Genomic DNA, 72,089 nt, shown 5'->3' with positions numbered 1-72,089 from the left:
CGGGGCGCTGCACAAATACAATGGAAACCGCAAGAATATGGCACCAATGAAATGTCATATGGAGCAGGGAAGTGTTATCGCTGTGGCAGAACAACACACGACCATAAGGATTGTTGGCTCAAGGACCAAGTGTGCAGACAGTGTCTGCAGGTCGGGGAAGAAAACCAGCAGCAAGAAATCTCCACAGGAGAAGTACAAAAAGGTACATAAGGTGATGGGCAGTAGTTCAGATGAACAGAAAAGTGATACAGACTCCGGAAGCAAGGAGCTGGGTTGTCTGAAACTACATAAGGTAATCAAAATGGAGGATCACCAGACTATCTGGGTCACGCTCAAGATAGACGGAGTCCAAGTGAAAATGGAATTGGACACAGGATCAGCCCTAACAGTCATTAACCAAAGGGACTACAAGCGGCTATTTTCACATATACCCTTGAAAGCTACAGAGATTGTCTTGAAGACGTACATGGGGCAAAAAGTCTACCCCAAAGGAAAAATAAGGGTGAACGTGATATACAACGGCAAGGAAACACCAAAAATGGACCTATATGTATTGCCAGATGGAGGACCACCACTACTAGGACGTGAATGGATCCGGAAGATACAGTTAGATTGGCATTCCATACAGGCACTGAAGGTTGAGGCCAAAAAGGATGACGACGTCACACCTGGACGACTGTCAAAAATGCTAACTGACGCACAAGAAGTGTTCCAGGAGGGACTCGGAACACTGAAAGGCATAACAGCGATGATTAAAATAGAGGAAAATGCAAGCCCAAAGTTTTTTAAAGCCAGACCGGTGCCTTATGCGATCCGACCAGCCGTCAAAGCAGAGCTGGAAGGGTTGGAACGTTCAGGAGTACTGTCCAAAATAGACTGGAGCGAGTGGGCTACACCCATCGTTCCTGTAATGAAGAGGTCGTTGAGTAATACGCCTGGGGAACCAAAGAAGGTCCGCATCCGTGGGGATTTTAAGGTGACAGTGAACCCAATCCTTCACACGGTACAATATCCACTTCCACGGATTGAGGATATTTTCGCCTCGCTATCTGGAGGTAAACGCTTCACCAAGATTAATCTGGCCCAGGCGTACCTGCAAATGGAGGTAGAAGAAGTCTCGAAACAATACCTCACGCTCAACATCCTGTATACATCCTGACATCATGCAAACATGGACACACTAACATTGCGTATGCGTGTAAATCCTGACACTGCATGCACGTGCACACCCTGACATTACGTACACGTGTGCATCCTGACACTGCGTACCCGTGTGCATCCTGACATTGTGTACCCGTGTTCATTCTGACACTGCGTACCCATGTACATCCTGACACTGTGTACCCATGTGCATCCTGACACCGCATACCCGTGTGCATACTGACACTGCATACACGTGTACATCCTGACACAGCGTACCCGTGTGCATCCTGACCCTGTGTACCCGTGTGTATACTGACACTGCGTAACCATGTACATCCTGACACTGTGTACATGTGTGCATCCTGATACTGCGTTCCCGTGTATATACTGACACTGCATACCCATGTGCATCCTGACACTGTGTACCCATGTGCATCCTGAAACTGCGTAAGCAATCACATCCTGACACTGCGTATGCATGTACTTCCTGACACTGCATACACGTGTACACCCTGACACTGCGTACACGTGTGCATTCTGTTGCTGCGTACCCATGTACATCCTGACACTGCGTACCCATGTACATCCTGACACTGCGTACCCGTGTGCATCATGACATGGCAAAAGTGTGTGCACCCTGACACTGCGTAACCGTGTGCATTCTGACACTGCGTATCCATCCTGACACTGTGCACACATGTGCATGCTGACACTGAGTACCCGTGTACATCCTGACACTGCGTACGCGTGTGCATCGTGACACTGCGTACCCATGTGCATTCTGACAATGCGTACCCATGAAAACCCTGAAACTGCCTAAGCATGAAAATCCTGACACTGAGTACCAATGTACAGCCTGACACTATGTACCAATGTACACCCTGACACTGTCTATGCGTGTACATCCGGACACTGAGTACGCGTGTGCATCCTGACACTGCGTAACCATGTGCAGCCTGACATTGTGCACCCGTGTGTATCCTGACACTGCATGTTCGTGTGCATCCTGAAACTGCGTAAACGTGTGCATCCTGACACTGAGTACCCGTGTGCTTCCGGACACTGCGCAACCATGTACATCCTGACACAGCATACCCGTGTGCATCCTGACACTGCGTACGCGTGAACATCCTGACACTGTGTACCCCTGTACATCCTGACACTGCGTACCCATGTGCATCCTGACACTGCGTATCCGTGTGCATCCTGACACTGTGTACCCGTGTGCATCCTGACACTGCATACCCGTGTGCATCCTGACAATGCATACCTGTGTACATCCTGTCATTGCATACGCGTGTACATCCTGACACTGCGTACACGTGTACAGCCTGACACGGCGTACGCGTGTGCACCCTGACACTGCGTTCCCGTATGCATTCTGACACTGCATGCCCATGTGCATCCTGACATTGCGTACGCGTGTACATCCTGACACTGTGTACCCATGTACATCCTGACACTGCGTACCCATGTGCATCCTGACACTGCGTTCCCATGTGCATCCTGACACTGCGTACCTGTGTGCATCCTGCCACTGCGTTCCCGTGTGCATCCTGACACTGTGTACCCGTGTACATCCTGACACTGCGTACCCTTGTGCATCCTGACACTGCGTACCCGTGTGCATCCTGACACTGCATACGCGTGTACATCCTGACACTCTGTACACCTGTACATCCTGACACTGTGTACCCATGTGCATCCTGACACTGCGTATCCGTGTGCATCCTGACACAGCATACCCGTGTGCATCCTGACACAGCGTACGCGTGTACATCCTGACACTGTGTACCCCTGTACATCCTGACACTGTGTACCCTTGTGCATCCTGACACTGCGTACCCGTGTGCATCCTGACACTGTGTACGCGTGTACATCCTGACACTCTGTACACCTGTACATCCTGACACTGTGTACCCATGTGCATTCTGACAATGCGTACCCATGAAAACCCTGAAACTGCCTAAGCATGAAAATCCTGACACTGAGTACCAATGTACAGCCTGACACTATGTACCAATGTACACCCTGACACTGTCTATGCATGTACATCTGGACACTGAGTACGCGTGTGCATCCTGACACTGCGTACCCATGTGCAGCCTGACACTGCGCACCCGTGTGTATCCTGACACTTCATGCTCGTGTGCATCCTGAAACTACGTAAATGTGTACATCCTGACACTGAGTACCCGTGTGCTTCCGGACACTGCGCAACCATGTACATCCTGACACAGCATACCCGTGTGCATCCTGACACTGCGTACACGTGAACATCCTGACACTGTGTACCCCTGTACATCCTGACACTGCGTACCCATGTGCATCCTGACACTGCGTATCCGTGTGCATCCTGACATTGCGTACCCGTGTGCATTCTGACACTGCATGCCCGTGTGCATCCTGACAATGCATACCTGTGTACATCCTGTCATTGCATACGCGTGTACATCCTGACACTGCGTACACGTGTACAGCCTGACACGGCGTACGCGTGTGCATCCTGACAATGCGTTCCCGTGTGCATTCTGACACTGCATGCCCATGTGCATCCTGACATTGCGTACGCGTGTACATCCTGACACTGCGTACCCATGTACATCCTGACACTGCGTACCCATGTGCATCCTGACACTGCGTTCCCATGTGCATCCTGACACTGCGTACCCATGTGCATCCTGCCACTGCGTTCCCGTGTGCATCCTGACACTGCGTACCCGTGTACATCCTGACACTGCGTACCCTTGTGCATCCTGACACTGCGTACCCGTGTGCATCCTGACACTGCGTACGCATGTACATCCTGACACTCTGTACACCTGTACATCCTGACACTGTGTACCCATGTGCATCCTGACACTGCGTATCCGTGTGCATCCTGACACAGCATACCCGTGTGCATCCTGACACTGCGTACGCGTGTACATCCTGACACTGTGTACGCCTGCACATCCTGACACTGTGTACCCTTGTGCATCCTGACACTGCGTACCCGTGTGCAACCTGACACTGTGTACGCGTGTGCATCCTGACACTCTGTACACCTGTACATCCTGACACTGTGTACCCATGTGCATCCTGGCACTGTGTATCCATGTGAATCCTGACACAGCATACCCGTGTGCATCCTGACACTGCGTACGCGTGTACATCCTGACACTGCGTACCCATATGCATCCTGACACTGCGTATCCGTGTGCATCCTGACACTGCATACCCGTGTGCATTCTGACACTGCATGCCCATGTGCATTCTGACACTGTGTACCCCTGTACATCCTGATACTGCAGCCCATGTGCATCCTGACACTGCGTACCCATGTGCATTCTGACACTGCATGCCCATGTGCATCCTGACACTGCTTACCCGTGTACATCCTGACACTGCGTACGCGTGTTCATCGTGACACTGCGTACCCATGTACATCCTGACACTGTGTACCTGTGTGCATCCTGTCGCTGCATACCAGTGTACATCCTGACACTGCGTACCCATGTACATCCTGACACTGTGTACCCATGTACATCCTGACACTGCGTACCCATGTGCATTCTGACAATGCGTACCCATGAAAACCCTGAAACTGCCTAAGCATGAAAATCCTGACACTGAGTACCAATGTACAGCCTGACACTATGTACCAATGTACACCCTGACACTGTCTATGCGTGTACATCCGGACACTGAGTACGCGTGTGCATCCTGACACTGCGTAACCATGTGCAGCCTGACATTGCGCACCCGTGTGTATCCTGACACTGCATGTTCGTGTGCATCCTGAAACTGCATAAACGTGTGCATCCTGACACTGAGTACCCGTGTGCTTCCGGACACTGCGCAACCATGTACATCCTGACACAGCATACCCGTGTGCATCCTGACACTGCGTACGCGTGAACATCCTGACACTGTGTACCCCTGTACATCCTGACACTGCGTACCCATGTGCATCCTGACACTGCGTATCCGTGTGCATCCTGACACTGTGTACCCGTGTGCATCCTGACACTGCATACCCGTGTGCATCCTGACAATGCATACCTGTGTACATCCTGTCATTGCATACGCGTGTACATCCTGACACTGCGTACACGTGTACAGCCTGACACGGCGTACGCGTGTGCACCCTGACACTGCGTTCCCGTATGCATTCTGACACTGCATGCCCATGTGCATCCTGACACTGCTTACCCATGTACATCCTGACACTGTGTACCCATGTACATCCTGACACTGCGTACCCATGTGCATCCTGACACTGCGTTCCCATGTGCATCCTGACACTGCGTACCTGTGTGCATCCTGCCACTGCGTTCCCGTGTGCATCCTGACACTGTGTACCCATGTACATCCTGACACTGCGTACCCTTGTGCATCCTGACACTGCGTACCCGTGTGCATCCTGACACTGCATACGCGTGTACATCCTGACACTCTGTACACCTGTACATCCTGACACTGTGTACCCATGTGCATCCTGACACTGCGTATCCGTGTGCATCCTGACACAGCATACCCGTGTGCATCCTGACACAGCGTACGCGTGTACATCCTGACACTGTGTACCCCTGTACATCCTGACACTGTGTACCCTTGTGCATCCTGACACTGCGTACCCGTGTGCATCCTGACACTGTGTACGCGTGTACATCCTGACACTCTGTACACCTGTACATCCTGACACTGTGTACCCATGTGCATTCTGACAATGCGTACCCATGAAAACCCTGAAACTGCCTAAGCATGAAAATCCTGACACTGAGTACCAATGTACAGCCTGACACTATGTACCAATGTACACCCTGACACTGTCTATGCATGTACATCTGGACACTGAGTACGCGTGTGCACCCTGACACTGCGTACCCATGTGCAGCCTGACACTGCGCACCCGTGTGTATCCTGACACTTCATGCTCGTGTGCATCCTGAAACTACGTAAATGTGTACATCCTGACACTGAGTACCCGTGTGCTTCCGGACACTGCGCAACCATGTGCATCCTGACACTGCGTATCCGTGTGCATCCTGACACTGCGTACCCGTGTGCATCCTGACACTGCATACCCGTGTGCATCCTGACAATGCATACCTGTGTACATCCTGTCATTGCATACGCGTGTACATCCTGACACTGCGTACACGTGTACAGCCTGACACGGCGTACGCGTGTGCACCCTGACACTGCGTTCCCGTATGCATTCTGACACTGCATGCCCCTGTGCATCCTGACATTGCGTACGCGTGTACATCCTGACACTGTGTACCCATGTACATCCTGACACTGCGTACCCATGTGCATCCTGACACTGCGTTCCCATGTGCATCCTGACACTGCGTACCTGTGTGCATCCTGCCACTGCGTTCCCGTGTGCATCCTGACACTGTGTACCCGTGTACATCCTGACACTGCGTACCCTTGTGCATCCTGACACTGCGTACCCGTGTGCATCCTGACACTGCATACGCGTGTACATCCTGACACGCTGTACACCTGTACATCCTGACACTGTGTACCCATGTGCATCCTGACACTGCGTATCCGTGTGCATCCTGACACAGCATACCCGTGTGCATCCTGACACTGCGTACGCGTGTACATCCTGACACTGTGTACCCCTGTACATCCTGACACTGTGTACCCTTGTGCATCCTGACACTGCGTACGCGTGTACATCCTGACACTCTGTACACCTGTACATCCTGACACTGTGTACCCATGTGCATTCTGACAATGCGTACCCATGAAAACCCTGAAACTGCCTAAGCATGAAAATCCTGACACTGAGTACCAATGTACAGCCTGACACTATGTACCAATGTACACCCTGACACTGCCTATGCATGTACATCTGGACACTGAGTACGCGTGTGCATCCTGACACTGCGTACCCATGTGCAGCCTGACGCTGCGCACCCGTGTGTATCCTGACACTGCGTATCCGTGTGCATCCTGACACAGCATACCCGTGTGCATCCTGACACAGCGTACGCGTGTACATCCTGACACTGTGTACCCCTGTACATCCTGACACTGTGTACCCTTGTGCATCCTGACACTGCGTACCCGTGTGCATCCTGACACTGCGTACGCGTGTACATCCTGACACTCTGTACACCTGTACATCCTGACACTGCGTACCCGTGTGCATCCTGACACTGCGTAAGCGTGTACATCCTGACACTCTGTACACCTGTACATCCTGACACTGTGTACCCATGTGCATTCTGACAATGCGTACCCATGAAAACCCTGAAACTGCCTAAGCATGAAAATCCTGACACTGAGTACCAATGTACAGCCTGACACTATGTACCAATGTACACCCTGACACTGTCTATGCATGTACATCTGGACACTGAGTACGCGTGTGCATCCTGACACTGCGTACCCATGTGCAGCCTGACACTGCGCACCCGTGTGTATCCTGACACTTCATGCTCGTGTGCATCCTGAAACTACGTAAATGTGTACATCCTGACACTGAGTACCCGTGTGCTTCCGGACACTGCGCAACCATGTGCATCCTGACACTGCGTATCCGTGTGCATCCTGACACTGCGTACCCGTGTGCATCCTGACACTGCATACCCGTGTGCATCCTGACAATGCATACCTGTGTACATCCTGTCATTGCATACGCGTGTACATCCTGACACTGCGTACACGTGTACAGCCTGACACGGCGTACGCGTGTGCACCCTGACACTGCGTTCCCGTATGCATTCTGACACTGCATGCCCCTGTGCATCCTGACATTGCGTACGCGTGTACATCCTGACACTGTGTACCCATGTACATCCTGACACTGCGTACCCATGTGCATCCTGACACTGCGTTCCCATGTGCATCCTGACACTGCGTACCTGTGTGCATCCTGCCACTGCGTTCCCGTGTGCATCCTGACACTGTGTACCCGTGTACATCCTGACACTGCGTACCCTTGTGCATCCTGACACTGCGTACCCGTGTGCATCCTGACACTGCATACGCGTGTACATCCTGACACTCTGTACACCTGTACATCCTGACACTGTGTACCCATGTGCATCCTGACACTGCGTATCCGTGTGCATCCTGACACAGCATACCCGTGTGCATCCTGACACTGCGTACGCGTGTACATCCTGACACTGTGTACCCCTGTACATCCTGACACTGTGTACCCTTGTGCATCCTGACACTGCGTACCCATGTGCATCCTGACACTGCGTACGCGTGTACATCCTGACACTCTGTACACCTGTACATCCTGACACTGTGTACCCATGTGCATTCTGACAATGCGTACCCATGAAAACCCTGAAACTGCCTAAGCATGAAAATCCTGACACTGAGTACCAATGTACAGCCTGACACTATGTACCAATGTACACCCTGACACTGTCTATGCATGTACATCTGGACACTGAGTACGCGTGTGCATCCTGACACTGCGTACCCATGTGCAGCCTGACGCTGCGCACCCGTGTGTATCCTGACACTGCGTATCCGTGTGCATCCTGACACAGCATACCCGTGTGCATCCTGACACAGCGTACGCGTGTACATCCTGACACTGTGTACCCCTGTACATCCTGACACTGTGTACCCTTGTGCATCCTGACACTGCGTACCCGTGTGCATCCTGACACTGCGTACGCGTGTACATCCTGACACTCTGTACACCTGTACATCCTGACACTGCGTACCCGTGTGCATCCTGACACTGCGTACGCGTGTACATCCTGACACTCTGTACACCTGTACATCCTGACACTGTGTACCCATGTGCATTCTGACAATGCGTACCCATGAAAACCCTGAAACTGCCTAAGCATGAAAATCCTGACACTGAGTACCAATGTACAGCCTGACACTATGTACCAATGTACACCCTGACACTGTCTATGCATGTACATCTGGACACTGAGTACGCGTGTGCATCCTGACACTGCGTACCCATGTGCAGCCTGACAATGCGCACCCGTGTGTATCCTGACACTTCATGCTCGTGTGCATCCTGAAACTACGTAAATGTGTACATCCTGACACTGAGTACCCGTGTGCTTCCGGACACTGCGCAACCATGTACATCCTGACACAGCATACCCGTGTGCATCCTGACACTGCGTACACGTGAACATCCTGACACTGTGTACCCCTGTACATCCTGACACTGCGTACCCATGTGCATCCTGACACTGCGTATCCGTGTGCATCCTGACATTGCGTACCCGTGTTCATTCTGACACTGCATGCCCGTGTGCATCCTGACAATGCATACCTGTGTACATCCTGTCATTGCATACGCGTGTACATCCTGACACTGCGTACACGTGTACAGCCTGACACGGCGTACGCGTGTGCATCCTGACAATGCGTTCCCGTGTGCATTCTGACACTGCGTACGCGTGTACATCCTGACACTGCGTACCCATGTACATCCTGACACTGCGTACCCATGTGCATCCTGACACTGCGTTCCCATGTGCATCCTGACACTGCGTACCCATGTGCATCCTGCCACTGCGTTCCCGTGTGCATCCTGACACTGCGTACCCGTGTACATCCTGACACTGCGTACCCTTGTGCATCCTGACACTGCGTACCCGTGTGCATCCTGACACTGCGTACGCATGTACATCCTGACACTCTGTACACCTGTACATCCTGACACTGTGTACCCATGTGCATCCTGACACTGCGTATCCGTGTGCATCCTGACACTGCGTACGCGTGTACATCCTGACACTGTGTACCCCTGTACATCCTGACACTGTGTACCCTTGTGCATCCTGACACTGCGTACCCGTGTGCAACCTGACACTGCGTACGCGTGTGCATCCTGACACTCTGTACACCTGTACATCCTGACACTGTGTACCCATGTGCATCCTGGCACTGTGTATCCGTGTGAACCCTGACACAGCATACCCGTGTGCATCCTGACACTGCGTACGCGTGTACATCCTGACACTGCGTACCCATATGCATCCTGATACTGCGTATCCGTGTGCATCCTGACACTGCATACCCGTGTGCATTCTGACACTGCATGCCCATGTGCATTCTGACACTGTGTACCCCTGTACATCCTGATACTGTGGCCCATGTGCATCCTGACACTGCGTACCCATGTGCATTCTGACACTGCATGCCCGTGTGCATCCTGACACTGCTTACCCGTGTACATCCTGACACTGCGTACGCGTGTTCATCGTGACACTGCGTACCCATGTACATCCTGACACTGTGTACCTGTGTGCATCCTGACACTGCGTACCCATGTGCATTCTGACAATCTATACCCATGAAAACCCTGAAACTGCCTAAGCATGAAAATCCTGACACTGAGTACCAATGTACAGCCTGACACTATGTACCAATGCACACCCTGACACTGTCTATGCGTGTGCATCCTGACACTGCGTACCCATGTGCAGCCTGACACTGCGTACCCGTGTGCATCCTGACACTGCATGCTCGTGTGCATTCTGAAACTGCGTAAACGTGTGCATCCTGACACTGCGTACCCGTGTGCATCCTGACACTGCATGCTCGTGTGCATTCTGAAACTGCGTAAACATGTACATCCTGACACAGCATACCCGTGTGCTTCCTGACACTGCGTACGCGTGAACATCCTGACACTGTGTACCCCTGTACATCCTGACACTGCTTACCCATGTCCATCCTGACACTGCGTATCCGTGTGCATCCTGACACCGCGTACACGTGTGCATTCTGACACTGCATGCCCGTGTACATCCTGACAATGCATACCTGTGTACATCCTGTCACTGCATACGCGTGTACATCCTGACACTGCGTACACGTGTGCATTCTGACACTGCATGCCCATGTGCATCCTGACATTGCTTACGCGTGTACATCCTGACACTGTGTACCCCTGTACATTCTGATACTGCGGCCCATGTGCATCCTGACACTGCGTACCCATGTGCATTCTGACACTGCATGCCCGTGTGCATCCTGACACTGCTTACCCGTGTACATCCTGACACTGCGTACGCGTGTTCATCGTGACACTGTGTACCCATGTACATCCTGACACTGCGTACCCATGTGCATCCTGACACTGCGTTCCCATGTGCATCCTGACACTGCATACCCGTGTGCATCCTGCCACTGCGTTCCCGTGTGCATCCTGACACTGCGTATGCATGTACTTCCTGACACTGCATACACGTGTACATCCTGACACTGCGTACACGTGTGCATTCTGTTGCTGCGTACCCATGTACATCCTGACACTGCGTACCCATGTACATCCTGACAGTGCATACCCGTGTTCATCCTGACACTGTGTACAAGTTTACATCCTGAGACTGCGTACCCGTGTGCATCATGACATGGCATAAGTGTGTGCACCCTAACACTGCTTACCCGTGTACATCCTGACACTGTGTACCTGTGTGCATCCTGTCGCTGCATACCCGTGTACATCCTGACACTGCGTACCCATGTACATCCTGACACTGTGTACCCATGTACATCCTGACACTGCGTACCCATGTGCATTCTGACAATGCGTACCCATGAAAACCCTGAAACTGCCTAAGCATGAAAATCCTGACACTGAGTACCAATGTACAGCCTGACACTATGTACCAATGTACACCCTGACACTGTCTATGCGTGTACATCCGGACACTGAGTACGCGTGTGCATCCTGACACTGCGTACCCATGTGCAGCCTGACACTGCACACCCGTGTGTATCCTGACACTGCATGCTCGTGTGCATCCTGAAACTGCGTAAATGTGTGCATCCTGACACTGAGTACCCGTGTGCTTCCGGACACTGCGCAACCATGTACATCCTGACAAAGCATACCCGTGTGCATCCTGACACTGCGTACGCGTGACCATCCTGACACTGTGTACCCCTGTACATTCTGACACTGCGTACCCATGTGCATCCTGACACTGCGTATACGTGTGCATCCTGACACTGCGTACCCGTGTGCATCCTGACAATGCATACCTGTGTACATCCTGTCATTGCATACGCGTGTACATCCTGACACTGCGTACACGTGTAAAGCCTGACACGGCGTACGCGTGTGCACCCTGTCACTGCGTTCCCGTATGCATTCTGACACTGCATGCCCATGTGCATCCTGACATTGCGTACGCGTGTACATCCTGACACTGTGTACCCATGTACATCCTGACACTGCGTACCCATGTGCATCCTGACACTGCGTTCCCATGTGCATCCTGACACTGCGTACCTGTGTGCATCCTGCCACTGCGTTCCCGTGTGCATCCTGACACTGTGTACCCATGTACATCCTGACACTGCGTACCCTTGTGCATCCTGACACTGCGTACCCGTGTGCATCCTGACACTGCATACGCGTGTACATCCTGACACTCTGTACACCTGTACATCCTGACACTGTGTACCCATGTGCATCCTGACACTGCGTATCTGTGTGCATCCTGTCACAGCATACCCGTGTGCATCCTGACACTGCGTACGCGTGTACATCCTGACACTGTGTACCCCTGTACATCCTGACACTGTGTACCCTTGTGCATCCTGACACTGCGTACCCATGTGCATCCTGACACTGCGTACGCGTGTACATCCTGACACTCTGTACACCTGTACATCCTGACACAGTGTACCCATGTGCATTCTGACAATGCGTACCCATGAAAACCCTGAAACTGCATAAGCATGAAAATCCTGACACTGAGTACCAATGTACAGCCTGACACTATGTACCAATGTACACCCTGACACTGTCTATGCGTGTACATCCGGACACTGAGTACGCGTGTGCATCCTGACACTGCGTACCCATGTGCAGCCTGACACTGCGCACCCGTGTGTATCCTGACACTGCATGCTCGTGTGCATCCTGAAACTGCGTAAATGTGTGCATCCTGACACTGAGTACCCGTGTGCTTCCGGACACTGCGCAACCATGTACATCCTGACAAAGCATACCCGTGTGCATCCTGACACTGCGTACGCGTGACCATCCTGACACTGTGTACCCCTGTACATCCTGACACTGCGTACCCATGTGCATCCTGACACTGCGTATACGTGTGCATCCTGATACTGCGTACCCGTGTGCATTCTGACACTGCATGCCCGTGTGCATCCTGACAATGCATACCTGTGTACATCCTGTCACTGCATACGCGTGTACATCCTGACACTGCGTACACGTGTACAGCCTGACACGGCGTACGCGTGTACATCCTGACACTGCGTTCCCGTGTGCATTCTGACACTGCATGCCCATGTGCATCCTGACATTGCGTACGCGTGTACATCCTGACACTGTGTACCCATGTACATCCTGACACTGCGTACCCATGTGCACCCTGACACTGCGTTCCCATGTGCATCCTGACATTGCGTACCTGTGTGCATCCTGCCACTGCGTTCCCGTGTGCATCCTGACATTGCGTACCCGTGTACATCCTGACATTGCGTACCCTTGTGCATCGTGTCACTGCGTACCCATGTGCATCCTGACACTGCGTAGGCGTGTACATCCTGACACTCTGTACACCTGTACATCCTGACACTGTGTACCCATGTGCATCCTGACACTGCGTATCCGTGTGCATCCTGACACAGCATACCCGTGTGCATCCTGACACTGCGTACGCGTGTACATCCTGACACTGTGTACCCCTGTACATCCTGACACTGTTTACCCTTGTGCATCCTGACACTGCGTACCCGTGTGCATCCTGACACTGCGTACGCGTGTACATCCTGACAATTTGTACACCTGTACATCCTGACACTGTGTACCCATGTGCATCCTGACACTGTGTATCCGTGTGCATCCTGACACAACATACCCGTGTGCATCCTGACACTGCGTACGCGTGTACATCCTGACACTGTGTACCCCTGTACATCCTGACACTGCGTACCCATATGCATCCTGACACTGCATATCCGTGTGCATCCTGACACTGCATACCCTTGTGCATTCTGACACTGCATGCCCATGTGCATTCTGACATTGTGTACCCCTGTACATCCTGATACTGCGGCCCATGTGCATCCTGACACTGCGTACCCATGTGCATTCTGACACTGCATGCCCATGTGCATCCTGACACTGCTTACCCATGTACATCCTGACACTGCGTACGCGTGTTCATCGTGACACTGCGTACCCATGAACATCCTGACACTGTGTACCTGTGTGCATCCTGTCGCTGCATACCAGTGTACATCCTGACACTGCGTACGCGTGTACATCCTGACACTCTGTACACCTGTACATCCTGACACTGTGTACCCATGTGCATCCTGACACTGTGTATCCGTGTGCATCCTGACACAGCATACCCGTGTGCATCCTGACACTGCGTACGCGTGTACATCCTGACACTGTGTACCCCTGTACATCCTGACACTGTGTACCCTTGTGCATCCTGACACTGCGTACCCGTGTGCATCCTGACACTGCATACGGGTGTACATCCTGACACTCTGTACACCTGTACATCCTGACACTGTGTACCCATGTGCATCCTGACACTGTGTATCCGTGTGCATCCTGACACTGCATACCCGTGTGCATCCTGACACTGCATACCCGTGTGCATTCTGACACTTCATGCCCATGTGCATTCTGACACTGTGTACCCCTGTACATCCTGATACTGCGGCCCATGTGCATCCTGACACTGTGTACCCTTGTGCATCCTGACACAGCATACCCGTGTGCATCCTGACACTGCGTACGCGTGTACATCCTGACACTGTGTACCCCTGTACATCCTGACACTGCGTACCCATATGCATCCTGACACTGCGTATCCGTGTGCATCCTGACACTGCATACCCGTGTGCATTCTGACACTGCATGCCCATGTGCATTCTGACACTGTGTACCCCTGTACATCCTGATACTGCGGCCCATGTGCATCCTGACACTGCGTACCCATGTGCATTCTGACACTGCATGCCCGTGTGCATCCTGACACTGCTTACCCGTGTACATCCTGACACTGTGTACGCGTGTTCATCGTGACACAGCGTACCCATGTACATCCTGACACTGTGTACCTGTGTGCATCCTGTCGCTGCATACCAGTGTACATCCTGACACTGCGTACCCATGTACATCCTGACACTGTGTACCCATGTACATCCTGACACTGCGTACCCATGTGCATTCTGACAATGCATACCCATGAAAACCCTGAAATTGCCTAAGCATGAAAATCCTGACACTGAGTACCAATGTACAGCCTGACACTATGTACCAATGCACACCCTGACACTGTCTATGCGTGTACATCTGGACACTGAGTACGCGTGTGCATCCTGACACTGCGTACCCATGTGCAGCCTGACACTGCGTACCCGTGTGCATCCTGACACTGCATGCTCGTGTGCATTCTGACACTGTGCAACCATGTACATCCTGACACAGCATACCCGTGTGCATCCTGACACTGCGTACGCGTGAACATCCTGGCACTGTGTACCCATGTGCATCCTGACACTGCGTACCCATGTGCATCCTGACACTGCGTATCCGTGTGCATCCTGACACCGCGTACCCGTGTGCATTCTGACACTGCATGCCCGTGTGCATCCTGACAATGCATACCTGTGTAAATCCTGTCACTGCATACGCGTGTACATCCTGACACTGCGTACATGTGTACAGCCTGACACGGCGTACACGTGTGCATCCTGACACTGCGTTCCCATATGCATTCTGACACTGCATGCCCATGTGCATCCTGACATTGCGTACGCGTGTACATCCTGACACTGTGTACCCCTGTACATTCTGATACTGCGGCCCATGTGCATCCTGACACTGCGTACCCATGTGCATTCTGACACTGCATGCCCGTGTGCATCCTGACACTGCTTACCCGTGTACATCCTGACACTGCGTACGCGTGTTCATCGTGACACTGTGTACCCATGTACATCCTGATACTGCGTACCCATGTGCATCCTGACACTGCGTTCCCATGTGCATCCTGACACTGCATACCCGTGTGCATCATGCCACTGCGTTCCCGTGTGCATCCTGACACTGCGTATGCATGTACTTCCTGACACTGCATACACGTGTACATCCTGACACTGCGTACACGTGTGCATTCTGTTGCTGCGTACCCATGTACATCCTGACACTGTGTACCCATGTACATCCTGACACTGCATACCCGTGTTCATCCTGACACTGTGTACAAGTTTACATCCTGAGACTGCGTACCCGTGTGCATCATGACATGGCATAAGTGTGTGCACCCTGACACTGTGTAACCGTGTGCATTCTGACACTGCGTATCCATCCTGACACTGTGCACACATGTGCATGCTGACACTGAGTACCCATATATATCCTGACACTGCATACACGTGTTCATCGTGACACTGCGTACGTATGTACATCCTGACACTGTGTACACCTGTACATCCTGATACTGTGGCCCATGTGCATCCTGACACTGCGTACCCATGTGCATCCTGACACTGCGTTCCCATGTGCATCCTGGCACTGCATACCTGTGTGCATCCTGCCACTGCGTTCCCGTGTGCATCCTGACACTGCGTACCCGTGTACATCCTGACACTGCATACCCTTGAGCATCCTGACACTGCGTACCCGTGTGCATCCTGACACTGCGTACGCGTGTACATCCTGACACTCTGTACACCTGTACATCCTGACACTGCGTACCCATGTGCATCCTGACACTGCGTATCCGTGTGCATCCTGACACAGCATACCCGTGTGCATCCTGACACTGCGTACGCGTGTACATCCTGACACTGTGTACCCCTGTACATCCTGACACTGCGTACCCATATGCATCCTGACACTGCGTATCCGTGTGCATCCTGACACTGCATACCCGTGTGCATTCTGACACTGCATGCCCATGTGCATTCTGACACTGTGTACCCCTGTACATCCTGATACTGCGGCCCATGTGCATCCTGACACTGCGTACCCATGTGCATTCTGACACTGCATGCCCGTGTACATCCTGACACTGCGTACGCGTGTTCATCGTGACACTGCGTACCCATGTACATCCTGACACTGTGTACCTGTGTGCATCCTGTCGCTGCATACCAGTGTACATCCTGACACTGCGTACCCATGTACATCCTGACACTGTGTACCTGTGTGCATCCTGTCGCTGCATACCAGTGTACATCCTGACACTGCGTACCCATGTACATCCTGACACTGTGTACCCATGTACATCCTGACACTGCGTACCCATGTGCATTCTGACAATGCATACCCATGAAAACCCTGAAACTGCCTAAGCATGAAAATCCTGACACTGAGTACCAATGTACAGCCTGACACTATGTACCAATGTACACCCTGACACTGTCTATGCGTGTACATCCGGACACTGAGTACGCGTGTGCATCCTGACACTGCGTACCCATGTGCAGCCTGACACTGCGTACCCGTGTGCATCCTGACACTGCATGCTCGTGTGCATCCTGAAACTGCGTAAACGTGTGCATCCTGACACTGAGTACCCGTGTGCTTCCGGACACTGTGCAACCATGTACATCCTGACACAGCATACCCGTGTGCATCCTGACACTGCGTACACGTGAACATCCTGACACTGTGTACCCCTGTACATCCTGACACTGCGTACCCATGTGCATCCTGACACTGCGTATCCGTGTGCATCCTGACACCGCGTACCCGTGTGCATTCTGACACTGCATGCCCGTGTGCATCCTGACAATGCATACCTGTGTACATCCTGTCACTGCATACGCGTGTACATCCTGACACTGCGTACACGTGTACAGCCTGACACGGCGTACGCGTGTGCATCCTGACACTGCGTTCCCGTGTGCATTCTGACACTGCATGCCCGTGTGCATCCTGACACTGCTTACCCATGTACATCCTGACACTGCGTACGCGTGTTCATCGTGACACTGTGTACCCATGTACATCCTGACACTGCGTACCCATGTGCATCCTGACACTGCGTTCCCATGTGCATCCTGGCACTGCATACCCGTGTGCATCCTGCCACTGCGTTTCCGTGTGCATCCTGACACTGCGTACCCGTGTACAGCCTGACACTGCATACCCTTGAGCATCCTGACACTGCGTACCCGTGTGCATCCTGACACTGCGTACAGGTGTACACCCTGACACTCTGTACACCTGTACATCCTGACACTGCGTACCCATGTGCATCCTGACACTGCGTATCCGTGTGCATCCTGACACTGCGTACGCGTGTACATCCTGACACTGCATACCCGTGTGCATTCTGACACTGCATGCCCATGTGCATCCTGACATTGCATACCCGTGTACATCCTGTAACTGCGTACGCATGTACATCCTGACACTGCGTACACGTGTACAGCCTGACATGGCATACGCGTGTGCATGCTGACACTGCGTTCCCATGTGCATTCTGACACTGCATGCCCATTTGCACCTTGATATTGTGTAATAATAATAATAATAATTCAACTTTATTGTCATTGTACAATGCACAAGTACATGAACAACGAAATGTGATCTTGCAAGCTCCCATGAGTCCAGTACAAATAAAATTAACATTAAACGTAAATAGCACCGTCCTGGGAGAAGCAAAGCCGCTGCGTCTGTGCGCGCCGCCATTCCATTTCCACCATTCCTCCTGTCCGACAATCTTCAGCCCAACGCCCGGGCCTGCTCACCAGCCGCCCCTCCTGGGGCTCTTTCCGTGACCTTCTCACCAACCGCCCCTCCTCGGGGCTCCTTCCGTGACCTTCTGCACCTGGTCTTCCCTGATGGTCACCCCTCCAGGTATTAATCAGGCTTGGTTCTGCTTAGCTTCCAAGCCTTGCCAGTGACCCTGTCCCTAGTCCCAGGAACAGGGCTGTACGTGTGTACATCCTGACAATGTGTACCCATGTACATCCTGACACTGTGTACCTATGTGCATCCTGACAATGCGTTCCCGTGTTCATCCTGACACTGTGTACCCGTGTGCATTCTGACACTGCATGCCCTTTTGCATCCTGACAATGCGTACCCGTGTACATCCTGTCACTGCGTATGCGCATACATCCTGACACTGTGTACCCGTGTACATCCTGACACTGCGTATCCATGTACATCCTGACACTGTGTACCCATGTACATTCTGACACTGCGTACCCATGTGCATTCTGACAATGCATACCCATGTACACCCTGAAACTGCCTACGCATGTAAATCCTGACACTGAGTACCCATGTACTGCCTGACACTGCATACCCATGTACACCCTGATAATGTCTACGCATGTACATCCTGACACTGAGTACGCGTGTGCATACTGACACTGCGTACCCGTGTTCATCCTGACACTGCATGCTCATGTGCATCCTGAAACTGCGTAAACGTGTGCATCCTGACACTGAGTACCCGTGTGCATCCGGACACTGTGTACCGTTGTGCATCCTGACACAGTGTACCTGTGTGCATCCTGACACTGCATACATGTGTGCATCCTGACACTGTGTAGCAGTGTGCATCCTGACACTACGTGTGCATCCTGACACTGTGTCCCCATGTGCATCCTGACACTGAGTACCCATGTACATCCTGACACTGCGTACCCATTTGCAGCCTGACACTGAGTACCCGTGTACATCCTGAGGATTGGCAGCTGTTCAGAATTCAACAAAGGAGGACAAAGGGATTAATTAAGAAAGGGAAAATAGTATATGAGAGTAAGCTTTCAGGGAACATAAAAACTGACTGTAAAAGCTTTTATAGATATGTGAAGAGAAAAAGATTGGTGAAGTCAAGCGTAGGTCCCTTGCAGTCAGAATCGGGGGAATTTATAATGGGGAACAAAGAAATGGCGGACCAACTAAATACATTTTTTGGTTCAGTCTTCACAAAGGAGGACACAAATAACCTCCCAGAAATACCGGGGAACATAGGGTCTGATGAAAGGGTGGAACTGAAAGAAATCAGTATTTGTAGGGAAATGGTGTTAGGAAAATTGATGGGACTGAAGGCCGATAAATCCCCAGGGACTGATAATCTACTTCCCAGGGTACTTAAGGAAGTGGCCCTAGAAATAGTACATGCATTGCTGGTCATCTTCCAGAACTCGATAGACTCTGGAACAGTACCCATGGATTGGAGGGTATAGTGTATGTACCTTTAAGACAGAACTACTTTTACAGCTCCTGTATACTGTAGTACCAGCAGTGACCACACCTGTATATAAGCATTGAGCATGCCTCTGTACCCCAGTCTTGAGACTACCCTCCTCCAGTAAACACCTGTTGATTGTTAAGTTACAGCATCCGTGTAGTTATTGAAAAACATCAGACTCTCAGAATCACGGATCTAACAGTGGCGACGAGTGTCGATTCAAACCTACCTGCAACTCTGCATTTCCCTTCGAGGATTCACTCCGGGAGGGCGGTGGAAGAAAGTCGAGGCCAGAAACATGGGCATCGACCACGAGCAACCGCCCAGTCATCCGGCAGAGAGTGAACATTGCAGGGGAGGCTGTGGAGAGCCGAGCTTTGCTCCCCAGCCACGACGATCAGCAATAGACTGATGACAGGTACAGCGTAGTCCCTTCCCGGACAGCGGCGGCAGGAGCTGACCGACGGCGGAGAGAAAACCGAGCAGCGTCGACGGGGTAAGACAGAGGGTGAAGCACACAGGGCGCAGCCGGGGGTTGAAAACCGAGCGGCGTCGAGGAAAAACAAAACGGAGAGAGAGAGGGTAAAGCAACAGCCGGGTTCAGGAACGAGCGGTGGAAACGGGAAAGGCGCACAAAAAAAATAAATAAATAACGCGCAGGGCACAGCCAGTGCTCAAGGGCTGAACAGTGTCCATGGGGAGAAGAAGGGAGAGCGCGGGAGACGCCATTGAGCCGCGGAGAAGAAGGAAGAGCGCGGGAGACGCCATTTTTAGAAGCCGCAGCGGAGAAGAAGGACGAGCGCGGAAAGGAAGGAAAGCGCGGGAGACGCCATTTTGTGCCAGCGGAGAAGAAGGGGAAGCACGGGAGACGCCATTTTTGACAGTTAAATCACACCCAGGGATGCCGAAGAGTGGCAGTATCTCTACGTTCGACAATGAAGTCAAAGATTGGGCGACATATGTGGAATGTATTGAGGTGTACTGCAGGGCGAATGAAGTGCCAGATGCTAGGAAAGCACTGGTTTTGTTAAATTCCATGGGTGCAAAAACTTATGGGTTACTGCGAAACCTAATAACCAAAGAGAAGCCGGTGAACAAGAATTTTGAAAGCATAGTAGAAATCCTACAGGACCACTTAAACCCCACACCACTGCTGATAGCAGAATGATTTAAGTTCCATAAAAGGAACCAACACAAAGATGAAAGCAATGCTGAATAGCTAACGGAACTGCGCAAGCTATCGAAACACTGCCAGTTTGGAGCGGGACTAGCAGATACGTTAAGGGACAAGTTTGTGTGTGGGCTGCAAAGTGAAGGAACCCAGAAACGGCTTCTATCAGAAAAGGATCTTACGCTGGACAAGGCTTTCAGTATGGCAGTATCACACGAAGCAGCCGCATGGGGCGCTGCAGAGATACAATGGAGACCGCAAGAATATGGCACAGATGAAATGTCATATGGAGCAGTGAAGTGTTATCGCTGCAGCAGAACAACACATGACCATAAGGATTGTTGGTTCAAGGACCAAGTGTGCAGACAGTGTGGAAAAGTAGGACACATAGCAAGAGTCTGCAGGTCGGGAAAGAAAACCAGCTGCAAGAAATCTCCACAGGAGAAGTACAAAAAGGTAAATAAGGTGACGGAGAGTAGTTCAGATGAACAGAAAAGTGATACAGACTCCGGAAGCAAGGAGCTGCGTTGTCTGAAACTACATAATGTAATCAAAATGGAGGATCACCAAACTATCTGGGTCACGCTCAAGATAGACGGAGTCCAAGTGAAAATGGAATTGGACACAGGATCAGCCCTAACAGTCATAAACCGAAGGGACAACAAGCGGCTATTCTCACATATACCCTTGAGAGATACAGAGATTGTCTTGAAGACGTACACGGGGCAAAAAGTCTACCCCAAAGGAAAAATAAGGGTGAACGTGATATACAACGGCAAGGAAACACCAAAAATGGACCTATATGTATTGCCAGATGGAGGACCACCACTACTAGGACGTGAATGGATCCGGAAGATACAGTTAGATTGACATGGCATACAAGCACTGACGGTAGATGCCGAAAAGGATGATGATGTCACACCTGGACGACTGTCAAAAATGCTAACTGACGCACAAGAAGTGTTCCAGGAGGGACTTGGAACACTAAAAGGCATAACAGCGATGATCAAAATAGAGGAAAATGCAAGCCCAAAGTTTTTTAAGGCCAGACCAGTGCCTTATGCAATCCGCCCAGCCATCGAAGCAGAGCTGGAAGGTTTGGAACGTTGTGGAGTACTGTCCAAAGTGGACTGGAGCGAGTGGGCTACACCCATCATTCCTGTAATGAAGAGGTCGTTGAGTAATACACCTGGAGAACCAAAGAAGGTTCGCATCTGTGGGGACTTTAAGGTGACAGTGAACCCAGTCCTTCACACGGTACAATATCCGCTTCCGCGGATTGAAGATATATTCGCCTCGCTATCTGGAGGAAAACGTTTCACTAAGATTGATCTGGCCCAGGCGTACCTGCAAATGGAGGTAGAAGAAGGCTCGAAACAGTATCTCACGATCAACACTCACAAAGGTCTCTACCAATACAACCGGCTGGTGTTCGGGCTGGCATCAGCTCCGGCTATTTGGCAAAGGGCAATGGATCAAGTCCTGCAAGGGATTCCAGGGACCCAGTGTTATTTGGACGACATCCTGGTCACGGGCGAAAATGACAGTGATCACCTTGCCAACCTGAAGCAGGTGCTCACTAGATTGAAGGAATATGGGCTCCAAGCTAATCGCCACAAATGCGAGTTTTCCCAGAAGCAGATCTCGTATTGTGGCCACGTTATTGATGAAGAGGGGTTACATAAGTCCCCTGAAAAGATTGAGGCAGTAGTCAAGGCTCCAGCACCGGAAAATGTGTCACAACTGAGGTCGTTCCTCGGGCTGGTGAACTACTACCATAAGTTCTTGCCGAATTTGTCTGCAGTACTACACCCACTGAACACCCTACTGCAAACAGGGGTACCATGGATATGGAATGACGAATGTAAATGAGCTTTCCAGAAGTGCAAAGAATTGATCACATCAAAAGAGGTGTTGGCTCATTTCAACCCAGCACTACCAATTCGGTTGGCGTGTGATGCATCACCCTATAGTATTGGAGCAGTGCTGTCGCATAAATTCCCGGACGGCTCGGAGAGGCCAGTAGCCTTTGCATCTCAGTCACTAACCTCAGCTGAGCGTAACTACGCCCAGATTGACAGGGAGGCCCTCAGCCTAGTGTGGGGAGTGAAAAAGTTCAACCAATATCTGCACGAGCAGAAGTTCACCTTGCTGACTGACCACCAACCACTTGTCTCCATCTTTAATCCACAGAAGGGCATTCCGGTGATGACTGCGCAATGGCTACAAAGATGGTCCCTTTTTCTAGGGGCGAACCAATATGAAATAGAGTATAAGGGCATGAAACAGCATGGAAACGCTGATGGGCTATCACGCCTGCCACTGCCTACTGCGGAGGAAACACCAGCAGTGGACCCTTTCGAAATATTTTATTCGACTATAATTGAACGCTTGCCAGTAACTAACGCATATATAGAGAAGGAGACCCGAAATGACCCGACACTGTCTCGGGTATATGATTTGACGGTAAAGGGATGGCCAACACATAGCGACTCACTGTTGCCAGCATTCTCATCCAGAAGAGAACAGCTGTCAGTATGCCAGGGGACATTGATGTGTGGATCCCGAGTGGTAATTCCACCCAAGTTAAGGGAGAGAGTGCTCAATGTGCTTCATGAAGGCCATATGGGAGGGGTGAAAATGAAAAGCCTTGCTAGGGCTTATGTGTGGTGGCCGGGGATCGATCAGCAAATCGAGGACCTGACAAAGAGCTGCTCAGGATGCCAGAAAGTCCAAAATGCACCACCACATGCCCCTCTACACCCATGGGAGTGGCTCTCCTCTCCATGGCAACGGGTGCATATTGATTTTGCTGGTCCATTCATGGACACAATGTTCTTAAGAGCCATGGATGCGCACTCAAAATGGCCTGAGGTGATCAAAATGTCCTCCACCACCACGGAGAAAACGATTGCAGTCCTACGGACCATATTTGCCAGGAACGGCTTGCCAGAGCAGATTTGCTCTGATAACGGACCACAGTTTGTGTCCGAAGAGTTTCGGAAATTTATGAAAAGGAATGGGGTAAGGCATTACACATCCGCCCCGTATCATCCAGCCACAAATGGATTGGCTGAGAGGTTCGTACAAACCTTTAAAAAGGCAGTAAGGGCCATGTGCGATGACGACATTCTACTGCAGCATAAGGTGGACAATTTCCTGTTAGCCTACAGAAATGCGACACATGCAGTTACCAACCAGACCCCGGCCATGATGTTCTTTAACCGAAGGTTGAGATCTCGTCTGGATTTGCTCAGACCAAATGTACGAAGAAATGTTGAGAATAAGCAATTCCAGCACATCAATGAGAAGCCGACAAGGAGCTTCAATGTAGGGCAACCAGTCTTGGCCCACGACTGCCGAACAGAGAAATGGCAACCAGGAACGTTATGCACACGGCAGGGGCCACTAATGTACACAGTGGATGTTGGGGAGAACATTGTGAGACGCCATGTCGACCAGATCCTAGCGTCACAGGAACGAGTCAACCCCATGTCTCGCGTACCTGCTGATGAACCCGATATACAGGTAGCATCTGCCCCAGAAACAGTAGCATCGGAAGCTGATGAACCAACCGACGACAGGGGGGCAGAATTGCCTCCGCACCAAGAGCAAGACATTCAGGAAAGGCGCTATCCAGAAAGGATCAGGAAGCCGCCCCAAAGACTGAATTTATAAATGAACTATTTTCAGTTAATGTCGCATGTTAAAAGTGTTAATTGTTAAATGAATGTTATGGTACTGTTAATCTAAAAGGGGAGGAATTGTAGTGTATGTACCTTTAAGGGGAGAACTACTTTTTACAGCTCCTGTATACTGTAGTACTGGCAGTGACCACACCTGTATATAAACCCTGAGTAGGGATCTGTACTGATAGTTTTAGAATAACCCTCATCCGGTAAACACCTGTTGATTGTTCCTCTGCATTCTCTGTCGATTTATTGAAGGACACCATACATCAAGATTCACGGATTTAAAACCCGTGAGCATCCTAACACTGCGTACCTGTGTGCATCCTGAAACTGCATACCCATGTACATCCTGACACTGCGTACCCATGTACATCTTGACACTGTGTACCCGTGTACATCCTGACACTGCGTACCCATTTGCATACTGACAATGTGTACCCATGTACAGAATGACACTGCCTACGCATGTAAATCCTGACACTGTGTACCAATGTACAGCCTGACACTACGTATCCATGTATACCCTGACATTGTCTACGAGTGTATATCCTGACACTGAGTAAGCGTGTGCATCCTGTCACTGTGTACAGGTGTGCATCCTGACACTGCATGCTCGTGTGCATCCTGAAACTGCGTAAGCATGTGCATCCTGACACTGCGTACCCGTGTGCATCCGGACACTGCGTACCCATGTACATCCTAACACTGCGTACCCTTGTGCATCCTGACACTGCGTACCCGTGTGCATCCTGACACTGCGTACACATGTGCATCCTGACACTGCGTACACATGTGCATCCTGACACTGCGTGTGCATCCTGACACTGTGTCCCCGTGTGCATCCTGACACTGAGTACCCATGTACATCCTGCCACTGTGTACCCGTGGGCATCCTGACACGGCGTACATGTGTGCTTCCTGACACTGCGCACCCGTGTGCATTCTGAAACTGCGTATGCATCCTGAAACTGTGTACCCATGTGCATGCTGACACTGAGTACTCGTGTATACCCTGACATTACGTACACGTTTACACCCTGGCACTGCGTACCCATGTGCATCCTGACACTGCATGCCCGTGCGCATACTGACACTGCGTACGCATTTACATCCTGACACTGTGTACCCCTGTACATCCTGACATGCGTACCCATGTGCATCCTGACACTGCGTACCCGTGGGCATCCTGACACTGCGTACCCGTGTGCATTCTGACACTGCATGCCCGTGTGCATCCTGACAATGCGTGCCCGTATACATGCTATCAATGCGTACGCGTGTACATCCTGACACTGCGTATACATGTACTGCCTGACACGCCGTACACGTGTACATCCTGACACTGCATACGTGTTTTAATTCCTGAAACTGCGTACCCGTGTACATCCTGACACTGTGTACGCGTGTGCATCCTGACACTGTTTACCCATGTACATCCTGACACTGCGTACCCATGTGCATTCTGACAATGCATATCCATGTACAGACTGACACTGCCTACGCATGTAAATCCTGACACTGTGTACCAATGTACAGCCTGACACTAAGTACGCATGTACACCCTGACACTGTCTACGAGTGTACATCCTGACACTGTGTACCCGTGTGCATCCTGACACTGCATGCTCGTGTGCATCATGAAACTGCGTAAACATGTGCACCCTGACACTGCTTACCCGTGTACATCCGGACACTGTGTACCCATGTACATCCTAACACTGCGTACCCTTGTGCATACTGACATTGCGTACCCATGTGCATCCTGACACTGCGTACACATGTGCATCCTGACACTGCGTCTGCATCCTGACACTGTGTCACCATGTGCATCCTGACACTGAGTACGCGTGTACATCCTGCCACTGCGTACCCATGTGCATCCTGACACGGCGTATGTGTGTGCTTCCTGACACTGCGCACCCGTGTGCATTCTGAAACTACGTATGCATCCTGAAACTGTGTACCTGTGTGCATGTTGACACTGAGTAATCGTGTATATCCTGACATGGCATACACGTATACACCCTGAAACTGCGTACCCGTGTGCATCCTGACACTGCATGCCCATGTGCATCCTGACACTGCGTACCCGTATGCATTCTGACACTGCATGCCCGTGTGCATCCTGACAATGCGTACCCGTGTACATCCTATCAATGCGTACGCGTGTACATCCTGACACTGCATGCCCATGTGCATCCTGACAATGCGTACACGTGTACATCCTGACACTGCCTACACGTGTGCATCCTGACACTGTGTACGCGTGTGCATCCTGACACTGTTTACCCCTGTACATCCTGACACTGCGTACCCGTGTGCATCCTGACACTGATTACCTGTGTGCATCCTGACACTGCGTACCCGTGTGCCTCCTGACACGGCGTACGTGTGTGCATCCTGACACTCCGTACCCGTGTACATCCTGACACTGCGTACCCGTCTGCATCCTGACAATGCGTACCTCTGTGCATCCTGCCACTGCGTACCCGTGTGTATCCTGACATTGCGTACACCTGTGCATCCTGACACTGCGTGCCCGTGTGCATCTTGACACTGCATACCCATGTACATCCTGACACTGCATACCCGTGTACATCCTGACACTGCATACCCGTGTACATCCTGACACTGCATAGCCATGTACATCCTGACAATGCATACCCATGTACTTCCTGACACTGCATACCCATGTACATCTTGACACCGTGTACAAGCGTACATCCTGACACTGAGTACCCGTGTGCATCCTGAAACTGCGTACCCGTGTGCATTCTGACACTGCGTATGCATCCTGACACTGTGTACCCATGTGCATGCTTACACTGCGTACCCGTGTGCATCCTGACACTGCATACCCGTGTGCATCCTCACACGGCGTACGTGTGTGCATCCTGAAACTGCGTACGCGTGTACATCCTGACACTCTGTACCCCTGTACATCCTGACACTGCGTCCCCAAGTGCATCCTGGCACTGCGTACGCGTGTACATCCTGACACTTCGTACCCGTCTGCATCCTGACAATGCGTACCACTGTGCATCCTGACACTGCGTACCCGTGTGTATCCTGGCACTGCGTACACCTGTGCATCCTGACACTGCATGCCCGTGTGCATCCTGACACTGCATACCCATGTACATCCTGACACTGCATTCCCGTGTACATCCTGACACTGCATACCCATGTATATCCTGACACTGCATACCCAAGTACATCCTGACACTGCATACCCATGTACTTCCTGACACTGCATACCCATGTACATCTTGACAAAGTGTACAAGCGTACATCCTGACATTGAGTACCCGTGTGCATCCTGAAACTGCGTACCCGTGTGCATTCTGACACTGCGGATGCATCCTGACACTGTGTACCCATGTGCATGCTTACACTGCGTACCAGTGTGCATCCTGACACGGCGTACGTGTGTTCATCCTGAAACTGTGTACGCGTGTACATCCTGACACTCTGTACCCCTGTACATCCTGACACTGCGTCCCCAAGTGCATCCTGAGACTGCGTACGCGTGTACTTCCTGATACTCTGTACATCCTGATACTCTGTACCCCTGTACTTCCTAACACTGCGTCCCCAAGTGCATCCTGACACTGCGTACCCGTGTGCATCCTGACACTGCGTACCCGTGTGCATCCTGACACTGATTACCTGTGTGCATCCTGAAACTGCGTACCCGTGTGCATCCTGAGACGGCGTACGTGTGGGCATCCTGACACTCCGCACCCGTGTACATCCTGCCACTGCGTACCCGTCTGCATCCTGACAATGCGTACCTCTGTGCATCCTGATACTGCGTACCCGTGTGTATCCTGACACTGCGTACACCTGTGCATCCTGACACTGCGTGCCCGTGTGCATCCTGACACTGCATACCCATGTACATCCTGACACTGCATACCCGTGTACATCCTGACACTGCATACCCATGTACATCCTGACACTGCATACCCATGTACATCCTGACACTGCATACCCATGTACTTCCTGACACTGCATACCCATGTACATCTTGACACCGTGTACAAGCGTACATCCTGACACTGAGTACCCGTGTGCATCCTGAAACTGCCTACCCGTGTGCATTCTGACACTGTGTATGCATCCTGACACTGTGTACCCATGTGCATGCTTACACTGCGTACCCGTGTGCATCCTGACACTGCGTACCCGTGTGCATCCTGACACGGCATACGTGTGTGCATCCTGAAACTGTGTTCGCGTGTACACCCTGACACTCTGTGCCCCTGTACATCCTGACACTGCGTCCCCAAGTGCATCCTGACACTGCGTACCCGTGTGCATCCTGACACTGCGTAGTGTGTGCTTCCTGACACTGAGTACCCATGTACATCCTATCACTGCGTACCCGTGTGCACCCTGACACTGATTACCCGTGTGCATCCTGTCACTGCATACCTGTGTGCATCCTGACACGGCGTCCGTGTGTGCATCCTGACACTGCATACCCGTGTGCATTCTGACACTGCGTATGCATCCTGACAATGCATACCCGTGTGCATTCTGACATTGCATATGCATCCTGACACTGTGTACCCGTGTGCATCCTGACACTGCGTGTGCATCCTGACACTGCATGCCCGTGTGCATCCTCACAATGCGTACCCATGTACATCCTGTCACTGCGTACGCGTGTACATCCTAACACTGCATGCCCGTGTACATCCTGACAATGCGTACCCATGTATATCCTGACACTGTGCACCCGTGTACATCCTGACACTGTGTACCCATGTGCATTCTGACAATGCGTACCCATGTACACCCTGACACTGCCTACGCAGGTAAATCCTGACACTGAGTACGCGTGTGCATCCTGACACTGCGTACCCATGTGCATCCTGACACTGCATGCTCGTGTGCATCCTGAAACAGCGTAAACATGTGCATCCTGACACTGAGTACCGTGTGCATCCAGACACTGCGTACCCTTGTGCATCCTGACACTGCGTAGCTGTGTGCATCCTGACACTGCGTACACGTGTGCATCCTAACACTGCGTAGCCGTGTGCATCCTGACACTGCGTGTGCATCCTGACACTGTGTCCCCATGTGCATCCTGCCACTGCGTACCCGTGTGCATCCTGACATTGAGTACCCGTGTACATCCGGACACTGCGTACCCGTATGCAGCCTGACACTGAGTACCCGTGTATATCCTGACATTATGTACCCATGTACACCCTGACATTACGTACGCGTGTACATCCTGACACTGCATACACGTGTACATCCTGACACTGCATACCCGTCTGCATCCTGACAATGCGTAGCTCTGTGCATCCTGACACTGCGTACCCGTATGCATCCTGACACTGCATATGCACCCTGACAATGCATACCCGTGTACATTCTGACACTGCATATGCATCCTGACACTGTGAACCCGTGTGCATCCTGACTCTGCGTAACCATGTGTTTCCTTACACCTCGTATGCATCCTGACACTGTGTACCCATGTGCATGCTGACAATGCGTACCCGTGTGCATCCTGACGCTGTGTACACATGTGCATCCTGACACGGCGTACGTGTGTGCATCCTGAAACTGTGTGCACGTGTACGTCCTGACATTCTGTACCCCTGTACATCCTGACACTGCGTACCCGTGTGCATCCTGACACTGCGTACGTGTGTGCTTCCTGACACTGAGTACCCGTGTACATCCTGCCACTGCGTACCCGTGTGCATCCTGACACTGATTACCCATGTGCATCCTGATACTGCGCACCTGTGTGCATCCTGACGCGGCGTACGTGTGTGCATCCTGACACTGCATACCCGTGTGCATTCTGACACTGCGTATGCATCCTGACACTGCATACCCGTGTGCATTCTGACACTGCGTATGCATTCTGACACTGCATACCCATGTACATCCTGACACTGCATAACCGTGTACTTCCTGACTCTGCATGCCCGTGTGCATCCTGACACGGCGTAAGTGTGTGCATCCTGACACTGCGTACCCGTGTGCATTCTGAAACTGCGTGCCCGTGTGCATCCTGACACTGCATGCCCATGTACATCCTGACACTGCATACCCGTGTACATCCTGACACTGCATACCCATGTACATCCTGACACTGCATACCCATGTACTTCCTGACACTGCATACCCATGTACATCTTGACACCGTGTACAAGCGTACATCCTGACACTGAGTACCCGTGTGCATCCTGAAACTGCGTACCCGTGTGCATTCTGACACTGCGTATGCATCCTGACACTGTGTACCCATGTGCATGCTTACACTGCGTACCCGTGTGCATCCTGACACTGCGTACCCGTGTGCATCCTGACACGGCGTACGTGTGTGCATCCTGAAACTGCGTACGCGTGTACATCCTGACACTCTGTACCCCTGTACATCCTGACACTGCGTCCCCAAGTGCATCCTGGCACTGCGTACGCGTGTACATCCTGACACTTCGTACCCGTCTGCATCCTGACAATGCGTACCGCTGTGCATCCTGACACTGCGTACCCGTGTGTATCCTGACACTGCGTACACCTGTGCATCCTGACACTGCGTGCCCATGTGCATCCTGACACTGCATACCCATGTACATCCTGACACTGCATACCCGTGTACATCCTGACACTGCATACCCATGTACATCCTGACACTGCATACCCAAGTACATCCTGACACTGCATACCCATGTACTTCCTGACACTGCATACCCATGTACATCTTGACACAGTGTACAAGCGTACATCCTGACATTGAGTACCCGTGTGCATCCTGAAACTGCGTACCCGTGTGCATTCTGACACTGCGGATGCATCCTGACACTGTGTACCCATGTGCATGCTTACACTGCGTACCCATGTGCATCCTGACACTGCGTACCAGTGTGCATCCTGACACGGCGTACGTGTGTTCATCCTGAAACTGTGTATGCGTGTACATCCTGACACTCTGTACCCCTGTACATCCTGACACTGCGTCCCCAAGTGCATCCTGAGACTGCGTACGCGTGTACTTCCTGACACTGCGTACCCGTGTGCATCCTGACACTGATTACCTGTGTGCATCCTGAAACTGCGTACCCATGTGCATCCTGAGACGGCGTATGTGTGGGCATCCTGACACTCCGTACCCGTGTACATCCTGCCACTGCGTACCCGTCTGCATCCTGACAATGCGTACCTCTGTGCATCCTGATACTGCGTACCCGTGTTTATCCTGACACTGCGTACACCTGTGCATCCTGACACTGCGTGCCCGTGTGCATCCTGACACTGCATACCCATGTACATCCTGACACTGCATACCCGTGTACATCCTGACACTGCATACCCATATACATACTGACACTGCATACCCATGTACATCCTGACACTGCATACCCATGTACTTCCTGACACTGCATACCCATGTACATCTTGACACCGTGTACAAGCGTACATCCTGACACTGAGTACCCGTGTGCATCCTGAAACTGCCTACCCGTGTGCATCCAGACACTGCGTACCCTTGTGCATCCTGACACTGCTTAGCTGTGTGCATCCTGACACTGCGTACACGTGTGCATCCTGACACTGCGTGTGCATCCTGACACTGTGTCCCCATGTGCATCCTGCCACTGCGTACCCGTGTGCATCCTGACATTGAGTACCCGTGTACATCCGGACACTGCGTACCCGTATGCAGCCTGACACTGAGTACCCGTGTATATCCTGACATTATGTACCCATGTACACCCTGACATTACGTACGCGTGTACATCCTGACACTGCATACACGTGTACATCCTGACACTGCATACCCGTCTGCATCCTGACAATGCGTAGCTCTGTGCATCCTGACACTGCGTACCCGTATGCATCCTGACACTGCATATGCACCCTGACAATGCATACCCGTGTACATTCTGACACTGCATATGCATCCTGACACTGTGAACCCGTGTGCATCCTGACACTGCGTGTGCATCCTGACACTGTGTCCCCATGTGCATCTTGACACTGAGTACACATGTACATCCTGCCACTGCGTAACCATGTGCTTCCTGACACCTCGTATGCATCCTGAAACTGTGTACCCATGTGCATGCTGACAATGCGTACCCGTGTGCATCCTGACGCTGTGTACCCATGTGCATCCTGACACGGCGTACGTGTGTACATCCTGAAACTGTGTACACGTGTACGTCCTGACACTCTGTACCCCTGTACATCCTGACACTGCGTCCCCAAGTGCATCCTGACACTGCGTACCCGTGTGCATCCTGACACTGCGTACGTGTGTGCTTCCTGACACTGAGTGCCCGTGTACATCCTGCCACTGCGTACCCGTGTGCATCCTGACACTGATTACCCATGTGCATCCTGACACTGCGCACCTGTGTGCATCCTGACGCGGCGTACGTGTGTGCATCCTGACACTGCATACCCGTGTGCATTCTGACACTGCGTATGCGTCCTGACACTGCATACCCGTGTGCATTCTGACACTGCGTATGCATCCTGACACTGCATACCCATGTACATCCTGACACTGCATAACCGTGTACTTCCTGACTATGCTTGCCCGTGTGCATCCTGACACTGCGCACCTGTGTGCATCCTGACGCGGCGTACCCGTGTGCATTCTGACACTGCGTATGCGTCCTGACACTGCATACCCGTGTGCATTCTGACACTGCGTATGCATCCTGACACTGCATACCCATGTACACCCTGACACTGCATAACCGTGTACTTCCTGACTATGCTTGCCCGTGTGCATCCTGACACGGCGTAAGTGTGTGCATCCTGACACTGCGTGCGCGTGTACATCCTGAGACTCTGTACCCCTGTACATCCTGACACTGCGTCCCCAAGTGCATCCTGGCACTGCGTACGCGTGTACATCCTGACACTTCGTACCCGTCTGCATCCTGACACTGCGTAACCGTGTGTATCCTGACACTGCGCACACCTGTGCATCCTGACACTGCGTGCCCGTGTGCATCCTGACACTGCATACCCATGTACATCCTGACACTGCATACCCGTGTACATCCTGACACTGCATACCCCTGTACATCCTGACACTGCATACCCAAGTACATCCTGACACTGCATACCCATGTACTTCCTGACACTGCATACCCATGTACATCTTGACACAGTGTACAAGCGTACATCCTGACATTGTGTACCCGTGTGCATCCTGAAACTGCGTACCCGTGTGCATTCTGACACTGCGGATGCATCCTGCCACTGTGTACCCATGTGCATGCTTACACTGTGTACCCATGTGCATCCTGACACTGCGTACCAGTGTGCATCCTGACACGGCGTACGTGTGTTCATCCTGAAACTGTGTACGCGTGTACATCCTGACAGTCTGTACCCCTGTACATCCTGACACTGCATCCCCAAGTGCATCCTGAGACTGCGTACGCGTGTACTTCCTGATACTCTGTACATCCTGCTACTCTGTACCCCTGTACTTCCTAACACTGCGTCCCCAAGTGCATCCTGACACTGCGTACCCATGTGCATCCTGACACTGCGTACCCGTGTGCATCCTGACACTGATTACCTGTGTGCATCCTGAAACTGCGTACCCGTGTGCATCCTGAGACGGCGTACGTGTGGGCATCCTGACACTCCGTACCCGTGTACATCCTGACACTGCGTACCCGTCTGCATCCTGACAATGCGTACCTCTGTGCATCCTGATACTGCGTACCCGTGTGTATCCTGACACTGCATACACCTGTGCATCCTGACACTGCGTGCCCGTGTGCATCCTGACACTGCATACCCATGTACATCCTGACACTGCATACCCGTGTACATCCTGACACTGCATACCCATGTACATCCTGACACTGCATACCCATGTACTTCCTGACACTGCATACCCATGTACATCCTGACACTGCATACCCATGTACATCCTGACACTGCATACCCATGTACTTCCTGACACTGCATACCCATGTACATCTTGACACCGTGTACAAGTGTACATCCTGATACTGAGTACCCGTGTGCATCCTGAAACTGCCTACCCGTGTGCATTCTGACACTGCGTATGCATCCTGACACTGCGTACCCATGTGCATGCTTACACTGCGTACCCGTGTGCATCCTGGCACTGCGTACCCGTGTGCATCCTGACACGGCGTACGTGTGTGCATCCTGAAACTGTGTACGCGTGTACATCCTGACACTCTGTGCCCCTGTACATCCTGACACTGCGTCCCCAAGTGCATCCTGACACTGCGTACCCGTGTGCATCCTGACACTGCGTAGTGTGTGCTTCCTGACACTGAGTACCCATGTACATCCTATCACTGCGTACCCGTGTGCATCCTGACACTGATTAACCGTGTGCATCCTGTCATTGCGTACCTGTGTGCATCCTGACACGGCGTACGTGTGTGCATCCTGACACTGCATACCCGTGTGCATTCTGACACTGCGTATGCATCCTGACAATGCATACCCGTGTGCATTCTGACATTGCATATGCATCCTGACACTGTGTACCCGTGTGCATCCTGACACTGCATGCCCGTGTGCATCCTGACAATGCGTACCCATGTACATCCTGTCACTGCGTACGCGTGTACATCCTGACACTGCATGCCCGTGTACATCCTGACAATGCGTACCCATGTATATCCTGACACTGTGCACCCGTGTACATCCTGACACTGTGTACCCATGTGCATTCTGACAATGCGTACCCATGTACACCCAGACACTGCATACTCATGTACATCCTGACACTGAGTACGCGTGTGCATCCTGACACTGCGTACCCATGTGCATCCTGACACTGCATGCTCATGTGCATCCTGAAACAGCGTAAACATGTGCATCCTGACACTGAGTACCGTGTGCATCCAGACACTGCGTACCCTTGTGCATCCTGACACTGCGTAGCTGTGTGCATCCTGACACTGCGTACACGTGTGCATCCTGACACTGCGTAGCCGTGTGCATCCTGACACTGCGTGTGCATCCTGACACTGTGTCCCCATGTGCATCCTGCCACTGCGTACCCGTGTGCATCCTGACATTGAGTACCCGTGTACATCCGGACACTGCGTACCCGTATGCAGCCTGACACTGAGTACCCGTGTATATCCTGACATTATGTACCCATGTACACCCTGGCATTACGTACGCGTGTACATCCTGATACTGCATACACGTGTACATCTTGACACTGCATACCCGTCTGCATCCTGACAATGCGTAGCTCTGTGCATCCTGACACTGCGTACCCGTATGCATCCTGACACTGCATATGCACCCTGACAATGCATACACGTGTACATTCTGACACTGCATATGCATCCTGACACTGTGAACCCGTGTGCATCCTGACACTGCGTAACCATGTGCTTCCTTACACCTCGTATGCATCCTGCCACTGCGTACCCGTGTGCATGCTTACACTGTGTACCCATGTGCATCCTGACACTGCGTACCAGTGTGCATCCTGACACGGCGTACGTGTGTTCATCCTGAAACTGTGTACGCGTGTACATCCTGACAGTCTGTACCCCTGTACATCCTGACACTGCATCCCCAAGTGCATCCTGAGACTGCGTACGCGTGTACTTCCTGATACTCTGTACATCCTGATACTCTGTACCCCTGTACTTCCTAACACTGCGTCCCCAAGTGCATCCTGACACTGATTACCTGTGTGCATCCTGAAACTGCGTACCCGTGTGCATCCTGAGACGGCGTACGTGTGGGCATCCTGACACTCCGTACCCGTCTGCATCCTGACAATGCGTACCTCTGTGCATCCTGATACTGCGTACCCGTGTGTATCCTGACACTGCGTACACCTGTGCCTCCTGACACTGCGTGCCCATGTGCATCCTGACACTGCATACCCATGTACATCCTGACACTGCATACCCGTGTACATCCTGACACTGCATACACATGTACATCCTGACACTGCATACCCATGTACTTCCTGACACTGCATACCCATGTACATCCTGACACTGCATACCCATGTACATCCTGACACTGCATACCCATGTACTTCCTGACACTGCATACCCATGTACATCTTGACACCGTGTACAAGTGTACATCCTGACACTGAGTACCCGTGTGCATCCTGAAACTGCCTACCCGTGTGCATTCTGACACTGCGTATGCATCCTGACACTGCGTACCCATGTGCATGCTTACACTGCGTACCCGTGTGCATCCTGGCACTGCGTACCCGTGTGCATCCTGACACGGCGTACGTGTGTGCATCCTGAAACTGTGTACGCGTGTACATCCTGACACTCTGTGCCCCTGTACATCCTGACACTGCGTCCCCAAGTGCATCCTGACACTGCGTACCCGTGTGCATCCTGACACTGCGTAGTGTGTGCTTCCTGACACTGAGTACCCATGTACATCCTATCACTGCGTACCCGTGTGCATCCTGACACTGATTAACTGTGTGCATCCTGTCACTGCGTACCTGTGTGCATCCTGACACGGCGTACGTGTGTGCATCCTGACACTGCATACCCGTGTGCATTCTGACACTGCGTATGCATCCTGACAATGCATACCCGTGTGCATTCTGACATTGCATATGCATCCTGACACTGTGTACCAGTGTGAATCCTGACACTGCGTGTGCATCCTGACACTGCATGCCCGTGTGCATCCTGACAATGCGTACCCATGTACATCCTGTCACTGCGTACGCGTGTACATCCTGACACTGCATGCCCGTGTACATCCTGACAATGCGTACCCATGTCTATCCTGACACTGTGTACCCGTGTACATCCTGACACTGTGTACCCATGTGCATTCTGACAATGCGTACCCATGTACACCCTGACACTGCCTACGCAGGTAAATCCTGACACTGAGTACGCGTGTGCATCCTGACACTGCGTACCCATGTGCATCCTGACACTGCATGCTCGTGTGCATCCTGAAACAGCGTAAACATGTGCATCCTGACACTGAGTACCGTGTGCATCCAGACACTGCGTACCCTTGTGCATCCTGACACTGCGTAGCTGTGTGCATCCTGACACTGCGTACACGTGTGCATCCTGACACTGCGTAGCCGTGTGCATCCTGACACTGCGTGTGCATCCTGACACTGTGTCCCCATGTGCATCCTGCCACTGCGTACCCGTGTGCATCCTGACATTGAGTACCCGTGTACATCCGGACACTGCGTACCCGTATGCAGCCTGACACTGAGTACCCGTGTATATCCTGACATTATGTACCCATGTATACCCTGACATTACGTACGCGTGTACATCCTGACACTGCATACACGTGTACATCCTGACACTGCATACCCGTCTGCATCCTGACAATGCGTAGCTCTGTGCATCCTGACACTGCGTACCCGTATGCATCCTGACACTGCATATGCACCCTGACAATGCATACCCGTGTACATTCTGACACTGCATATGCATCCTGACACTGTGAACCCGTGTGCATCCTGACACTGCGTAACCATGTGCTTCCTTACACCTCGTATGCATCCTGACACTGTGTACCCATGTGCATGCCGACAATGCGTACCCGTGTGCAACCTGACGCTGTGTACCCGTGTGCATCCTGACACGGCGTACGTGTGTGCATCCTGAAACTGTGTACACGTGTACGTCCTGACACTCTGTACCCCTGTACATCCTGACACTGCGTACCCGTGTGCATCCTGACACTGCGTACGTGTGTGCTTCCTGACACTGAGTACCCGTGTACATCCTGCCACTGCGTACCCGTGTGCATCCTGACACTGTTTACCCATGTGCATCCTGACACTGCGCACCTTTGTGCATCCTGACGCGGCGTACGTGTGTGCATCCTGACACTGCATACCCGTGTGCATTCTGACACTGCGTATGCATCCTGACACTGCATACCCATGTGCATTCTGACACTGCGTATGCATCCTGACACTGCATACCCATGTACATCCTGACACTGCATAACCGTGTACTTCCTGACTCTGCATGCCCGTGTGCATCCTGACACGGCGTAAGTGTGTGCATCCTGACACTGCGTACCCGTGTGCATTCTGACACTGCGTGCCCGTGTGCATCCTGACACTGCATGCCCATGTACATCCTGACACTGCATACCCGTGTACATCCTGACACTGCATACCCATGTACATCCTGACACTGCATACCCATGTACATCCTGACACTGCATACCCATGTACTTCCTGACACTGCATACCCATGTACATCTTGACACCGTGTACAAGCGTACATCCTGACACTGAGTACCCGTGTGCATCCTGAAACTGCGTACCCGTGTGCATTCTGACACTGCGTATGCATCCTGACACTGTGTACCCATGTGCATGCTTACACTGCGTACCCGTGTGCATCCTGAAACTGCGTACGCGTGTACATCCTGACACTCTGTACCCCTGTACATCCTGACACTGCGTCCCCAAGTGCATCCTGGCACTGCGTACGCGTGTACATCCTGACACTTCGTACCCGTCTGCATCCTGACAATGCATACCGCTGTGCATCCTGACACTGCGTACCCGTGTGTATCCTGACACTGCGTACACCTGTGCATCCTGACACTGCGTGCCCGTGTGCATCCTGACACTGCATACCCATGTACATCCTGACACTGCATACCCGTGTACATCCTGACACTGCATACCCATGTACATCCTGACACTGCATACCCAAGTACATCCTGACACTGCATACCCATGTACTTCCTGACACTGCACACCCATGTACATCTTGACAAAGTGTACAAGCGTACATCCTGACATTGAGTACCCGTGTGCATCCTGAAACTGCGTACCCGTGTGCATTCTGACACTGCGGATGCATCCTGACACTGTGTACCCATGTGCATGCTTACACTGCGTACCCATGTGCATCCTGACACGGCGTACGTGTGTTCATCCTGAAACTGTGTACGCGTGTACATCCTGACACTCTGTACCCCTGTACATCCTGACACTGCATCCCCAAGTGCATCCTGAGACTGCGTACGCGTGTACTTCCTGATACTCTGTACATCCTGATACTCTGTACCCCTGTACTTCCTAACACTGCGTCCCCAAGTGCATCCTGACACTGCGTACCCGTGTGCATCCTGACACTGCGTACCCGTGTGCACCCTGACACTGATTACCTGTGTGCATCCTGAAACTGCGTACCCATGTGCATCCTGAGATGGCGTACGTGTGGGCATCCTGACACTCCGTACCCGTGTACATCCTGCCACTGCGTACCCGTCTGCATCCTGACAATGCGTACCTCTGTGCATCCTGATACTGCGTACCCGTGTGTATCCTGACACTGCGTACACCTGTGCATCCTGACACTGCGTGCCCGTGTGCATCCTGACACTGCATACCCATGTACATCCTGACACTGCATACCCGTGTACATCCTGACACTGCATACCCATGTACATCCTGACACTGCATACTCATGTACATCCTGACACTGCATACCCATGTACTTCCTGACACTGCATACCCATGTACATCTTGACACCGTGTACAAGCGTACATCCTGACACTGAGTACCCGTGTGCATCCTGAAACTGCCTACCCGTGTGCATCCAGACACTGCGTACCCTTGTGCATCCTGACACTGCGTAGCTGTGTGCATCCTGACACTGCGTACATGTGTGCATCCTGACACTGCGTAGCCGTGTGCATCCTGACACTGCGTGTGCATCCTGACACTGTGTCCCCATGTGCATCCTGCCACTGCGTACCCGTGTGCATCCTGACATTGAGTACCCATGTACATCCGGACACTGCGTACCCGTATGCAGCCTGACACTGAGTACCCGTGTATATCCTGACATTATGCACCCATGTACACCCTGACATTATGTACGCGTGTACATCCTGACACTGCATACACGTGTACATCCTGACACTGCATACCCGTCTGCATCCTGACAATGCGTAGCTCTGTGCATCCTGACACTGCGTACCCGTATGCATCCTGACACTGCATATGCACCCTGACAATGCATACCCGTGTACATTCTGACACTGCATATGCATCCTGACACTGTGAACCCGTGTGCATCCTGACACTGCGTGTGCATCCTGACACTGTGTCCCCATGTGCATCTTGACACTGAGTACCCATGTACATCCTGTCACTGCGTAACCATGTGCTTCCTGACACCTCATATGCATCCTGACACTGTGTACCCATGTGCATGCTGACAATGCGTACCCGTGTGCATCCTGACGCTGTGTACCCATGTGCATCCTGACACGGCGTACGTGTGTGCATCCTGAAACTGTGTACACGTGTACGTCCTGACACTCTGTACCCCTGTACATCCTGACACTGCGTCCACAAGTGCATCCTGACACTGCGTACCCGTGTGCATCCTGACACTGCGTACGTGTGTGCTTCCTAACACTGAGTACCCGTGTACATCCTGCCACTGCGTACCCGTGTGCATCCTGACACTGATTGCCCATGTGCATCCTGACACTGCGCACCTGTGTGCATCCTGACGCGGCGTACGCGTATGCATCCTGACACTGCATATCCGTGTGCATTCTGACACTGCATATGCATCCTGACACTGCATACCCTTGTACATCCTGACACTGCATAACCGTGTACTTCCTGACTCTGCATGCCCGTGTGCATCCTGACACGGCGTAAGTGTGTGCATCCTGACACTGCGTACCCATGTGCATCCTGACATTGAGTACCCGTGTACATCCGGACACTGCATACCCGTATGCAGCCTGACACTGAGTACCCGTGTATATCCTGACATTATGTACCCATGTACACCCTGACTTTACGTACGCGTGTACATCCTGACACTGCATACACGTGTACATCCTGACACTGCATACCCGTCTGCATCCTGACAATGCGTAGCTCTGTGCATCCTGACACTGCGTACCCGTATGCATCCTGACACTGCATATGCACCCTGACAATGCATACCCGTGTACATTCTGATACTGCATATGCATCCTGACACTGTGAACCCGTGTGCATCCTGACACTGCGTAACCATGTGCTTCCTGACACCTCGTATGCATCCTGACACTGTGTACCCATGTGCATGCTGACAATGCATACCCGTGTGCATCCTGACGCTGTGTACCCGTGTGCATCCTGACACGGCATACGTGTGTGCATCCTGAAACTGTGTACACGTGTACGTCCTGACACTCTGTACCCCTGTACATCCTGACACTGCGTACCCGTGTGCATCCTGACACTGCGTACGTGTGTGCTTCCTGACACTGAGTACCCGTGTACATCCTGCCACTGCCTACCCGTGTGCATCCAGACACTGATTACCCATGTGCATCCTGACACTGCGCACCTGTGTGCATCCTGACGCGGCGTACGTGTGTGCATCCTGACACTGCATACCCGTGTGCATTCTGACACTGCGTATGCATCCTGACACTGCATACCCGTGTGCATTCTGACACTGCGTATGCATCCTGACACTGCATACCCATGTACATCCTGACACTGCATAACCGTGTACTTCCTGACTCTGCTTGCCCGTGTGCATCCTGACACGGCGTAAGTGTGTGCATCCTGACACTGCGTACCCGTGTGCATTCTGACACTGCGTGCCCGTGTGCATCCTGACACTGCATATCCATGTACATCCTGACACTGCATACCCGTGTACATCCTGACACTGCATACCCATGTACATCCTGACACTGCATACCCATGTACATCCTGACACTGCATACCCATGTACTTCCTGACACTGCATACCCATGTACATCTTGACACCGTGTACAAGCGTACATCCTGACACTGAGTACCCGTGTGCATCCTGAAACTGCGTACCCGTGTGCATTCTGACACTGCGTATGCATCCTGACACTGTGTACCCATGTGCATGCTTACACTGCGTACCCGTGTGCATCCTGACACTGCGTACCCGTGTGCATCCTGACACAGCGTACATGTGTGCATCCTGAAACTGCATACGCGTGTACATCCTGACACTCTGTACCCCTGTACATCCTGACACTGCGTCCCCAAGTGCATCCTGGCACTGCGTACGCGTGTACATCCTGACACTTCGCACCCGTCTGCATCCTGACAATGCGTACCGCTGTGCATCCTGACACTGCGTACCCGTGTGTATCTTGACACTGCGTACACCTGTGCATCCTGACACTGCGTGCCCGTGTGCATCCTGACACTGCATACCCATGTACATCCTGACACTGCATACCCGTGTACATCCTGACACTGCATACCCATGTACATCCTGACACTGCTTACCCAAGCACATCCTGACACTGCATACCCATGTACTTCCTGACACTGCATACCCATGTACATCTTGACACAGTGTAGAAGCGTACATCCTGACATTGAGTACCCGTGTGCATCCTGAAACTGCGTACCCGTGTGCATTCTGACACTGCGGATGCATCCTGACACTGTGCACCCATGTGCATGCTTACACTGCGTACCCATGTGCATCCTGACCCTGCGTACCAGTGTGCATCCTGACACGGCGTACGTGTGTTCATCCTGAAACTGTGTACGCGTGTACATCCTGACACTCTGTACCCCTGTACATCCTGACACTGCGTCCCCAAGTGCATCCTGAGACTGCGTACGCGTGTGCTTCCTGATACTCTGTACATCCTGACACTCTGTACCCCTGTACATCCTGACACTGCTTCCCCAAGTGCATCCTGAGACTGCGTACGCGTGTGCTTCCTGATACTCTGTACATCCTGATACTCTGTACCCCTGTACTTCCTAACACTGCGTCCCCAAGTGCATCCTGACACTGCGTACCCGTGTGCATCCTGACACTGATTACCTGTGTGCATCCTGAAACTGCGTACCCATTTGCATCCTGAGACGGCGTACGTGTGGGCATCCTGACACTCCGTACCCGTGTACATCCTGACACTGATTACCTGTGTGCATCCTGAAACTGATTACCTGTGTGCATCCTGAAACTGCGTACCCATTTGCATCCTGAGACGGCGTACGTGTGGGCATCCTGACACTGCGTACCCGTGTGCATCCTGACACTGCGTACCCGTGTGCATCCTAACACTGATTACCTGTGTGCATCCTGAAACTGCGTACCCATTTGCATCCTGAGACGGCGTACGTGTGGGCATCCTGACACTCCGTACCCGTGTACATCCTGCCACTGCGTACCCGTCTGCATCCTGACAATGCGTACCTCTGTGCATCCTGATACTGCGTACCCGTGTGTATCCTGACACTGCGTACACCTGTGCATCCTGACACTGCGTGCCCGTGTGCATCCTGACACTGCATACCCATGTACATCCTGACACTGCATACCCGTGTACATCCTGACACTGCATACCCATGTACATCCTGACACTGCATACCCATGTACATCCTGACACTGCATACCCATGTACTTCCTGACACTGTATACCCATGTACATCTTGACACCGTGTACAAGCGTACATCCTGACACTGAGTACCCGTGTGCATCCTGAAACTGCCTACCCGTGTGCATCCAGACACTGCATACCCTTGTGCATCCTGACACTGCGTAGCTGTGTGCATCCTGACACTGCGTACACGTGTGCACCCTGACACTGCGTAGCCGTGTGCATCCTGACACTGCGTGTGCATCCTGACACTGTGTCCCCATGTGCATCCTGCCACTGCGTACCCGTGTGCATCCTGACATTGAGTACCCGTGTACATCCGGACACTGCGTACCCGTATGCAGCCTGACACTGAGTACCCGTGTATATCCTGACATTATGTACCCATGTACACCCTGACATTACGTACGCGTGTACATCCTGACACTGCACACGTGTACATCCTGACACTGCATACCCGTCTGCATCCTGACAATGCGTAGCTCTGTGCATCCTGACACTGCGTACCCGTATGCATCCTGACACTGCATATGCACCCTGACAATGCATACCCGTGTACATTCTGACACTGCATATGCATCCTAACACTGTGAACACTTGTCCATCCTGACACTGCGTGTGCATCCTGACACTGTGTCCCCATGTGCATCTTGACACTGAGTACCCATGTACATCCTGCCACTGCGTAACCATGTGCTTCCTGACACCTCGTATGCATCCTGACACTGTGTACCCATGTGCATGCTGACAATGCGTACCCGTGTGCATCCTGACGCTGTGTACCCGTGTACGTCCTGACACTCTGTACCCCTGTACATCCTGACACTGCGTCCCCAAGTGCATCCTGACACGGCGTACGTGTGTGCATCCTGAAACTGTGTACACGTGTACGTCCTGACACTCTGTACCCCTGTACATCCTGACACTGCGTCCCCAAGTGCATCCTGACACTGCGTACCCGTGTGCATCCTAACACTGCGTACGTGTGTGCTTCCTGACACTGAGTGCCCGTGTACATCCTGCCACTGCGTACCCGTGTGCATCCTGACACTGATTACCCATGTGCATCCTGACACTGCGCACCTGTGTGCATCCTGACGCGGCGTATGTGTGTGCATCCTGACACTGCATACCCGTGTGCATTCTGACACTGCGTATGCATCCTGACACTGCATACCCGTGTGCATTCTGACACTGCGTATGCATCCTGACACTGCATACCCATGTACATCCTGACACTGCATAACCGTGTACTTCCTGACTCTGCATGCCTGTGTGCATCCTGACACGGCGTAAGTGTGTGCATCCTGACACTGCGTACCCGTGTGCATTCTGACACTGCGTGCCCGTATGCATCCTGACACTGCGTACGTGTGTGCTTCCTGATACTGAGTACCCGTGTACATCCTGCCACTGCGTACCCATGTGCATCCTGACACTGCGCACCTGTGTGCATCCTGACGCGGCGTACGTGTGTGCATCCTGACATTGCATACCCGTGTGCATTCTGACACTGCGTATGCATCCTGACACTGCATACCCGTGTGCATTCTGACACTGCGTATGCATCCTGACACTGCATACCCATGTACATCCTGACACTGCATAACCGTCTACTTCCTGACTCTGCATGCCCGTGTGCATCCTGACACGGCGTAAGTGTGTGCATCCTGACACTGCGTACCCGTGTGCATCCTGACATTGTGTACCCATGTGCATCCTGACACTGTGTATCCGTGTGCATCCTGACACAGCATACCCGTGTGCATCCTGAAACTGTGTACGCGTGTACATCCTGACACTCTGTACCCCTGTACATCCTGACACTGCGTCCCCAAGTGCATCCTGACACTGCGTACCCACGTGCATCCTGACAGTGCGTACGTGGTTGCTTCCTGACACTGCGTACCCGTGTACATCCTGACACTGCGTACCCGTGTACATCCTGACATTGCGTACCCGTGTACACCCTGAAACTACCTACGCATGTAAATACTGACACTGAGTACCCATGTACAGCCTGACACTACATACCGATGTACACCCTGACATTGTCTACGAGTGTACTTCCTGACACTGAGTACGCGTGTGCATCCTGACACTGCGTACCCGTGTGCATCCTGACACTGCATGCTCGTGTGCATCCTGAAACTGCGTAAACGTGTGCATCCTGACACTGCGTACCCGAGTGCATCCGGACACAGCGTACCCATGTACATCCTGACACTGCGTCCCAAGTGCATCCTGACACTGCGTACCCGCGTGCATCCTGACACTGCGTACGTGGTTGCTTCCTGACACTGCGTACCCGTGTACATCCTGACACTGCGTACCCATGTACATCCTGACATTGCGTACCCGTGTACACCCTGAAACTGCCTACGCATGTAAATACTGACACTGAGTATCCATGTACAGCCTGACACTACATACCGATGTACACCCTCACATTGTCTACGAGTGTACTTCCTGACACTGAGTACGCGTGTGCATCCTGACACTGCATACCCGTCTGCATCCTGACAATGCGTAGCTCTGTGCATCCTGACACTGCGTACCCGTATGCATCCTGACACTGCATATGCACCCTGACAATGCATACCCGTGTACATTCTGACACTGCATATGCATCCTAACACTGTGAACACTTGTCCATCCTGACACTGCGTGTGCATCCTGACACTGTGTCCCCATGTGCATCTTGACACTGAGTACCCATGTACATCCTGCCACTGCGTAACCATGTGCTTCCTGACACCTCGTATGCATCCTGACACTGTGTACCCATGTGCATGCTGACAATGCGTACCCGTGTGCATCCTGACGCTGTGTACCCGTGTACGTCCTGACACTCTGTACCCCTGTACATCCTGACACTGCGTCCCCAAGTGCATCCTGACACGGCGTACGTGTGTGCATCCTGAAACTGTGTACACGTGTACGTCCTGACACTCTGTACCCCTGTACATCCTGACACTGCGTCCCCAAGTGCATCCTGACACTGCGTACCCGTGTGCATCCTAACACTGCGTACGTGTGTGCTTCCTGACACTGAGTGCCCGTGTACATCCTGCCACTGCGTACCCGTATGCATCCTGACACTGATTACCCATGTGCATCCTGACACTGCGCACCTGTGTGCATCCTGACGCGGCGTACGTGTGTGCATCCTGACACTGCATACCCGTGTGCATTCTGACACTGCGTATGCATCCTGACACTGCATACCCGTGTGCATTCTGACACTGCGTATGCATCCTGACACTGCATACCCATGTACATCCTGACACTGCATAACCGTGTACTTCCTGACTCTGCATGCCCGTGTGCATCCTGACATGGTGTAAGTGTGTGCATCCTGACACTGCGTACCCGTGTGCATTCTGACACTGCGTGCCCGTATGCATCCTGACACTGCGTACGTGTGTGCTTCCTGATACTGAGTACCCGTGTACATCCTGCCACTGCGTACCCATGTGCATCCTGACACTGCGCACCTGTGTGCATCCTGACGCGGCGTACGTGTGTGCATCCTGACATTGCATACCCGTGTGCATTCTGACACTGCGTATGCATCCTGACACTGCATACCCGTGTGCATTCTGACACTGCGTATGCATCCTGACACTGCATACCCATGTACATCCTGACACTGCATAACCGTGTACTTCCTGACTCTGCATGCCCGTGTGCATCCTGACACGGCGTAAGTGTGTGCATCCTGACACTGCGTACCCGTGTGCATCCTGACATTGTGTACCCATGTGCATCCTGACACTGTGTATCCGTGTGCATCCTGACACAGCATACCCGTGTGCATCCTGAAACTGTGTACGCGTGTACATCCTGACACTCTGTACCCCTGTACATCCTGACACTGCGTCCCCAAGTGCATCCTGACACTGCGTACCCACGTGCATCCTGACACTGCGTACGTGGTTGCTTCCTGACACTGCGTACCCGTGTACATCCTGACACTGCGTACCCGTGTACATCCTGACATTGCGTACCCGTGTACACCCTGAAACTACCTACGCATGTAAATACTGACACTGAGTACCCATGTACAGCCTGACACTACATACCGATGTACACCCTGACATTGTCTACGAGTGTACTTCCTGACACTGAGTACGCGTGTGCATCCTGACACTGCGTACCCGTGTGCATCCTGACACTGCATGCTCGTGTGCATCCTGAAACTGCGTAAACGTGTGCATCCTGACACTGCGTACCCGAGTGCATCCGGACACAGCGTACCCATGTACATCCTGACACTGCGTCCCAAGTGCATCCTGACACTGCGTACCCGCGTGCATCCTGACACTGCGTACGTGGTTGCTTCCTGACACTGCGTACCCGTGTACATCCTGACACTGCGTACCCATGTACATCCTGACATTGCGTACCCGTGTACACCCTGAAACTGCCTACGCATGTAAATACTGACACTGAGTATCCATGTACAGCCTGACACTACATACCGATGTACACCCTCACATTGTCTACGAGTGTACTTCCTGACACTGAGTACGCGTGTGCATCCTGACACTGCGTACCCGTGTGCATCCTGACACTGCATGCTCGTGTGCATCCTGAAACTGCGTAAACGTGTGCATCCTGACACTGCGTACCCGAGTGCATCCAGACACAGCGTACCCATGTACATCCTGACACTGCGTACCCTTGTGCATCCTGCCACTGCGTACCCGTGTGCATCCTGACACTGAGTACCCGTGTACATCCTGGCACTGCGTACCCGTATGCATCCTGACACTGAGTATCCATGCACATCCTGACATCTTGCACACAAGGACACCCTGACATTGCGTACGCGTGTACATCCTGACACTGCATACACGTGTACACCCTGACATTATGTACACATGGGCATCCTGACACTGCGTACCCGTGTGCATCCTGACACTGCATACCCGTGTGCATCCTGACACTGCATACCCGTGTGCATCCTGACATTGCATACACGTGTACATCCTGATACTGCATACATGTGTACATCCTAACACTCCGTACCCGTGTACATCCTGACACTACGTGCCAATGTGCCTCCTGACACAGTGTACCCGTGTGCATCCTGACACTGCATACCCATGTACATCCTGACACTGCGTACCCATTTACATCCTGACACTGCGAACCCGTCTGCATCCTAACAATGCGTACCTCTGTGCATCCTGACACTGCGTATCCGTGTGTATCCTGACACTGCGTACCCGTGTGCATTCTGACAATGCGTACTCGTATGCATCCTGATGCTGCGTACACCTGTGCATTGTAAGGGAGGTTATCTTACACCCAGGTAGTCCTGGGTACCTCTGGCTAATGTACAGTCCCTGAGGAGCTTGGGGCTTTTGACTGTTTATAGCAAATCACAGTCCTCAGAGAATTTCTCTGAGTAAGTGTTTCTTGGTTGTTTATACCAGATACAACCCCAGGCAGAGTTTCAGCCTGTCCACTTAATCTAACTGCTCATTCCCAATTGCAGCTCATCCCCCAAATTACTGGCGTGAGGTTTTGAATCCCACTTCCCCCCACTACTGTTCTACAACGCGAATTACAGCTTGGACATTTGTGACAGATTCAAATTGCAGTAACCAGAAGCAGACACCGGATAAAAGATACAACTCACTTTATTTGGACACGTGAAACACAAGCAAGGCAATAATCTCAGTACCGAACTCCACACAGCACTTCCCACTGAAAGTTCCTTGATGTCTTTAAACCTGAACAAGTTCTTAAAACAGCACCTTAAACATAGAACTTTAAACTTAACCAATCGTTCTGGGAAGGGAAAACATAGGGTGAAACCGAACTAAAATGACCTTAAACCCTATTCCTATTACCACAAGCCTCCCATCCTCCTATCACTAAGTGGGGTGATCCTCATTGAGGAAAGCTCATACTCACAGTCCCCTTCCGTACGGTTTTGAAAACGCTTTCGGTCCGGAACAGCGCGCTTTTCTCCCCCCTCGCTCTCCGGTCTCTGGTTCCGATGCCTCCGTGGTCCGCGGGCTTCTTCTTTCTTCCTTCTCGTCGGGCGTTCCTTCGACTCTGCCTCCACACACACCCTGTCTGTGAGATTCTCACCCCAGTTATACTGTATCTGGGCTTGAGAGCCCTTTGTCTTTAGATACCAATAATGGTCCGGTGATGGCTGTCCCTTTGTGTCCGGTCCGGTGCTCAAAGTGTGAGTAGGTGCGAAGTGTAGACTAGATTGCCCGTTAATCCTTTTCCTTTGTCTTGTTTGGCTTTGGAAGCTCCTGGCTCCGACCAGTCTGTTCCCTCTTTGTGAGGTTTGTTTTGGGTTGAGCTCTTGCCCTGTAGAGGTGTTGCGTCTGGTGTTTTGGGTTGGGGTGACCAGGGCCTTTAGATGCTAATGGCCCCCAGTTCACCCTTCCTTCTGGAATGTTCTGTCGGTTAAGAATGATGTGTTGCCTTTTTAAAGAAAATGTTTTTCATCGGATCCAAAAATTCCTCCTTTCCGGGGTCCGGGGACCCCTTCCAACTCTGGGTAGAGGTTCTCGTATGGCCTCTCCTAAACTGGGAGACCCCCACCTTCCCCTCAGCTTAAACTAGAAAGTACCACGCACACACATTTCAAAGTCACACAGTTTAAACAGGTTTCTGGGGAAATGCCCCCTTCTTAGCTCGGGCAATCCGCAGCTTTCTGGGACCCTGCTGTGTCCTTGGGATCCTTGTGACCCTTACAGGCCCCCGTTTGACATTCTCCAATATAGAGTGTCACCAAGCGAGGGAGCAAGGATCCTGGTTTCCTTACAAAGCAAACGGACATTTTGTTAACACTCTAATTACAAATGTACATATCTAGGGTACACACACAATACCCAAATAACATTTCCCAATACATCAAATCACTCCACACATTATTTCCATTATACACTGCTCCATATACGACTTTTCTCTGCTTTGCGTCACAGTCCTATTTGGCCCCTAATCCCTCCATCGCGTGTACATAGCGGGCCTGGCGGTTTGCTCTTCTCATCTTACAGGTGATGAATATTAAATAAAACATTACTACTAGCTGACCGATCACCAGGGCATGAGATGCAATGCGTTCCCAGGGGGTGGTCTCTACATCGAGCCCTATGTCCCACCATGGTCTAGCCGCAATTTCCTCGATCTCTGCCCCCAACTCTATCGTTTTTTGTAGTAAGGTATAAAAATGTTTCTGTGATAATGCAACTGCTTTCAATAATGTGGTTAAGTGTTCAGGCAGGAAGGGAATAGGGTATCCAAAATGTGCAGCATAATCCTGCAAGTTAGAGGTGTTGTGTTTTATAGTGAGGTGAACCGTGGAGGGGTCCGGGATCGGAGTAATTTGTTCCTGGGCCACTTGAACCTCAGCCTGTGGCTTGAAGCAGAAACTGCTGTCACTGACCGGACATGACACGTTCTGTCCATACCGGTAGTGCTTCACGCTGGTGGTAACACAATAGGTCCCACCCCCTACATATGCCACCTGGGGTGGTACATGGTCCACGGCCATCACCTCCATGGTGCAATTTATAGGTGCGGAGTTGGCAGCCTTGAACCCACACTGGGGTCTAGCAAAACTGTTCAAGTGCTGGGGACACAAGACTATATGTGACCCCTTGCTTCGGCACCCAGAAAGGTCTGTCCCTGTTATAGAGTGCTCCCACCTTATGACATGGGGGGGACCGTGTGGAACCGGACATGTACCCCTCCGTGGATAACTCCAATGTTCTCTACCCTGTACAAGGGCGCAGGCACGGCTGCCTCCCCCAGTACAGGTATCCTCACTATTATCCCCATGATGGTGTGGTTCGACTTCCCGCAATCTACAGGAACAGGGTACGTCTCTGAGGCCAAACGGAGCTGACATGGGCTCAATGAGTGGTTGAACGGGTGGAGTGCCTCCAGGTGCTTATTGCTGATCCAGGAGGGGACGAGGCCTTGTTTCAGGTCCTCTAAATTGCTCCGCCCCTCTCCCAGCAGCCAGGCCCCATATAGGACACAAACCTCATTTTGGGCAGCCTGTCCTGACGCATTCCTATCTTCCCTGATCAACTCATTGATCACCCTGGCATGCTTTTCCAATTCGGCAATGACCTCCTTTAAATGGATGGTCATTGCCTGGTCCTCAAGTAACTCCTCCCCTACTACCCTATTCTCATCCCCCAGTATCTTCCTGAGCTGGTTCTTTAACCCCCGGATTTGCATGGCCAATTGGGCATTATCCATGCTATTGATCATGGAGGTCCCTGTGTTAAAAGCGGTGAACCCATCATTTATCAAACCCCTTTTATGCCTGCCTATGTACACTGTATCTGCTTCCTGTGCTGCTTCCGCTTCGTATGCTGTTTCGCCCCCGGTGTGTCCCAGGTCCAATTCGTAGAACTGCCTGAACATCTCCCGGAGGAGGGTCTGGTACAACCGTTCGGTCTCTTTCGGGCACCACTTTGGTAAGTGGACTTCTGTTAGATTTAGGATCACCGAAGCCACTGCGTAGTGTATCCCCTGGTAGAGTAGTTTGTCGGTGGGGACTAGAACTAGACCATTCCCTGGGCCCTGGGTGGTGGGTGGACATCTGTCAACTGCTATTGGAGCTGTCGGTGCGGTAGGTATGGGTTGTCTTGGTCGTGCTGTCAGGTGAGTGGCGTTCATGCTGATAGCGGCCTGAAGTCTGGAGTCCACTTAACCACTTGTTTTGGCACTCGGACTGGTCTCCCGGGCGAGTCTGTCCCCGGTCCCTGGGTGCCCCCGGAATCCTAAACCATCCTCCCGGAGCCCTCACTCCCTCCTCCGCGCGCTCTCCACTCGAGCACTGGCGGCGGGGTTGCTGTGGCTGCCTTCCCTACACTAGTCTCAGGTCCCCCGTTAGATGCTTGGCTTAGGTCCCAGAGGTCCGCCCTGTCCTCTGTGTACTCCCCTTCTATCTCTTCATTCTGCCTATTGGACTGTGGAGAAACTGACCTATCGGTATCCTCCTCCCTGGGCGGAGTTTCAAAATGCACCCTTCTAACCCCTCCTCCTGTAGGCTGTCCGACCGGGGTGGGCTCCCCTTCCCTGGGGGACTTCTCCCCCCCAGTGGCTCCTGATAGGGGACTCCCCATAGGCCATAGATTGGCCAGTGTCCACGGCTCCCTTGGGCTCATTCGCCGTGGACTCGGAATGGGTGGGGCATCTGGGGTCTCGTCTGAGTCCCAATGCATAGGTGTGAGCTGCCCAGTCATACAGCCCACCGCCCCCTTTGCTGGGGCTGGTGCGGTGGCTGTACCTGCTGCAGGCACCGGTGCCTTGGCTGTGGTCGGGAGGCTGTTGTCTCCCGGACCGGCCCCTACTCCTGCCTTTCCTTTCTTTGTGCGAGGCTCCCCCGGGCTGAATAGTTTACATTGGTTAATGTGAAACCACTTGGTTCTGCGAGGTAGTTTCACTGCATACACCATGGGGCTGGCTTTGTCCACAATGGCATAAGGTCCCTGGTATAATGCTTCAAACACCCCCACCCGGGCGAAGTTCCTCACCATGACTTGGTCTCCCACCTCCCACTCGTGGTGCTTCCTAGGCTCCAGTAACAGCTTGTTACTCCTATGCTGTCTGCCCATGTTACTAGCTGCCTGCCAGTGAATCTGCTTGAGGCGCTCATGCAGATTCTTGGTAAACTTGTCCCGGTCTACCTCCCTGGCCTGTCCTTCGGTGAGTACTGGGGCTAGTACATGGGTGGGGGTCCTCATGGTCCGCCCGGTCATTAGCTCATGTGAGGAATACCCGGTGCTCTTTGACTGGCTGGCCCGGACACCCATAAGGACCAACGGTAAGACCTCCGCCCACTTCTTGGGAGAGTCTGCCGTTTCCTTACGCAGCCTTTCTTTAATGGTACGATTTGAACGCTCCACAATGCCTGAAGACTGTGGGTTGTGTGAGACGTGCCACTTCCCTTTTATGCCCAGCACCTTGAGGGTTGCTTGCATGACCTGTCCTGTGAAGTGGCTTCCCTGGTCTGATTCTACATACTGGGGAAGTCCCCATCTGGCGAACACTTCCCTTACTAAAATTCTAGCGGTTCCTAGTGCTGTGGCTGTTTGGCAGGGGAAGGCTTCAACCCATTTTGAAAACACATCCACAAGCACTAAACAGAACTTGTAACCTCCCTGGGCGGTGGGTAGGGGCCCGATGTAGTCGACCTGGATCGACTGCCATGGTCCCTCTACCCTCCTAATGTGTCCCATCGACACCTTTCTTTTCTGGGGATCTGGATTGTTTGCTGCACACACCAGGCAACTTGCGCAGAACTCTCGGACGTCTTCCCTGAGTCCTACCCACCACCCCACCTGTTCCACCCGTTGCCAGGTGGTCTCAGGTCCGGGGTGCCCCGCTCCTGGACCCTCATGGGCCAGTTGGAGGAACTCCCTCTGGTGCTGCTTCGGTACGACCCACTGATCCCCTCTGAACAGCATCCTTTCTTTGATCTGGAATGCTGCCCCTCCGTAAGGTCCTTCGACCTTTTCCCCCTTTTTTAGCTTCTCCAGGACGGCCTTAAGGACGGGATCCTGCGCCTGGGCCACCTGTAGGTCTGGGGCCAATGCTACCCCTGCGCTCCCTTGTGCCCCTGTCCCGCCCTGGAGAGCGGCTACTGGACCCCCCTCGTAAGGATTCCAGAAGGTGCCCTCTCGAGCCCCTTCTTTGGCCAGTGCGTCGGCCATACCGTTCCCTTCCGCTCGAGGCTCCATTTTGGAGTGAGCCTTTACCTTATGGATATAGATATCCCCTTCGGTCCCTACTGCGGCCATTATCCTCTGTAGCAACGGCTTCATTGCCAGGGGTTTCCCATCCGCTGAGGTGTACCCCCGGCGTGCCCAGATGGCCAGATACTCAGTGCACGAGTTGCAGGTGAACATACTGTCGCTGCAAATTGTGTAGGGTCTAGGGAACTCCTCGGGGTGGGTCACTACATACACCACCGCCGACAGTTCAGCATGCTGGGCGCTCATGGTGCTCGGGAGCTTTATGGTCAGGGCAATGCCCGCCCCAGGATCATAAATCCCGCACCCTGTGAGCCTCTCCCCTGCTGACATTGTACTGGATCCATCCACATAGACCTCCCGGCCCGTGGGGTGTATCCCTGCCCGGAGACCGATGTCGATGTCCCAGACCCCTTCGACTGAGCACTGATGAGCCTCCCCTGCATAAAGCATATTGGCTGCCAGCTTGGGATCACACAGTCCTTTTACTTTCAGGGCATTGATGAGAGCAGGAGGGTCCAGCGAGCAATGCGGGCACTGCTCACAGTCCCATCCTTGATTCTCCCATCCAGCAGCATCTGAGTCGGGGTGTGATGGGTGAGGAGGGTCACTGTGGATGCACCTGTGAAAATCCGCGACCGTTTCACTGCCCAGTGAGTGGCCAGCAGATGCCTTTCACAATTGGAGTATCCTCTCTCCACGTCGGTGAGGACCCTGGAGGAGTAGACCACAGGTCTCAGCTGGCCGTGCCGTTCCTGAAGCAGCACTGAGCTTAAGTTGTCCCCGCTGGCGGCTACTTCCAGGTAGAACTCCTCTTCCCCATTAATTGCTCCCAGGGCCGGCGCGGTCTGGAGGTCCCTCTTGAGGCGCTCAAATGCTTCCCTGCACCCCTCATCCCACTCCCAGTCCACACCCTTGTGCAGAAGACGGAGTAGAGGGGCTGCAGTGGCAGCATACCCCTCAATAAAGTCCCTGCAGTGCCCGGTCAATCCCAGGAATGATCGGACCCCTGTGACTGTGGTGGGGGCAGGCAGCTCCTACACTGCCTTCCTCCGAGCCCCATCTATCGCTCTTTCTCCTGCGTGTAGGGTCAGACCCAGGAATTTTACTTCCCTTTGCCCTACCTGCGCTTTCTTGGGGTTTACCTTCAACCCTGCTTCCCATAGCGTTTCCAGTAGCTCGGCCAATAGGGGGCCATGCTCTTCCTCTGTCTCAGAGAATAGCAGCAGGTCATCCACGTATTGCACCAGCTGCCCAGGCTGGCTGAAGTTCTTTAAACTGTCAGCCATGCACTGGTGGAATATACTTGGCGAATTGTGGAAACCCTGTGGCAAACAATTCCAAGTATACTGCTGCCCTTTAAAAGTGAAGGCAAACTTATACTGATCTTCCCTTCTGAGTGGGACAGACCAGAAACCATTGGAAATATCCAGCACTGTGAAGATGGTTGCGGAGGCTGGAATACTTCCAATGAGGTCGGCTACTGCAGCCACTGTCGGGGCGCAGGCTGGGATATTTTTATTCAAGACTCGATAATCCACTGTGGCTCTCCATGAATTGTCCGGCTTCTTCACCGGCCAAAGTGGAGAGTTCACATGGGTTGCTATCGTTCTTAAAACCCCTTGCTCAACCAGGGATCCCAGAGCGATGGTTAAATCTGCCTCAGCCTCCCTCGGGAAATTGTACTGTCGCTGCGGGCGCGTCATGGGGTCCCCATCTACCCTGACTTCTACCCCATGCATCCTTCCACAGTCGTGTTTGTGAGTGGCGAAGGCCTTTAAATTTGTCTGCATAACTGCTTGGAACTGTACCGGGGTGCTGTTGATCAGGGCTGCCAGATCATAACCCTCTTTGGGTTTGACTGTGCACAGGACCCCTTTCTCCTGTGCGCCCTGTATGATCGCGAGCTCCTCCATACCTAAGTCCCCCACTGCCCCCCAAAGGCAGTGGTTCCTCAGGTCGATGAGGATGCCTTGGTGGCTGGTAAAATCAGCCCCCAGTATCCCCTGACCTGTCCCCTTCCACTTGGTTAAAACGCAAGTCCATTGCTCCTGGAGAGGTCCCAAGCGCAGCTGGACTGGAACTGTGAGGAATCCTGTCTGCTCACTGTTGGTGAAGCTTGTGAGGCCGAAAGGGACGCCGCTGGACAGGGGTGAGGTGCTGGGGCTGTCTGCATGGACCAGGGTCACCGAAGCCCCTGTGTCCAGCAGATATGACCCCCTGACACCCTGCACCTCCAGTTCAACGCGCGGTCGCTTCCACTCATCATAGCTCACCGGGCACAGGTAGACAGGTTCCCCGGGGGCTAGTCAGGATTCTGCAGCCTGGGAGATCTTCTCCCCCTGCACTGTAGCTATCTGGCCCCGCTCCTGATCCTCTAAAACCTTCAGCGCTCCCTTCAGTATGTCCTTCAGGCTGCCCTGCTGCGGCGCGCTCTGGGCTGCTGGCTGGCTGGATTTCTGAGCTGGGGCTGCTGGTGGCTGAGGAGCCTGCCTCTTTTGGGTTTGAGCTGCAGCCTGTTTGGCTTTCTGGGCTTGGTCTGCACTTGGTTCAGCAGGGGCAGGGGCCCTTTGATCCCTCCAAGGATTCTCACACTCCTTTCTCCAATGCCCTAGCTCCCCACACCCGAAGCAGGCTTTCTCCCTGCTTGGTCTGGAGCCATCTCTTCCCTCCCAGCCCGTCTCTCTCCTAATTGGGTGTGGGCTATCCATGGGACGGAAGGGTCTGTACTGGCTGTTTGAGTTTTTGCCCTCCTGCCTCCATTCCCTTCGCCCCTGGGCGGGTGTGACCTCACAGATCTTACCCTTCCCTGTCTTCCCTTCTGCCGGAGGACTGTCTCCTCTGCAAGCTGGGGGTCTCGGGGGTCAAACCAGGCTCGTGCCTGGGTTCGCAGCTCCGGAGTGCTGTTGGCTATCAGGGTGCGAAACCAGCGAACCCGATCATCTGCTCCCAGGGCCGCTCGGTCCAGACCCCCTGCACGGGCCTCATTGAACGCTATCCACAGCCTGTCTGCAAAACACCTGGGGTTCTCCTTTGCCCTTTGCTGAGTCTTCTCAACTCGGGAGAAGAAGCTACCATCATCCGCTCCCAACACATCCAGGACCTCCTCCTTAACTTGGGCGAATGTGCTCCTCCCTATCTTACTATCAGAGGAGAGGTTGTCGGCCACCTCCTCTTCCAGGGAAAATAGTAGCATCTTGGCTCTCTCTCCCTGGTCGCAACCGTTTAAATCCCCCACCTGCTCTACTTTAAGAAAGTGAGCAGTGGCATCCCCTTTATATCCCAGTTTAGAGAAGTGGGTGACCATCGCCTGTAACTGAGGCACAGAGTGGGGCAGAACGAAACGGCTAGTCACTGCTCCCGGGACCCCATTTACAGCTGGACCAAATTTAACGTGGGCGATGGGACACACTGGCCCTGGTCCCACCGGCTTGCTTGGCTCCTGTGGCTCAAGCTCCGGCTCCATTACAGGGGCTGTGGGGAGGGGTCTAACCTCCTCTTCCTCCTCCTGCCCCCTTTCTGGGGCCGGTGTGACTGAACACACTACGCCTCTCTGGGACTTAGCTATAGCTTGGGTGAGGTACTTGATTTGGTCCAGGCAGGGGCCGTGGTCCGTGGCCGGGGCTTGACTCGCCTCCTGCCATGTGAGCTTCCAGGCTGCCCTAACCTCCTTTAAATCCTCCCCCAACTCAGCGTTCTCTTGAGCATAGCGAGCATTTCTTTCTTGCAGCCTCAATGCTGCAGTTTGGGCTCCTGTTACCTGCGCCTGCAGGTACTCCTTGTAAATTCGAGAACTCTCTGCCTCCATAGCCCTTTCTCTCATTTCGTCCGCTAGTTGCTCAAGTGCCTCAGCCAGCTTCTCTTCCACAGCTGCTATCTTTTCCTTTGCTACCTCCCCTGCTGCCGGAGCCTGCTCCTCTAAATCTAACACCTCGGCACGGGACCTTTCTTTTAAATCTACCACCTCTGCTTGGAGGGTCACCACCTGCCTGTCGAGCAAATTTACTTGCTTTTCTAGGCACAGCAGCCAGACTGCCTTCTCCACATTAGCTTTGTGGTCTTTACCCTGGGTCCACTTTGCTGCAGCTGCCTCTGGGCGTGCACTGCGCAGCAGGCCCATCACCCATGGTTTTCTAACATTGAGCTTGGTACAGATATAGTCTTCTAGTTTCTCCTTCATTCTAGTTTCTGGTTCAACCTCTGGACTGCTGTCTGTCACATTGTCTTTGCTTACAGATTCTCCTACCTGGCTCGCCATTTTGTAAGGGGGGTTATCTTACACCCAGGTAGTCCTGGGTACCTCAGGCTGATGTACAGTCCCTGAGGAGTTTGGGGCTTTTGACTGTTTATAGCAAATCACAGTCCTCAGAGAATTTCTCTGAGTAAGTGCTTCTTGGTTGTTTATACCAGATACAACCCCAGGCAGAGTTTCAGCCTGTCCCACTTAATCTAACTGCTCATTCCCAATTGCAGCTCATCCCCCAAATTACTGGCGTGAGGTTTTGAATCCCACTTCCCCCACTACTGTTCTACAACGCGAATTACAGCTTGGACATTTGTGACAGATTCAAATTGCAGTAACCAGAAGCAGACACCGGATAAAAGATACAACTCACTTTATTTGGACACGTGAAACACAAGCAAGGCAATAATCTCAGTACCGAACTCCACACAGCACTTCCCACTGAAAGTTCCTTGATGTCTTTAAACCTGAACAAGTTCTTAAAACAGCACCTTAAACATAGAACTTTAAACTTAACCAATCGTTCTGGGAAGGGAAAACATAGGGTGAAACCGAACTAAAATGACCTTAAACCCTATTCCTATTACCACAAGCCTCCCATCCTCCTATCACTAAGTGGGGTGATCCTCATTGAGGAAAGCTCATACTCACAGTCCCCTTCCGTACGGTTTTGAAAACGCTTTCGGTCCGGAACAGCGCGCTTTTCTCCCCCCTCGCTCTCCGGTCTCTGGTTCCGATGCCTCCGTGGTCCGCGGGCTTCTTCTTCCTTCCTTCTCGTCGGGCGTTCCTTCGACTCTGCCTCCACACGCACCCTGTCTGTGAGATTCTCACCCCAGTTATACTGTATCTGGGCTTGAGAGTCCTTTGTCTTTAGATACCAATAATGGTCCGGTGATGGCTGTCCCTTTGTGTCCGGTCCGGTGCTCAAAGTGTGAGTAGGTGCGAAGTGTAGACTAGATTGCCCGTTAATCCTTTTCCTTTGTCTTGTTTGGCTTTGGAAGCTCCTGGCTCTGACCAGTCTGTTCCCTCTTTGTGAGGTTTGTTTTGGGTTGAGCTCTTTCCCTGTAGAGGTGTTGCGTCTGGTGTTTTGGGTTGGGGTGACCAGGGCCTTTAGATGCTAATGGCCCCCAGTTCACCCTTCCTTCTGGAATGTTCTGTCGGTTAAGAATGATGTGTTGCCTTTTTAATGAAAATGTTTTTCATGGGATCCAAAAATTCCTCCTTTCCGGGGTCCGGGGACCCCTTCCAACTCTGGGTAGAGGTTCTCGTATGGCCTCTCCTCAACTGGGAGACCCCCACCTTCCCCTTAGCTTAAACTAGAAATTACCACGCACACACATTTCAAAATCACACAGTTTAAACAGGTTTCTGGGGAAATGCCCCCTTCTTAGCTCGGGCAATCCGCAGCTTTCTGGGACCCTGCTGTGTCCTTGGGATCCTTGTGACCCTTACAGCATCCTGACACTGCGTACCCGTGTGCATCCTGACATTGCATACCCATGTACATCCTGACAATGCATACCCGTGTACGTCCTGACACTGCATACCCATGTACATCTTGACACCGTGTACAAGCGTACATCCTGACACTGAGTACCCGCGTGCATTCTGACACTGCGTACCCGTCTGCATCCTGACAATGCGTACCTCTGTGCATCCTGACACTGCGTACCCGTGTGTATCCTGACACTGCATACACCTGTGCATCCTGACACTGCGTGCCCGTGTGCATCCTGACACTGCATACCCATGTACATCCTGATACTGCATACCCGTGTACATCCTGACACTGCATACCCATGTACATCCGGACACTGCATACCCATGTACATCCTGACACTGCATACCCATGTACTTCCTGACACTGCATACCCATGTACATCTTGACACCGTGTACAAGTGTACATCCTGACACTGAGTACCCGTGTGCATCCTGAAACTGCGTACCCATGTGCATTCTGACACTGCGTATGCATCCTGACACTGTGTACCCATGTGCATGCTTACACTGCGTACCCATGTGCATCCTGACACTGCGTACCCATGTGCATCCTGACACGGCGTACGTGTGCATCCTGAAACTGTGTACGCGTGTACATCCTGACACTCTGTACCCCTGTACATCCTGACACTGCGTCCCCAAGTGCATCCTGACACTGCGTACCCGTGTGCATCCTGACACTGCGTACGTGTGTGCTTCCTGACACTGAGTACCCGTGTACATCCTGCCACTGCGTACCCGTGTGCATCCTGACACTGATTACCCGTGTGCATCCTGTCACTGCGTACCTGGGTGCATCCTGACACGGCGTACGTGTGTGCATCCTGACACTGCATACCCGTGTGCATTCTGACACTGCGTATGCATCCTGACAATGCATACCCATGTGCATTCTGACACTGCATATGCATCCTGACACTGTGTACCCGTGTGCATCCTGACACTGCGTGTGCATCCTGACACTGCAAGCCCGTGTGCATCCTGACAATGCGTACCCATGTACATCCTGTCACTGCGTACGCGTGTACATCCTGACACTGCATGCCCGTGTACATCCTGACAATGCGTACCCATGTATATCCTGACACTGTGTACCCGTGTACATCCTGACACTGTGTACCCATGTGCATTCTGACAATGCGTACCCATGTACACCCTGACACTGCCTACGCAGGTAAATCCTGACACTGAGTACGCGTGTGCATCCTGACACTGCGTACCCATGTGCATCCTGACACTGCATGCTCGTGTGCATCCTGAAACAGCGTAAAAATGTGCATCCTGACACTGAGTACCGTGTGCATCCAGACACTGCGTACCCCTTGTGCATCCTGACACTGCGTAGCTGTGTGCATCCTGACACTGCGTACACGTGTGCATCCTGACACTGAGTACCCGTGTACATCCGGACACTGCGTACCCGTATGCAGCCTGACACTGAGTACCCGTGTACATCCTGACATTATGTACCCATGTACACCCTGACATTACGTACGCGTGTACATCCTGACACTGCATACACGTGTACATCCTGACACTGCATACCCGTCTGCATCCTGACAATGCGTAGCTCTGTGCATCCTGACACTGCGTACCCGTATGCATCCTGACACTGCATATGCATCCTGACAATGCATACCCATGTACATTCTGACACTGCATATGCATCCTGACACTGTGAACCCGTGTCCATCCTGACACTGCGTGTGCATCCTGACACTGTGTCCCCATGTGCATCTTGACACTGAGTACCCATGTACATCCTGCCACTGCGTACCCGTGTGCTTCCTGACACTGCGTATGCATCCTGACACTGTGTACCCATGTGCATGCTGACAATGCGTACCCGTGTGCATCCTGACGCTGTGTACCCGTGTGCATCCTGACACGGCGTACGTGTGTGCATCCTGAAACTGTGTACACGTGTACGTCCTGACACTCTGTACCCCTGTACATCCTGACACTGCGTCCCCAAGTGCATCCTGATACTGTGTACCCGTGTGCATCCTGACACTGCGTACGTGTGTGCTTCCTGACACTGAGTACCCGTGTACATCCTGCCACTGCGTACCCGTGTGCATCCTGACACTGATTACCCATGTGCATCCTGACACTGCGCTCCTGTGTGCATCCTGACACGGCGTACGTGTGTGCATCCTGACACTGCATACCCGTGTGCATTCTGACACTGCGTATGCATCCTGACACTGCATACCCGTGTGCATTCTGACACTGGGTATGCATCCTGACACTGCATACCCATGTACATCCTGACACTGCATACCCGTGTAGTTCCTGACTCTGCATGCCCGTGTACATCTTGACACCGTGTACTAGCGTACATCCTGACACTGAGTACCTGTGTGCATCCTGACACTACGTCCCCGTGTGCATCCTGACACGGCGTAAGTGTGTGCATCCTGACACTGCGTACCCGTGTGCATTCTGACACTGCGAATGCATCCTGACACGGTGTACCCATGTGCATGCTTACACTGCGTACCCGTGTGCATCCTGACACTGCGTTCCCGTGTGCATCCTGACACGGCGTACGTGTGTGCATCCTGAAACTGTGTACGCGTGTACATCCTGACACTCTGTACCCCTGTACATCCTGACACTCTGTACCCCTGTACATCCTGACACTGCGTACCCGCGTGCATCCTGACACTGCGTACGTGGATGCTTCCTGACACTGCGTACCCGTGTACATCCTGACACTGCGTACCCATGTACATCCTGACATTGCATACCCGTGTACACCCTGAAACTGCCTATGCATGTAAATTCTGACACTGAGTACCCATGTACAGCCTGACACTACATACCGATGTACACCCTGACATTGTCTACGAGTGTTCTTCCTGACAATGAGTACGCGTGTGCATCCTGACACTGCGTACCCGTGTGCATCCTGACACTGCATGCTCGTGTGCATCCTGAAACTGCATAAACATGTGCATCCTGACACTGCGTACCCGAGTGCATCTGGACACAGCGTACCCATGTACATCCTGACACTGCGTACCCTTGTGCATCCTGCCACTGCGTACCCGTGTGCATCCTGACACTGAGTACCCGTGTACATCCGGACACTGCGTACCCGTATTCAGCCTGACATTGAGTACCCGTGTACATCCTGACATCTTGCACACAAGGACACCCTGACATTGTGTACGCGTGTACATCCTGACACTGCATACACGTGTACACCCTGACATTATGTACACATGGGCATCCTGACACTGCGTACCCGTGTGCATCCTGACACTGCATACCCATGTGCATCCTGACACTGCATACCCGTGTGCATCCTGACACTGCATACACATGTACATCCTGACACTGCATACACATGTACATCCTGACACTGCATACATGTGTACATCCTGACACTCCGTACCCGTGTACATCCTGACACTACGTGCCAATGTGCCTCCTGACACAGTGTACCCTTGTGCATCCTGATACTGCATACCCATGTACATCCTGACACTGCGTAGCCATTTACATCTTGACACTGCGAACCCGTCTGCATCCTGACAATGCGTACCTCTGTGCATCCTGACACTGCGTATCCATGTGTATCCTGACACTGCGTACCCGTGTGCATTCTGACAATGCATACTCGTATGCATCCTGATGCTGCGTACACCTGTGCATCCTGACACTGCGTACCCGTGTGCATCCTGACATTGCATACCCATGTACATCGTGACAATGCATACCCGTGTACGTCCTGACACTGCACACCCATGTACATCTTGACACCGTGTACAAGCGTACATCCTGACACTGAGTACCCGTATGCATTCTGACACTGCGTATGCATCCTGACACTGTGTACCCATGTGCATGCTGACACTGCGTACCCGTGTGCATCCTGACACTGCGTAACCGTGTGCATCTGACACGGCGTACGTGTGTGCATCCTGAAACTGTGTACGCGTGTACATCCTGACACTCTATACCCCTGTACATCCTGACACTGCGTCCCCAACTGCATCCTGACACTGCGTATGTGTGTGCATCCTGACACTGAGTACCCATGTACATCCTGCCACTGCGTACCCGTGTGCATCCTGACACTGATTACCCGTGTGCATCCTGACACTGCGCACCTGTGTACATCCTGACACGGCGTACGTGTGTGCATCCTGACACTGCGTATGCATCCTGACACTGCATACCCGTGTGCATTCTGACACTGCATATGTATCCTGACACTGTGTACCCGTGTGCATCCTGACACTGCGTGTGCATCCTGAAACTGTGTCCCCTTGTGCATCCTGACACTGAGTTCCCATGTACATCCTGCCACTGTGTACCCGTGTGCATCCTGACACTGAATACCCATGCACATCCTGACATTGCGCACTCGTATGCATCCTGACACTGAGTACCCATGTATATCCTGACATTATGTACCCATGTACACCCTGACATTGCGTACGTGTATACATCCTGACACTGCCTACACGTGTACACCCTGACATTACATACACGTTTGCATCCTGACACTCCGTACAAATGTACATCCTGACACTAGGTGCCAACGTGCCTCCTGACACAGTGTACCCGTGTGCATCCTGACACTGCGTGCCCATGTACATCCTGACACTGTGTACCCGTGTACATCCTGACACTGCGTAACCGTGTGCATCCTGACACGGCGTACGTGTGTGCATCCTGACACTCCGTACCCGTGTACATCCTGACACTGCGTACCCGTCTGCATCCTGACAATGCGTACCTCTGTGCATCCTGACACTCTGTACCCGTGTGTATCCTGACACTGCGTACACCTGTGCATCCTGACACTGCGTGCCCGTGTGCATCCTGACACTGCATACCCATGTACATCCTGATACTGCATACCCGTGTACATCCTGACACTGCATACCCATGTACATCCTGACACTGCATACCCATGTACATCCTGACACTGCATACCCATGTACTTCCTGACACTGCACACCCATGTACATCTTGACACCGTGTACAAGCGTACACCCTGACACTGAATACCCGTGTGCATCCTGAAACTGCGTACCCGTGCGCATTCTGACACTGCGTATGCATCCTGACACTGTGTACCCATGTGCATGCTTACACTGCGTACCCGTGTGCATCCTGACACTGCGTACCCGTGTGCATCCTGACACGGCGTATGTGTGCATCCTGAAACTGTGTACGCGTGTACATCCTGACACTCTGTACCCCTGTACATCCTGACACTGCGTCCCCAAGTGCATCCTGACACTGCGTACCCGTGTGCATCCTGACACTGCGTACGTGTGTGCTTCCTGACACTGAGTACCCGTGTACATCCTGCCACTGCGTACCCGTGTGCATCCTGACACTGATTACCCATGTGCATCCTGTCACTGCGTACCTGGGTGCATCCTGACACGGCGTACGTGTGTGCATCCTGACACTGCATACCCGTGTGCATTCTGACACTGCATATGCATCCTGACACTGTGTACCCGTGTGCATCCTGACACTGCATGCCCGTGTGCATCCTGACAATGCGTACCCATGTACATCCTGTCACTGCGTATGCGTGTACATCCTGACACTGCATGCCCATGTACATCCTGACAATGCGTACCCATGTATATCCTGAAACTGTGTACCCGTGTACATCCTGACACTGTGTACCCATGTGCATTCTGACAATGCGTACCCATGTACACCCTGACACTGCCTACGCAGGTAAATCCTGACACTGAGTACGCGTGTGCATCCTGACACTGCGTACCCATGTGCATCCTGACACTGCATGCTCGTGTGCATCCTGAAACGGCGTAAACATGTGCATCCTGACACTGAGTACCGTGTGCATCCAGACACTGCGTACCCCTTGTGCATCCTGACACTGCGTAGCTGTGTGCATCCTGACACTGCGTACGCGTGTGCATCCTGACACTGCGTAGCCGTGGGCATCCTGACACTGCGTGTGCATCCTGACACTGTGTCCCCATGTGCATCCTGCCACTGCGTACCCGTGTGCATCCTGACACTGAGTACCCGTGTACATCCGGACACTGCGTACCCGTATGCAGCCTGACACTGAGTACCCGTGTACATCCTGACATTATGTACTCTTGTACACCCTGACATTACGTACGCGTGTACATCCTGACACTGCATACCCGTCTGCATCCTGACAATGCGTAGCTCTGTGCATCCTGGCACTGCGTACCCGTATGCATCCTGACACTCCGTATGCATCCTGACAATGCATACCCGTGTACATTCTGACACTGCATATGCATCCTGACACTGTGAACCCGTGTGCATCCTGAAACTGCGTGTGCATCCTGACACTGTGTCCCCATGTGCATCTTGACACTGAGTACCCATGTACATCCTGCCACTGCGTACCCGTGTGCTTCCTGACACTGCGTATGCATCTTGACACTGTGTACCCATGTGCATGCTGACAATGCGTACCCGTGTGCATCCTGACGCTGTGTACCCGTGTGCATCCTGACACGGCGTACGTGTGTGCATCCTGAAACTGTGTACACGTGTACGTCCTGACACTCTGTACCCCTGTACATCCTGACACTGCGTCCCCAAGTGCATCCTGATTGTGCGTACCCATGTGCATCCTGACACTGCGTACGTGTGTGCTTCCTGACACTGAGTACCCGTGTACATCCTTCCACTGCGTACCCGTGTGCATCCTGACACTGATTACCCATGTGCATCCTGACACTGCGCACCTGTGTGCATCCTGTCACGGCGTATGTGTGTGCATCCTGACACTGCATACCCGTGTGCATTCTGACACTGCGTATGCATCCTGACACTGCATACCCATGTACATCCTGACACTGCATACCCGTGTACTTCCTGACTCTGCATGCCCATGTACATCTTGACACCGTGTACTAGCGTACATCCTGACACTGAGTACCTGTGTGCATCCTGACACTACGTTCCCGTGTGCATCCTGACACGGCGTAAGTGTGTGCATCCTGACACTGCGTACCCGTGTGCATTCTGACACTGCGAATGCATCCTGACACTGTGTATCCATGTGCATGCTTACACTGCCTACCCGTGTGCGTCCTGACACTGCGTACCCGTGTGCATCCTGACACGGCGTACGTGTGTGCATCCTGAAACTGTGTACGCGTGTACATCCTGACACTCTGTACCCCTGTACATCCTGACACTGCATCCCCAAGTGCATCCTGACACTGCGTACCCGCGTGCATCCTGACACTGCGTACGTGGTTGCTTCCTGACACTGCGTACCCGTGTACATCCTGACACTGCGTACCCGTGTACATCCTGACATTGCGTACCTGTGTACACCCTGAAACTGCCTACGCATGTAAATTCTGACACTGAGTACCCATGTACAGCCTGACACTACATACCGATGTACACCCTGACATTGTCTACGAGTGTTCTTCCTGACACTGAGTACGCGTGTGCATCCTGACACTGCGTACCCGTGTGCATCCTGACACTGCATGCTAGTGTGCATCCTGAAACTGCGTAAACATGTGCATCCTGACACTGCCTACCCGAGTGCATCCGGACACAGCGTACCCATGTACATCCTGACACTGCGTACCCTTGTGCATCCTGCCACTGCGTACCCGTGTGCATCCTGACACTGAGTACCCGTGTGCATCCTAACACTGCATACCCGTATGCATCCTGACACTAAGTACCCATGTACATCCTGACATCTTGCACACAAGGACACCCTGACATTGCGTAGGCGTGTACATCCTGACACTGCATACACGTGTACACCCTGACATTATGTACACATGGGCATCCTGACACTGCGTACCCGTGTGCATCCTGACACTGCATACCCGTGTGCATCCTGACAATGCATACCCGTGTGCATCCTGACACTGCATACACGTGTACATCCTGACACTGCATACATGTGTACATCCTGACACTCCGTACCCATGTACATCCTGACACTACGTGCCAATGTGCCTCCTGACACAGTGTACCCTTGTGCATCCTGACACTGCATACCCATGTACATCCTGACACTGCGTACCCATTTACATCCTGACACTGCGAACCGGTCTGCATCCTGACAATGCGTACCTCTGTGCATCCTGACACTGCGTATCCATGTGTATCCGGACACTGCGTACCCGTGTGCATTCTGACAATGCGTACTCGTATGCATCCTGATGCTGCGTACACCTGTGCATCCTGACACTGCGTACCCGTGTGCATCCTGACATTGCATACCCATGTACATCCTGACAATGCATACCCATGTACGTCCTGACACTGCACACCCATGTACATCCTGACACCGTGTACAAGCGTACATCCTGACACTGAGTACCCGTATGCATTCTGACACTGCGTATGCATCCTGACACTGTGTACCCATGTGCATGCTGACACTGCGTACCCGTGTGCATCCTGGCACTGCGTAACCGTGTGCATCTGACACGGCGTACGTGTGTGCATCCTGAAACTGTGTACGCGTGTACGTCCTGACACTCTGTACCCCTGTACATCCTGACACTGCGTCCCCAACTGCATCCTGACACTGCGTACCCGTGTGCATCCTGACACTGCATATGTGTGTGCATCCTGACACTGAGTACCCATGTACATCCTGCCACTGCGTACCCGTGTGCATCCTGACACTGATTACCCATGTGCATCCTGACACTGCGCACCTGTGTACATCCTGACACGGCGTACGTGTGTGCATCCTGACACTGCGTACCCCTGTGCATTCTGACACTGCGTATGCATCCTGACACTGCATACCCGTGTGCATTCTGACACTGCATATGTATCCTGACACTGTGTACCCGTGTGCATCCTGACACTGCGTGTGCATCCTGACACTGTGTCCCCTTGTGCATCCTGACACTGAGTACCCATGTACATCCTGCCACTGTGTACCCGTGTGCATCCTGACACTGAATACCCATGCACATCCTGACATTGCGTACCCGTATGCATCCTGACACTGAGTACCCATGTATATCCTGATATTATGTACCCATGTACACCCTGACATTGCGTACGCGTATACATCCTGACACTGCATACACGTGTACACCCTGACATTACATACACGTGTGCATCCTGACACTCCGTACAAATGTACATCCTGACACTAGGTGCCAATGTGCCTCCTGACACAGTGTACCCGTGTGCATCCTGACACTGCGTACCCATGTACATCCTGACACTGCGTACCCGTGTACATCCTGACACTGCGTACCCGTCTGCATCCTGACAATGCGTACCTCTGTGCATCCTGACACTGCGTACCCGTGTGTATCCTGACACTGCATACCCGTGTGCATCCTGACAATGCGTACCCATATGCATCCTGATGCCGCGTGCACATGTGCATCCTGACGCTGCGTACCCGTGTGCATCCTTATAATGCATACCCATGTACATCCTGACACTGCATACCTGTGTACTTCCTGACACTGCATACCCATGTACATCTTGACACCGTGTACAAGCTTATATCCTGACACTGAGTACCCGTGTGCATCCTGACACTACTTACCCGTGTGCATCCTGACACGGGGTAAGTGTGTGCATCCTGACACTGCGTACCCGTGTGCATTCTGACACTGCGTATGCATCTTAACACTGTGTACCCACGTGCATGCTTACACTGCGTACCCGTGTGCATCCTGACACGGCGTACGTGTGTGCATCCTGAAACTGTGTACGCGTGTACATCCTGACACTCTGTACCCCTGTACATCCTGACACTGCGTCCCCAAGTGCATCCTGACACTGCGTACCCATGTGCATCCTGACACTGCATACGTGTGTGCTTCCTGACACTGCGAACCCGTGTACATCCTGACACTGCATACCCGTGTACATCCTGACATTGCGTACCCGTGTACACCCTGAAACTGCCTACGCATTTAAATCCTGACACTGAGTATCCATGTACAGCCTGACACTACATACCGATGTACACCCTGACATTGTCTACGAGTGTACTTCCTGACACTGAGTACGCGTGTGCATCCTGACACTGCGTACCCGTGTGCATCCTTACACTGCATGCTCGTGTGCATCCTGAAACTGCGTAAATGTCTGCATCCTGACACTGCGTACCCTTGTGCATCCTGCCACTGCATACCCGTGTGCATCCTGACACTAAGTACCCGTGTACATCCTGACACTGCGTACCCGTATGCATTCTGACACTGAGTGCCCATGTACATCCTGATATCTTGCACACAAGGACACCCTGACATTGCGTACCCATGTGCATCCTGACACTGCATACCCTGTGCATCCTGACACTGCATACCCGTGTGCATCCTGACACTGCATACACGTGTACATCCTGACACTGCGTACATGTGTACATCCTGACAATCCGTACCCGTGTGCATCCTTACACTGCGTACCTGTGCGCATCCTAACAATACGTACCCGTTTGCATCCTGACACTATGTACCCTTGTGCATCCTGACACTGCATACCCATGTACATCCTGACAATGCGTACCCATGTACATCCTGACACTGCATACCCATGTATAACCTGACACCGTGTACAAGTGTACATCCTGACACTGTGTACCCATGTACATCCTGACACTGCGTACCCGTGTACATCCTGACACTGCGTACCCGTGTACATCCTGACACTGCGTACCCATGTGCATCCTGACACTGCGTACCCGTGTGCATCCTAACACTGCATACCCATGTGCATCCTGACACTGCATACACGTGTACATCCTGACACTGCGTACATGTGTACATCCTGACAATCCGTACCCGTGTGCATCCTTACACTGCGTACCCGTGCGCAACCTGACAATACGTACCCGTTTGCATCCTGACACTGTGTACCCTTGTGCATCCTGACACTGCATACCCATGTACATCCTGACAATGTGTACCCATGTACATCCTGACACTGCATATCCATTTATAACCTGACACCGTGTACAAGTGTACATCCTGACACTGCGTACGTGTGTACATTCTCACATTATGTACCCAT

The sequence above is a fragment of the Somniosus microcephalus genome, chromosome 1 (genome assembly GCF_052327205.1).
Source record: "Somniosus microcephalus isolate GS21.2 chromosome 1, FLI_Smic_1.0, whole genome shotgun sequence".
NCBI classification, from domain to species: domain Eukaryota; kingdom Metazoa; phylum Chordata; class Chondrichthyes; order Squaliformes; family Somniosidae; genus Somniosus; species Somniosus microcephalus.
The sequence above is the reverse complement of the archived record's forward strand: the minus strand, read 5'-3'. Positions refer to the sequence as shown.